The sequence below is a fragment of the Phaenicophaeus curvirostris genome, chromosome 1 (assembly GCF_032191515.1).
Source record: "Phaenicophaeus curvirostris isolate KB17595 chromosome 1, BPBGC_Pcur_1.0, whole genome shotgun sequence".
Classification (NCBI taxonomy): domain Eukaryota; kingdom Metazoa; phylum Chordata; class Aves; order Cuculiformes; family Cuculidae; genus Phaenicophaeus; species Phaenicophaeus curvirostris.
Window position 1 is genome coordinate 4,697,736 of NC_091392.1, and position 72,089 is coordinate 4,769,824.

Here is a 72,089-nt window from a genome sequence, read left to right on the forward strand (position 1 = left end):
GGACCTTAAAGATCATCTAGTTTCACAACCCCTGCCAATGGGCAGGGACATCCCACTAGATCAGGCTGCCCAAGGCCCCATCCAACCTGGCCTCGAATGCCTCCAGGAATGGGGAATCTACAACTTCCCTGAGCAAACTCTTCCAGTGCCTCACCATCCTCAGAGTGAAGAAATTCTTCCTAAAGTCTATGATGACATGGATCCCACATTCAAAAGAGGAACTGGAATTAGATCTGTATGTATCTGTCCATCCTGCTCTGCTCTGTTCAACAAAACTCCCATTCCAGAACAAGATAGGGTGGGCCTGATCCTGACAAGGAAAGGGTTAGAGAGGGTTTGCTCTACATGGGACAAGACATCTGCCTACATTTATTGCATTGCAGATACAGGGCGCCATGAATAAATGAGGGTGCATGCATATTCCCAAGGAACAACAGCAATGAATGACAGTAATAATAATCTAAAAGAGATGTGACAGTAGTTTTGAATAGAACTGACACTGAGCAAACACTTCACACAATGTGGAGGGTGATATAATATCCTGCCCTTTCAGAGTGTCACTGTGACGGGTATTTAACATTCATTGGCAGCAGCAGCCTGGCTTGTTCTTCATGCTGCAAGGTGCTGTGCTTATATCTAGGAAAAAAAGAAGATAAAGAGATGCACTCAGTTTGCTGCCCTTTTTATGTGGGTGTGAATCTGCCTTAGTGGAACCCATGGGAGCTTTACTACTGATTTCAGTCCCTATTAACCTCCCTGATGAGCAGCAGGAAATTAGGCATGCGTGGAGGGAAGGGTGTTTATGAAAAGCAAAGTCTAATGAGAACCCGGTTTCAGAGTTAATTATGGAACAACTATTGCCGCTCCCTAACCCAATACTGTGCCTGATTCTGATCTCGCAGCATGGGAAAGCGAGATAGTTTATACCCATGGGGGCTCTTGAGCTGCATATGGCTCTTGAGCAATTTAGGTGCATTTATGCTAGGGTGATATCGTGTGATCGGCAGTGGGACTGCACTGATGCAGGGCTGCTGGGTAATCTGTGGGATGAAGCAAATCAGCAGGACTTGCCAGGTCATGCCCAGCCCCATCCCATCCCACAGTGGTGCAGAGAGATGGAGGAGAGCTGTTGTTATCTCCTTAGCGAACCACTCCTGCTCCTCTCCCTCTCTTCTCTCTCTGATGTGCCTGATACGTGTCTTCTGTCTCTCAGCTGAATGAAAGGTGTTGGTTGATGGTTTGTAAGGTCAGCAAGATGGGCCAGCGTTGGGATCAATTGAGTGTACCCACATGTGTTTGTAATCAGGATCTGGCCCTCTTCTAATTAAAAAGCTTAAACAAACGCATGCAAATGAGACAGATATGAACACGCAGGTGGATTGCTGGAAACAACACCCTCTACTCCTCCAATTGAGGGGGCAGCCTGTCCCAGCAATCCCTTTTGTTTTGTTGTTTCCACAAAAAAGCTGCCTCTGTTGTGGGGAAGGTTCCCCCTGGTTGAGCTCAGCGCGTATGGTCCTGGGGCATAAACAGGCTCTCGTCCCATGACACACACTCGCCCTGAGATTACACATAGCTTGTCAGAGATGGCTCAAAACACTACGCTGAGTAAAAGCCACATTCCCATTTCTCTTGCCCTTGTATTTGAAGGGCTGGGAGTCCTTTTAAGAATGAATCTCAGATGGTTTGCAGCATGTGGCAGGTTTTTCAGGGTTGATTCTCTTTTCCACAAAGCCATATTACATATCAGCCCTGGGAAAACCTTCTGGGAAAGATAGATTTCTTGCTACAAGAATGGTGCATAAAACAAGTACACAGGTGGCAGTTCTGGGTCCACTACATCTAAATTAAGATGAAGCTGATCATATTTTTCAGCATAAAACAGATTCTGGGATAACTTTTATAAATACTTGCACTGCACTTGTCATTGCACTTCCATAGTCCTTTGAGAAAAGGGATTTTCCCCACTAACATAAATGGTCCTTTGATAATGGAAAATTTGCTTGAGTAAAAGCTGACTGTTTAATGGTGTGGTTAAGTCATTGCTTTAATCTGGCATGGTTCTTGAAAAATCTGCTGGAAAGAGTTACTGGAAGGGTCCTTTAAGTCCTTTTTCCCCACAGCCACTCATTCCCTTTGGGCTTACACTGATGTTCATGGGTATGCATGGTGATTCAGGTCAGGGAATTGACCTGGCCATAAACTCACCTGGCTTAAAAAATAGAACAAATGAAGAAACACACTCTCAAAATAAAAAAAAATAAAGCTTCTTTTTTTTTCAGCAATGTGTCAACATATGATCCATTGTCAGCCAGAGGGAGATGATGGGGATGAGAGGAGAGCATGGATGTGGTTGAGGTGAGGCCCATCCATTGCAAACAGTCAACAGAAAAGTGCTAGTGCTGTGAAGCACATTGTCTTGAAGACCAACCTCCAAGTCACTTTCCAGCTCATGTACGGGATAGTTAATATCTGCTAGATATCTGAGACATCCATCAAAACTTATGCTTGAAATGCCCCAGCTCAGACTGTCCACTGGGACTGGTTACCTAGGAGTGGAGCATGTCATTATCCAGTTTGATGCAGCAAACATAACTTGCTAAGAAACAAAGTCAGAGGGAGATCAGCTCATCATATAATCATGCATAAATTTTAAAATCTTTGCTACCTCTACTGAAAATAAGCCTATGCTATATCTTGCTTTGGGTAGCACTGAGTGTGGAAAGAACTTCATATCTTCTCTGATTCTCCTTTTGGAAATGACACTCAAGTATTTCCCACATGCTTCTTGCCCAGCATGGCCATGTAAAAGATGATTGCACCAAAACCACCAGAGAAGAGTCCCACTAGACATAAGTGCACAATGTTCTATTTGATTTTCTGTATTTTAACTTTCGGTAGAACTTAGGCTATTCTAAATCTCGGTCTGATATTCACAGGCTAGGGATTCAGCAGGGTGTTAATCTGTTTGGCATAGCCTTCTCATGTGGGTTTTCATTTTGCAACTCCACAACCAAAATTAAGGGTAGCTAAGATCAAAGTCATTTACTGTTTAAACTCTAATGTTCAGGGGAAGGTAGAGGTGTTGTTCCAGATAGGAAGAAGTCTCTGATTTCGCGTCATTAAAACCATACATCTCAGTTCCTGAAAAAAAACACAAGTAAACTTATAGTTGAGCTTAAAGATAGGAACATAAGTAAATACTTTGATAAAGCAGAGGTAAGATTACATGAAGTACTTGTTGCTCTTGTATTGACTTACTTGAGCTAGATAATTCAGACAAAAAATGCCACATAGGCTTAGCAACTTCAGTTTTAACTAGATTAGTTAGAAGAAACAGATTAAAGCAGAGAGGGGACTTGGATGCTGAACACGAATTACTAGTTAGAGTTGATCTCAAAATGCCCTTATCTTTGATCAGGTCAGAAGTAGAAGTAGATTCAAATGAAGAATTCCAGCTCATATTGGATGCCTTCACCAAGAGTTTGATTATGTGAAGGACTTGTGACAATTACTCCATTACAGACAGTCTAGAGCTGCTTTGTTTCCACAATTTATTCCTGGGATTGTCTACTCACCACTTTCTCAGCTTTGCTTTACTGAATCCGGTTGGCCATGCAAGTTAAAAATTCTCTTCTTTATTTATTTCCACTGAAAATAGACCTTGAGACATTGATTCAGTGTAAAGTTCGGGTTGAAATCCTTGTTCTAAGTCCCTGATGTCAACAACAGATTCCAGATTCCTGTTTACTTTAATTGGCTTTGCTTCTGGCCACAAGTAAAGATTGCAAAACTCTAAAGCATGGAATGACCATCCCCTGCTTCCAGTGTGGGTCTGCACTACATTTTTTTTTTTTCCCCTCTGGGCTTCTTATGCAAACGTGTTTTTGAAACCACTTGAATCAGGAATTTTGTTTTCAATTGAGGACCTAAATTTAGGATCTTGAATCCATATTCAGAAATGGATAAAAATAACAAAAAGTCCTTACTACTCATCTCCGTGGAGATTTCTTGGCCCTGAGAACGTTCAAGATTTTGGATGTAGAAGATCATGTTTGCCAACATAAAGACTGCCAAAACTTTTTCAATCATAATCTACAGCAGAAACAGCAGATTTATGTTTATATATTGCTCCGTAGAACTCAGCAAATATGTTCATGGCATGTAGGTGCAATTGGTGTGCAAAAACATGCGAAACAAAAAAGACAAATGAACTGATTTTCTAAAGCAGACCACTCAGTGATATCTTTTAAAGTCATGGCTGAAGTTAACACTCCAGGAAGAGTCATATGATCTGCTCTAAGTTCATCCCCTACACCTGAGAGTGTCTGGGGCTGGGATTTTCCCAAGTGTTCAGTGTTGGCTGAACTACACTATCAAATCCATCGGCAATGATTCCCAGTGATTCATTTGGAGCAGAGCTAGGCAGAAATTAGACCCTCTGGAGAAGTCCACAGTGAGGTCCTGTACTTAGGTGTCCATCTACTGAAGAACGTCTCCTCCTGGGTCTTTTTATTAGCGGCTGTAGTGTGGAATGGTTGGACTCGATGATCCGGTGGGTCTCTTCCAACATAGTTATTCTATGATTCTATGATTCTATGAATGACCCAAGCAAACTGGAACAGTGTATTGTGATGGGAAAATGAATGCTATTGCCACGGATCTTTTGCATTTTGAAGTAATGAAATTCTTTCTGGGGAGTTTTGAAAAGTTCTTGTTATTGCCCCCTGCACTGCCTCATAACATTGTGATCTAATGTCTCCATGCATCCTGTCCTCTTGGCTGATAGACCTGTGCTATCTCTCCCATTCTGCCTGTGGTTTTGAAATGTTTCATCTTTCCATACTGGGATGTGATAGGCAGGAGATGTGTTAGTGTATGTCCAACTGTGCCCTTGTTGTTAGCTGAAAGACAGAAATTCAAGGAGACCTCACCTATCAAAATCCTTCAGGAATTTTAAATTGTGAAACAACAGAAAGCCCCAGTGCAGGCTGGAGATCAGCAGTTAGGGATGTCCAGAACAACAGCAAAAAACATCTATCAGTCACCTTGGCCGTCTACTTATTTTCTGTCTTTCTCACTAGGCTTCTTTTAGCCTCTTCCTCCTCCTCCTCACTTCATCATCCCATTTCTTTTATCCTGGATGATGGTGGTAGTAAGAGATAGATAGCACGTTTAGACATATTTGCCCTCATGTGGCTTGTCCTTCTCACCCCACCCATGCTCTGGCTGGGGTGATGAGTATCTAGGGAGTCAGTGGGAGATCTTTTCACAAACACTCACTGTGTGTTGTGTCTTTTGTGGGCAGAGATGTTGCTGTGTTAGCCATCATTATTTGATCTGCCTCTCTGACAAGATTACTTTCAAACCTAAATATTGGTTTCTGTTCTTAGCTGAGAACATGCTATAGTTAGTTATAGTTATAGCTTTGCCTGTGTGGCCAAGTCCAGTTCTGCAGCTGTGTTGGGATTGCCTGGTACTGTGGAATGGAAACTGTGGAGAACAAAATCTGGGACAAGGTGTGTTGCATGGAAGAGAGGGAATATTCTGCTGGAATACTCTGGGAGCAAGAAGCTTTTTGCTAAGTTAAATATTACTGCCCCAAAATATGCCTCAGTGGGAGCTGGAAATACCCACCAAAGTTAATGGGATTTCAGATAGTTGGGTGGTGGTGCTGGGAAGTATTTCATCTTGCCTTCAAGTGATGGAAGTAGAATCTAAATTCGATTTATAAACCCTCTGCCCTTTGTGCCCTGATTTTCAGTTTTGCCTGTTCTACAGAATACGGTTATTTATATAATTTTCAGTTTGGTAAAGAACTGGAAATTTCCCATGCTTACCAAGGTCAAGAGCTGGAACAGAAAATCACCAGCATTTATCATGGTCTTTGAGTGCCCTCAGCCATTAAATCCAAGTAACCACCGAGATGGTAGTTATCCTCCAGTTTCTGTTGTCAAGGGACTGAGAGATTCACTTAAATGAGTAAAATGAAAATCTAACCCTCTGGTAGGAACTCTTCTGTTTCTAACTGAGGAATCTCTTTTAGGAGCTGGAAACTGAATGGGATGCACCTGGGTTAGAATATGTCTCTCCCAAATTCCTCTTCCCAAAAGAAGAAGAGAAGGTATGGGAAAACGTGGCTGAAACAGGTTGAGGCAGGGAGAACATTGTATCCTCTATAGAACAGAAAAAACTGCCTCTTCTTGGAAGTAGCACCCTGGCTCAGAAAGGATGACACTCTGCAAGGCAAGGTTCTTTCTTGGGGTGTGAACGTGAGTAACTTTTATGATGTTCCTGTGGTGCTAAAGGCCAATTCTGTCTTTGGCCCAAAAAGCTGCCCTGAGATCAGCCCTAATTCTTGATGAAACCAGATGTTTTGAACAGTTTTCTATTCACTGTTAAAGAAAGCTTCAATGAAAGTTGTCAATGGATTCTCAAGAGCCTGCAGAAGGCAGTAGAAAAGGTCCTGTGGACTTTAAGAGATTTAATGTATCTGCCTTTCTAGACAGAGGTGATCTTTCAGAATGGACTGGGAAGGGGAGAAGACTGAAACTCAATGCATTGGAGTAGCTGAATGAGGCTTGACAGCAGAAAAGCAGAGAAAGCATTTGATTTTTCCACAACCGCTTTACACAAGGTTAAGCTTGTAATGGCATGGCAAGATCTGTATGTGTCAGAGAATGAAGGCCACAGAGATGAGAAGAAAAACCTTGGCCAGCGCAAACTGGTGGGATGCCAGGAGGGTGTGATGCAGCTGAAGAGCTGGCTGGCTGCAAAAGCTCCCTCTTGCCCAGAGTGCAAATCAGAAACCCTTCTGGGAAAAAAACCAAGGGAAGTTATCGCATCTCTCTAAGGATTTAAAATATTCTTTTGTGTGGAGGGAATTGTGGGAAGGAGGTACTGAAAAGCTGGATGTGAAAATAAGAAAGGATGCTGTGACCTGGTTGGGGGTTTGAGTGGGGTTTGGTGTGCTGCTCTCCCCTGATAACTATGCAAGACCTGCCTTACAATCAGCAGAACTTGGTGTAAATGAGAAACACCAGAGATCAGGAAAAAAACCTCCAGCATTTTCGGGGGGAACGGCTACTCTATGAGTGACATACTGGAAATAGCCAGGGGGAAATCAGAGAGAGATAAGATATCTGTGTTTCTCTGGCCAGCGTCCTCAACCAGTCTGCAGGATTACAGATAGGTCCTTTTTCTAGTTTCTCTTGCTGGTCTCTCCGTGCAAGTGCTACAGGGCTATGATAAGGACGAGGTCAGAATCGTTCTCTAACTATATGGCTTTGTTTCACACGTAGCAGGATACACCAACTAAAAAAAACCCTGTCCTGAATCCTTCATTTGCTTGTGGTTCTTTCCATACAGAAAAGCTGGGATCTAGGGATCTCCCTACAGTTCTAGCATGGGTCTGCATATTGTTGCCCCAGACACTCAAGGCTATAGCTAGCCAGTGCTTTGTGCTTCTCCTGTCTGCATGGAGCACAACAGGGTTCATCTGGTGTTCTAGGGGGGCTCATCATGGGTACAGGCAGCTACAAGCAGGTGCACGGGGAGCCCAGGTTGGATTTCTTTGGCCTGATTGCTTTAGTAACAGCCCCATATGACCTGCTGGCCAAACCATTTGTGTGGGTGCTTCCTGAGAGAGGTTGGTGTAGACAGCTTAAATACCAGGTATTATCCAGGTTGGAGTGGGTGAGGGTGTTCACAGTCAGTCGATCAAAGAAGGAAACACCCACAGAACAGGGGAGCTGTGGCAAGCCAGGTGGACATGGAGTTTTTTTTCAGCCAACATGGGTGGATCTGGAACTGATCCCACATCCTGAATCATCCATTCTCAGAGAGAAGCCCTGATCCTGCAGACCCTTGGGGAAGGCAGAAAATGCGGTCTCTCCTGCATTTTCCTGGGAGAGGGAGGAGCAGGGCATGTTTCTGCCCTGCAATCCAGTCGCCTTGGCAGCACAGGGGCTGGGGATGGTCTTCATGATGTTTCTTGCAATGTTGAGTCAGGGCTGTGATGAACTAGCCTTGCATAAGCAGAAATGCCATCGCCAGTGGTAAGCTGAAAAATGCCGAGCTCTATTTTCAAAGACAGCTCAGAGGTTATTTATATACGGAAATGCTCCTTATCTCTTAATTCCCAGACTGATGGGTGGAAGATATGCAAAGAGTGACTTCTGTCAGAGACGAGCTCACCAGCACTGCTACTGTCTTGGCAAAAAGGGAGGTCTCTCTTCGCCTTCCCTGGTAGCAATGCTGACTAAGGGCCATAGGAATCTTAATTCTTGGCCCAGAAAAGGCAAGCCAAGCTATCTGATGGGCTGATTGGCTGACAGTTAATATCCTGTCACAGAGTAGTAGGTATTCATGATAAAGCAGGTTTTTTAATTTTTTTTTTTTTCACGTGGAAGACCACAGTGAGAAGACCCAACAAAGCCTCCTTTTTGTGCTTAAACATCAGGTCTGTCCTGAAAGAGCCTAGATCAGACCCATTATTTTATCTTTCAAAGACTACATCAAAATTCCTTTGTATGAAAATACTTGTTGTTTGGTCTTTTTTGCCATTATTAATCTCAGAGATTCAGGCTGCAAACCGAAATTCAATCCCATTTACTTGTGGCTTGACCATTAGTAGTAGATAGAAATTTGCAACTGGAAATGAGTTAATGATTCCTCTGTAAGTACAGCAGACATGGAAATCCAGCTTCATTTCCCTGCCTGCTCTGACACTGGCATTCTAACAGAAAGTAGTGAAACCTTTATTAGCGAGTGGGGTAGGCAAAAGGAAAAGAAACCCAAAACCTAGAGCAATGAACACAGGTAATAAGGTGTCATTATTAAAGAGCTATCTGTCAGAGCAGGACATGCATAAGAATTAGATGTCCAGGCAAATGCTATGAAAAAAATATCTCTACTTCTGCTTGATGGAATAAAATTTCAATTGTCATGAACTTTTCACAGACTTAATGTATTTGTGTCTAAAGAAACCGTATCTCTTAATAGGCAGTAATGACAACCTTATTTACACTGAATGACAATTTTCCTGCCAATTGGGCCAGAAAGTGTGAATTCTTTTCCCAGTGTAGGGAAAATCCTCATCTCATTGATACATTATTCTTGGTATCGGTGGGGTATTGCGGGTCATGCTGAAGAGTAAAACTAAAACCTATTGCATAGGATTTGTATTGGATTTATAACATAGAATAAAATAAAATAAAATAAATAAAATAAGCTGCTTTTTGCATGGGGAGGCATTTGTGAATGTACCCCTTTTAGGAGGATTGGATGGAAGGTTCTGGCTCGCTGTCTGCCTGACTCTTGAGAGGAGCCTTGCAGGCAGGGAGTCTGAATTGACTATTTTTCTGCTTTGCTTGGCCTCAACCTACATTTGCTCTCCCTGATCCAGACTGCCTGGCAATCAGCTGCCAGTGAAAGAGCAGAAGAGACCAGGAATCAGTAATTGCTAGAGAAGAGGGGACTGATCTGCCTTGGAAAGAAGATGTGGGAGCAGTGGGGTCCACAATGTCCTACCAGGAACAAGTTGAGTTCCTATGGCAGAGCTGTGAAGAAACAGACAAGTCCTGGGGAAGTAATGTGAAAGGTTTGCTCCACGCAACCTGCCAGAAAACCTTGAAATTTGCAACTGAGGCTTTTTTCTGGGTTCATGACGGAAATTTATTTTTCTGCCTTGCCTTGCCTTGCCTTCCCTTCCCTCCCCATCCCTTTCCCACCCACTTCCCTTCCCCATCCCTTCCTCATCCCTTCCCTTTCCATCTCATCCCTTCATTGCCTTTTCCACCTTATCCCTTCCCTCCTTCTTCCACCTCATCCCTTCCCTCCTTCTTCCACCTCATCCCTTGTCACAACCCACAGAGGAGAATTTCCAATTGTAAAATCCTTCAGACAGCAGGATCCTGAATCAGCTGAAATCACTACATGTTGTCCACAGACCTCTTCATCCCAAGGGAATGGCCAGTACAGTAAAGAGTTACTGTGCATGACTCAAGGTGATCAAATTAGGCCCTCTGCATGAACAGTGGTTCAGGTGCTGATGCATCGTTTCTTTTCTGCAGTGAGAAATGGGATGAGAAGGTTCACATGAGCTCATTCGGTCTTTATGGTCTTGAACCAACTTCCATTGGAGTCAATAGGAATCTTTCCATTGACTTTAATGAGAGCTAGATTGGATCCTAAATTAGTACCTTCATCCTTCAAATTGTTTTGCCTAGCCCCATCCGTAATTAACATAAACTGGCTGCGATATTCATCAACAGGAAAATTATACCAAAATGTCCTCAGTAGGTTTATTCCTTCTCTCACTGAAGATGATAGGAGTCTCACAATTAACTTCAAACAGGACTGCTTGTCTGTGTATCGTGATTATAAAATATCTTGATATATTTGTAAGGGAGAGTTCAGTTTGAGCAACTTCTTAATTGCGTATCAGGACTAAAAGGGTTGGCTGTGACCAAAGACATTGAAAAATCAGGCAGTATTAAGGAGCATGATTTGACTTTGTGGCTACATAAATCAGTATTTCAGCTTCTCATTTGGTATTCACTGAAACGAAAACATAATCTGAGTTAATTGCTCTTCCCCAAGGTGCCTTGTTGCGCAATGTTTTATAAAATTAAAGCCTGTTAAGTACACACGAAGAAACATACTTTAGATGCAGAACATAAAATACTAGCACCTCTAATTCTGCTGTCATGTATGGTTGATTAACCTGGTACAACAGAAGCCTTGGGGAGAGTTTCTGTGCTGTTAGAAAACATATTTCCACTTAAGGGAATTTAGACAACAAAGGGATCTCACAAATCGCATTGTTGGAGGCGAGGCTGACATTCGGGGCATCCGAGCTGTCTCACAAAGCCACGGAAGACTAGGGAAAAAAGTACAGTCTTCATCCCACTTATGGATAGTTATCTGACACCCCAGTGACTTCCACGGCAATTAACAAACTATTAATCAAGCCCCGTATCCCTCATCCAGGCAATGTTCCTGTTGGCGCCAGTGGTGACTTCGCGTGGACTGGGAGAGAGTGTGGGGTGGAGAGTGGGGAGGGCAGCTGGGGGGATGCTCTCTCATGCACCTGCAGATAGCAGTGGGAAGGTCACCATGCTGCAACTCACCCACTTCTGAAAAAAAATCAAGACTCGGAGGTTTGCGCTACTTGAGCCCCTCAAAGGCACAGATATGAAAACTGGAGAAAAGCCACAGAAGGTCGAGGAGGCTGAGCTGGAGAGTGGCACGGGGAGTACCTGAAGGGAGGACATGTTGGTCTAGGAGTAACAGAAGAAATGCCATATTCCCAGCTGCTCCAGACTCAGCTTGCCGCTTGCAGATGCCTCCCTGGGGCAGGCAGGGAGCCGCAGAGGGCAGATGGAGCACATCCGCAGCTGCCTGTCAGACCAGAAGCTGTGCGGGAGCATGTGGGAAGATCAGGAAGGCTTAGATCAGATAGTTTGCAGCAGCGAAACTGCCTCGTAAGGCATAGTGTGGGAGATGGGGGTGCCCGGCTGAAGATCAAACTGGGAGCTTGCCAGGTGTGAGTGGTTTGAGTTAGGGAGAATTGAATCTTTTCCCAGGATGAAGTGAGCCTGTGTCTTATAATGAAACCAATTGGTGCTTTGGATTGCTACCAACTTCTGCTTCTGATCTGCCCTGTGTCTTGGCTGCCCTCATTGCTGGTCCAGTAGCCCATATCTCACTCTGGAGAGGGCTAAACCCTCAAGAGGAAAAGGTAGAGGTGAGATGAATAGGATAGGGTGCCCGGATGGCTATAAACTTTGTGCTCCTCTTTGTTTTCCCTAACACTGTCCTTTCACACTGTGTGAAGAAATCTAATGTAATAAACTGAACAAGGCCTTGACAACTGAGACCCATCAGTGCTTGTTGGATGCATTTGGCCTTACACCAGCAATGCCCAGGCTGGTAAATGCAAAAGCATTTGATTAAATACGCTCAAATGCTTTTTTTGCTGTGCGACAGCACATCCCTTCTCAGCCCTTGCATGGATTGGTGTTTTCAATTTATTCACCCTCATGAGTTGGGCAATGTGCTGCAACCAATATGCAATGAAGAATGGGAGAGGAAACCTGAGGACACACCGGCAGGGCAGAGAGATGACCACCCTGGCACCTAACTTGAGACGTCTAAGGATGAGCTGTCTGCATCTGGTTTGGTCCCCCTGGTCTCTTGGAGAGATACATATTTTCAGAGGACAACCTCTCTGATCTGTCCTATGTGGAATAGGGCAAGGGGGGATTTGGATCCTTCATGACTACTTAGGGCATCTAACCAAAACCCTGCAAACTGACCTTTGTTTTTTTTACCTTACAGTCAGCTTTAAAAGACGCTAGCATGTTTAGGACAAAGTAGAGAATTTTGCACTACCCATGAGCCACATAGGAAGAGAGTTTTTTGTTTTGCTTCACAGAATATGATGATCACCTTGACACCTGCAATAATGGGCCTTTGAGCCTCTGCCAGAAACTTTCTCAAAGCCTTACGTAAAAAAATATCAGATTTTATAAAGGATGTTATAGCTATATTACCAGCTATTTGAGCCTTTGGAGTTTTCCCAGACTTCCTAAAATATAACACTAGTAGTTCAAAAAGTTCTGCAGTTTGTTCCTGTAAGACTCCTGGGTAGGTGTCCAGGCCTGCTCGAATGAGAACGTCTTAAATCCGGCAGATGCTGCCTCACCCCCTTCTCTCCTGCTATTTACTATTCCACCCACACTATGTCAGAGCTGCTGCAGATTGTGCTGGGGCCAGAGCTGATGCAGGTGTCTGGAGCTGGAAATTTCAGCTGCTTCCTTTGCCTTCTCTGAGCTTCGTGGCATCAGATACTGGAAGCAATGGGGAATTTGACCAGTGGGTCAAACATGATGTTTGCAGACTGGTTGCATGCAATGAAACCTACAGTGTTGTTTGACCTCCTAGGCTGTAATCTATCTGCCTTAATTTAGGACAACTGTAAAAAACTGAGAAAGATGCAAGAAATGAGACTCCACAAGCCCCTGTAGTGGTTCTGTCTGGCCTTACGTCTTGGAAACCTCTTGAATATGTTGGCTAATGCTTCATCACTCACTATCCTGTGTGACCTCTACGAATATCCTGTGTTTGGCTACAGCAATTCTGTCATAAAGTAATGTTTCCAGTCTTTCAAGAGCTGTACAAATTTTAAATGAACGTTCATACTGTCTCTGATAGCAAGATCACCTATATTCTCACAGCAATTTCAGCTTTAAGCTATGATGGAAACGTGCTGGTATATAAATCCTGCTATTCTGACTCTTTGAACATGAATGCTATCAGTTTTCAAAGTTAGATAGATAGGACAAATACGTACCTTTATGGGATCCTTTCTTTTGATCACTGTGGGTATATCAACACCTGGTAATTCTCTGAGGTCTGCTATGATGGAGCCTGTCTTTCTCCAAAGAGTGCGGAAAGCGTCCAGGGAGATGGATTTGCTAGGCCTGCATTAATGTGGATGCTCTCATCCTCCTGTCCCCATATTTCACACACAAGGAAACAGTAACAGCATGGCTTATTTGATAGACCTCAGCATTGATTCAGGAATTCTTGGCTTATAGCCCTGTGCTCAAACCCTTGTTCCTCTAGCAATCAACTGAGGGTCTAGTATGTTCTCAGTAATAACATCCAGTGATTTGTGCAAGTGTAATAGAACAATGCCATATGCTTAGGCTCCTAGGCCAGATTCTCCTTTTGGCATTGCTCCATTGACTGTAAAATTAAGCCAATGAGATCAGTTGACCCAGCATGCTTTCAGTCTGTAGGGACTGTAGAGGTGGTCTTGTGATCCTAACGTGGAACTGCTTTGCTGGTGCAGCTCAGCCTTTATTTCAAGCAATGAAGTGCTCAGGGAGAAGTAGCTGCTTGCATTGTACTGGAGGCTTCATAGGATTTGCTCAAAGGAAATGTTTCCATCATTTTCGTTAGTGCTTAGTTATAGTGTTCCAGTTGCTTATTCTTAGAGATCTGGGGATGTGCTTTATTTTAGTTTTGTATCTATTGGAAGAACTTTTGACATTGCTGGTCATCCCACATGTAAGAAGGTCTGTCTGTATTATCTTAACTAAAAAAATGACCACTTCACCATGAATAGTAGTGAAACTGCTGTCATAGGTAGGGAACCGTAAAAACAAATGTTTGCTGTGTTTAAGCTAGTTAAGTAGAAATTATTCAAGCTCTTCACACATTAAATACAACTGCTTAATTGCTCTCTTAGAAACCACTGGAAGGGGAGCTAAGGACCACAATGACATCCATCTGAAATAGTGTGCAAGGAAATTTGAAATTCTGTATCCCAAGGAAATTGTGATGTTTCAACATCAGCTTTTTTCTCAACATCAGACAAAAAATCAAAAGCTGAAATCTCATCATTTCCCACCATAAGGGATATCTTTTACCAGGAATGAGAAAAAAAATGCTTCATGGGACATTCCTATCAAAAGGAAACTCCTAATTGTTTCTGTAAACAAAATATTTCATTTGTGTATTTAATTTTCAATGGATGTCAACAGCTCTTTGCATTTCTTGACAATGGCTGATGTTCTATGGAAAAAAGAATTTGGAAACCAGATGTAGCATGGTCTCTGGCTATTGACTTCTGTGACGTGATTCATACAAGGAGTATACCCCAAAGAAGAGACTGGAGTCTGGAATAACATCTTCAGGTTCTGAGAAGAACCATAAAGAAATTAATCTCATTTTATAAGAGGACAGGTGAGATAAATTGACACAAAAATATCTGTGGTGAGGCTGAAAATAGAGTGTCCATCCACAGCATTGTGGGCCAATGCCACAACATTCTCATGGAGCATAATATGCAGCTAAATTGACTAATCATTTATATATCACTTCTTGCTGAACTCTGCTTTTATTGTTTGTTGGTTTTCATTTTCTTTTAAGGAGCTTAAAGAAAGGAAATTAGTGTCCTGAAAAATGCTTTCTACAAATTTAGAGCTACAGGCTTTAGGAAGTGCCGACAAGCCTTCTTACTGAAAAATAAGGAAAATAATTTCTTAGTAAAAACCACATTCTTGTAGCGATTCTCTCTGTGCTAAACCCTCTTCCCTCTCTGTGCTAAACCTCAACATTTATCTTGAAATACATCAACATGCTATATGAAGTATATTCATAAAATAAAATTATTTAAATGTTTCCTAGTGTCCCAAGATGTCCTGAGGGAACTTCAGTTTTACTACCGAATTTAGGGGGAGAAAATACTTTAAGAGATGGAGAAAGGTATTCTGAAAATGGGGGAGAAATGCGCCATTGTTGTATATATAACCTGTGAGGGGAGAAGCCAAAATGACTAAATATTACATAGAGTTTATGTTATCCTCCAGGTTTTGCTCCAAACTTACACTAATAGAGCAGAAAGAAAATCTAGTAAAAAATAGAAGACCTGTCTTGCAGCTTGGTCATTCTTCTTTCTGAAACAGAGCTCTTGAAATGTGTTCATGACTTAGAGAAGAAGGGGAAGTGATTTGTATAGGTGTGCACGTCTAATCAAGCTTTCTGACCCAGGTATTGTACTGGGATAGGATGTTATTTATGATGAGTTCCAAAGGTCACTTGAAATGTCTTTGATGGGTGACATTCTAGTCCAGTGGGAAACATGACATAAATTAACAATTATAGAGATTTTTGGTTTAGTTTCAAACACTTTAACTCAATGGAAAAAGACAAATATTTTCCAATTCTTTTTCAAATATTACAACTCTTAATACTGTATTTTCTCCAAAACTGAATAAAGAAGAAATGCAGTGCAAATCAGGTATTTATTCATCATAATTACCTTTAGCTTTGTAAAATTAGGAGTCTGGTCTAAACTAGTTCTCTGGATTCCCATTGTGGTCTATGGGAGAGATGGGCACTAATTTACCAGCTTTTCAGTACAAAATGACTAAAATCGGGTTTGTCCCTCCCCATTGACTTTGTAGGTATCTTGACAGCTAGTTTTGCTTAATATCAAACTTTTAGACAGCTACACTGAGGAGGGAGAGAATCCACCGTAGGTAAACTGATGTCCCTTTAAAGTCAATGACAGAAATTCCAGTGGCTTAGATGGATGCCACCATGCTGTCTTCAGTGAATATTTTATTTGTGTATCTCCTTTAATCAGGATAATGCTGATCTAAAATATTTTAACTGAGCAAGTAAAGAGGATCTGGAATCATCCCAGCTAACTTAAAATGTTTACAGTGCAGAGGTCCACATCTAAGCCCATCACCCTCAGTTTCTATATATAGACTAGAGAAAAAAAAATTAAAGCATGATTCATATCATTAATTTTAGATTCCTGGTTTAGGATGATGAAATTAATTACAACCTGGAAGTGCCTAATTCTCATCATTGACTTATTGCCGAGTCTAGACACTCTAGATCAGCTGTACATATCTATGCTGTAGACATTTTCTTTTGGCTGTGTGAAGCCTGCTTCTGATCTTGGCTCTTTTAATTAATGTTTCAGGGCCTTTTGCTATCTTTCTGCCTTGATATCAACACGAGTATGCGGTTTCCAAGATAGTTCCACATGCAAGCTTTTTGTGCTTCAGTCAGCAAAACTTGACCAATTTTAGAGTCAATTGTATCATCATGTAAGGAGCTAGTTTCTCTCTAATCTCTGTAAGAAATGGTAGGGGAAATTTTACATCTACTTTTGCTTGATGCTGCATAAACCAAAACTGTTTTATTTATCCAAGATCTTTTTCTAAAGCATAAGTATTGCTATGCATTCCAGAACACCGCCCCCCCCCAACATTAAATGCCCTGTTTTAGCCACTCCTAAATTCTGCCTTGCACTGTATTCAGCTTGAAAGGAAAATATTCCATTAGATTTATACACGCTCCAAGTCCTTCTTACAGATATATACCAAAGAGGATATAGTGTGAATGATAACAGAGCCCAGAGTTGTATCGTAGATGAGAACAGGCTCTGAAGATTCTTCCTGGAAGCTGGAATCTTCCTGTAGGAGGTTGTCAATCAGAACCTTCTGTCTAGGACTTTTCTCAGAGAGGCTTACAAATACAAGAAAAAAGTTGTGTGCTCTGAAACTTCAGGCAATTTCTGCTTATATATTACTGAGAGAGAATGTATATTTTGGCAGGCATTAGGTGAGTATTGGAACTGTCTTAGTTGATTGTGGGCAAGCAGTAATACTCTTTAAATATTGACAAGAGCCTTCAAATAAAGACCTAGAGCTCTACAGATCTTGCATTCAATTACTAATTTGTTGAGCTTTGCATGTGGGACGTTGTTTTTCTGCTGCTGGAGGCAGAGATGGTTCCTTTGTCAAATATAGAGCCTCTTTGAGACCTAGGTCTTGGGATATGATAAGAATTTATGTTTAGATTCCACCTTGAAACTGATTTTTATTACTCAGGAATATAAATCTTGGAGTTACATTTTCATGGAAATATCAGATCAATGCTTGATAGAAATAAAAAAATAAAGTAGGTTTTGGTACTTACTAAGAAAGAAATAGAGAACAAACTAGAAAACATCACTCTGTCTCTGAGTAGATCCGTAGTGCTCCCACACTTTGAATATTGTGTGCAGTTCTGGATTTCCTCGTTTCAAAGCAGATATGATAGAACTGGAAAAAGTACACAGATGATCAAAGAAGAGTTTCTATGCAAGGAATGACTAACAGATTAAAACTTCACCCTTCAAAACAGATGACATGACACAGGTTCCTTCTGCATTCACAGAGATGGCAAATAGGGATTATTTTTTCTTTTCTTTTTTTTTTTCAGTAAAAGAAGTGGAGTGCATCGAATGAAAGTAGTTAGTCCCAACCAAAAGTCAAACAAGAAGAGAAGTTTACTTGTACAACATGTGATTAAACCGTGGGAGTCTCTGCCATAGAATGTTGCAGGTGGTAGATATAAAAACTGACCAAAGGGAAGTTCTTCTTAGGTAGTTTAATGCAAAGACCATTATTAGCAAGGGAAGTCCTTGAACCACAGTTTGTTAGAAGTGGAGAAGACAGTCTTATAAAAATATATGTCTCTCTTCCTGTTCCTATACTCATCTCTTATGCTTGGCACTTACTGTTGAACTTTGCTGAAGACAGGGTTAACACAAGCTGGATCTTCGGTTTCACATGATACATACTTATGTTATGGCTCAGGTTTTATCTTCAACAAGACTTTTTTCTTGTGAACACATGACAGAAGGAGTTTAACTCTTCTAACCTGGAATGACACCATATTTTTCTTTCTTCTGACAACCCGCTTGTATGGTAAGTCTATCTGAGCTATTGGTGATGATAGTGATACCTCTGAATGATTATCAGTGCTTTAAACACCATGGAGGCTAATCTGACTGAGGTCTATGGAAGGCAGATGCTCTCTGATGTCCTCTCCATAGCTACTACACATGAAGGAGCATCAAGGACAGAAAATGCATGGCTGATGTGGGAATACAGATTGCCAGTAGGTTTTTTTTTTGTAGCCTACCTACACATTTATTTCGTTGCTACTTCGTCAAGAAGTTAGTTTTGAAGATCCCAACATTTTATTTTCCTGCTTGAAAAGTCTTTTGTTCCCTTTAAACTTCCTTTATAGGGACTCATGTCACCACTGTGTTGATGGAGTGGCTTTGATGGCAAGGTTTCAAAATCCAGTTGACTCTGTCAGTCAGTCACTGAATTAATAACAAAACAAGGACTGTTAAAGGAATATCTAGGCAAAGCAGAACTGGAATTACTGGAGAACAACTTCTTGAAGTGCCCAAGGGGAAAGCTGAATAAACAAGGGCTTCCAGCCAGTTCAAAAATGTGTCAAAATGACGTCTGCAAAATGTAATAATGGCTTAATAGAAACTCAGGCCATACATTGTCCAGTAAAATATGAATGTAAACATTTGGAAAAATGTTGTACTCCTAACAGGCTGTTTTAGAATCCATTATTTGACTTGGATTTCACTGAGTGTATGATGGGGCCTTGTTTAATGTGTAGAGCTGATTTCCCTCATTATTCCAGTTTACCTTTAATTTTCTCGGTGTGTTCATATCATGATGGCATTTGGCATTTTTCAGCTTTCATTTTGTGTTTGGTGTGAGACCTGGACTAATCCCTCAGCTGATGTAACTGTGCACACTTCATTAGCACTAGGCAGATTTACATCACATCAGGATATGATTTGGGGTTATTTTCATTCACAATTACTTTCCCTTTTTTATGTCTTCTTTCTGTCCCATATTTTTCTAGCTGAAGAAGAAATTCTGTTGGGCACATCCTGGGATCTACATGGAAATTTCAGACTGAAGATGGAGTGATGTCTCTCCTTACAAGTCCCAAAAATTTGTTTTTTATTTAAGTTCAAATTTAAAAGAATAACATAAAACTGAGTTTAAAGTTGTACACAAGAATTTTCTTTGACTGTTGCTTTAAAATGTATCAGAGACGTATTTGATGTTTTTGCAGCTGTATGGCTCTTATACAACCTAAGGACCATTTATTGGAATTTTTGAGTGTACTTTTGTTTTTATAGGTGTGTAAATGTGTTATCGAAGATATTTTGGCATTTTAATCAAAGACTTCAATTTTGTCGACTTTAGTTAAAAATCTGAGTCCCTTTTTTACTCTTCAGAAAACCCTTTTGGTTGACAGGTGCTGTTGGATCCACAGTGAGACTTTCAATGTGTTTATTTTACTAAGAGGTGGTTTGGATTAGAAAAATAATAACACAATGAGTTAAATCCAGTCCTTGATTACACCACTGTAAATTTGGAGCAAAGTCATGAAAACCGAGACAAATTTTCAGCATTTGCATCAACCTGTGTGAAAGCAAAGGTTACCTTTGAGCAGAAACATAATCTATTATAACACTTTGGATGAAATCTACTCTCTCCTGGTTTTTGTAGGACTGCTGTCTTTTTCCTTTTAGGAATGGTTCTTCCTTTTTTTGATGAAATAGAAGATTTTTTTGTCATAGACTGAAGGCAGGAGCTTTTAAGGTGTGAATTGATGGCTTCATGTTTTGAGATGATGGTGTTACCCTAATGGCAATGTGCTCCTCCCTCACTGGTATGTAATCCTAGATATTAAAATAACACAAGCTTTTCTCCGTGGCCACAGGAAGACTCAGGTGAGTGTGAGATGACCTGTTGCTTCAACTCATTAATTACCATAAGGCCAGGTTGGATGGGGCCTTGGGCAACCCGATCTAGTGGGGTTTCCCTGCCCACGGCAGGGGGGTTGGAACTAGATGATCTTTAAGGTCCCTTCCAACCCTAATTATTCTATGATTCTATGATTTGATTTTATAATGGAACAAAAAGTGATTGGATAGAGTGGGCATAATGTCTGGTGGAATCAAAAGCATTAGTTTTTTGGGCCAAAAGGTGAGGGGTGTAACTGTTATCACCGAATCATAAAATACAGTTTTTTCATTTTTTTTTATTTTTTTTTTTCTTCTTGATAACATTCCTAGTGTAGCCTGCCTTCCTGAGCAATGGTTTGTTGGTTTTGAATTACAATCCTACTACTTCAGTTAGAAGTAAGTATCTTTTCTTGTGCGTGTGTGTATATATATATGTGTGTGTACATATATACATGTATAGGTACATATATATATGTATAGGTATGTATGCACATACACACATACACTCACCATTCAGCAAAGTGTTAACAAAAATTATGCTTATATTTTCTAATTAAATAGATTTAATGTCTAGTTCCTTGCCACCTCAGTCATTGCAAACTTTGCCGTTGACATCATTAGAAGAAGGATTGACTTGATCTTTCCCAGGAGTCCAGCAGAATAGTTTTCCAGTCCTGATCTATCTTTACATTTGGCTGGGTTGACTCCATAAGATTTGTCTAGTTTGGTGAAATAAGAGGGTAGGCATACCTGGGTTAGCTAGTATGACAGTATGACATTGGCAGTTGTTTAAAAAGCTTTCTTCCTGAAAAGTCCCCTGAGAAGCAGGGTGAAGTAGATGTGTTCCATGTAACTGAACTGCTCTGTTTAAACCCTGATCAAACATACACCTACTGCTCCGTGTCACAACTACAGGGGGAATCAGTGAAGTGACCACTCACAACCTTAGAAACCCAGCTCCATCAGCCTTTGCTTATGTGTCACATTCCCGTAACTTTCAACCTTTCTTGTTGTTCCCTCTTGATTCATTCCAGTTTGTCAGCACTATTTTTAAAGAAAGGTGCTCAGCCTGAACACATAATCCCAAGTCTAGCATTCCAATTATGATTGCATAGTTTGTTTCTTTAAGTTACACACAGCGTGCATGTTGGTGTCCAGAAAAACATTTATCCTTTTCTGCTGCAATATCAGCTTACTGATGTCTCAGTCTGTGAGATGAACTCTGCTCCTTAAGTTTGCATAGCTGACAGCTGGGCCAACTGAATTCCAGCCTAAGAGCTCATTCTACAAATTCTGTCTCCTGCAAACAATCCATGCCAAACACACTATCATCTGTAGCAGCTCTTCAGCTAACCCACCTAAGGGGTACTTGATCAAGGGTTACTTGGTACTCAAGACAGAGTGTGAAAAGGCACTGATTCAGCACTGACAATTGTGTGCCTCTCCTTTGACAGGATGGCCAGAGCTAGCCTTGGTTCTCCATTTACTTCCACTCCTTTAAATGGTGACATCCCCTCTTGACTACTCATTACTTTCTGCCTTCTTCTGCTGTGCCAGAACTGACAGTTGAGCTGGATGCTGATGAGTCAAGACTTGGTGGAACCCAAACACGTATTTGTGGATAATAAATTCAGACCCTGAATGAACACCCATGTCGCAGCAGACGGGTACCAGATGGGTGTTGGAAATATGGTATGTGAATTCATTCAAAGGATGCCGGGGCTGTAATTTACAACCTCCTAGTATATGTTATTTTTAAACACTTGATTCATTAACACTCCTCTAGATGTTAAAAATGGTTCATAAATCGATTGGTAGCCAGGAAAAATGAGTAGCATGAGGTAATTTTAGTCAGAATGGGCTCATTACCATGCCAACTGTCAAAACTTTCTGAAGCCAGATTTATTCCTTCTCCCCTCTTTCAAACAGTCTGAGGGTCTCTAGGTTTGATTGTTTCTGGTAGGATGAGAAGAAATTAAAAAAAAAAAAAAGATTTTCCTTAAGACCTGAAAAGCACTTGGGGTATACGTGCTCACTGATCTTGGATCTGTTTTGGTCCAAGGCTGGACAGAATGACCTGTATGTTTGTCCCTTAGGAGCTATCTACAAGTAAGAAAATTAGCCTCATCTCTCAGTGCGGCATCATTTTTCAAATTGCGGCAGGGACAAATACTGACGTAACAACAAGCTAAAAAAGAGAAACCCTAATTCCAGCCCCATGTTTCTGAGATCTTTCTTTTTTTTCCCCCATCTGAGTAGCAGTCCAATGAGGCTGGATCATAAATGAAAATCTGAGCCCCAAACATAAATCAATCAAGTAATGAAACAGAAGGTCAGGATCTTCAGGTGGGTATAATTCTTAGTGCTCACACTTGCTGAAATAGGCTTTGATAAGTCCAGTCAGCTCAGGGGATTCCCAGCTCTGATCTGTCAATAGAGGCTGCCATGAAGAGATATGAGCAAGTTTCTAGGGACAGATACAGCCTTTCCCTCAGGTCTAGTCAGGACAAATGGAAAGCAGGATATCTTTGGGCAAGTGGAGGATTACAAATCCCTCCACTGGTGTGTTTATTTCTGATCAGGTAACGCACAATTACCCTGTCCTTCTCGTTCATTCACTCTTGGCCTTCTTATCCTTTTCATTTCATGATAGTGGTTGAATTACTTGATCAAAGGATGCTTTGGCTGGGATTTATCTCAGCTAACTGTAGGCAACCAAAATATAGACAGGTAAGTCTGAGTTAGTGACTCAAGGCTCCTTTTATTGTCAGTAGAGATAAACAGATATCTCCAGAGAGCAATTAATCTGATACTTGTTTGATATCTATAGTAGGATGAGATGAATCACTTTCTCTAGATACATCTTCCACTCTATTGACTGTATAGGGAACTGAGGGTGACTAACTTAGATACAGGCATCTGTGCTACAGATAGTTTGAGACAGGGAGGTAAATCCAACCTCAAGGGAACCCCAGTCCTGGAAATCTAAATAGGTAATGACTCTACAAAACTTGTTGCAGAACTAATAATAATGGTTGAAAAGAAATTAGGATGTCATAGCATAAAACACACAGCATTTTCTCATGAACTCCTGGAAATCCTTATCAGCACATATGAAAGATAACAGTACCTCTGTTTGAGACATTGGTACTATACATTCCTGTAAGATGGTGCTTCATGTTCTGCTTATTCTACAGTAATGATTCCTGCCAACTCACCACCTTTACACTAATGACAAAAACTGTGCAGTCTCATTATTGTGTTTTACCTACTTATATCTGCCTCTTATTAACTGATTCAAGTTAGAGGACCAACGAAATATGGGTATAAATCAAAGGATTTTGGCCCTACTTTTTAACCATACAGTGTTTCGCTGTTCTTTCACTACACAAAAATGTCTGAGGGTATTTGCCTCCCACAGTCAAATTCTTCAGCAGGGTAATCAAGCTTCTGTATTCAGACACTTCAGTAGGGAAATTCTTTCTCCTAGGGAAAACACTTACTGATAGGATGAATGACCTTTTTTACCTTTAAGTACAGACAGATCCCACACAATTGATTTTGACTAGATAACTAAATTCTCGATCAACAAAAGACTGTAAATCTTCCATATAATGTCCATGTTCTCATCTAACTTATGAAGAGCTGGAGGGGATAACCAATAGGAAATGCGTATGTCTACAAGGAAGCAGGCAAATTTCTGCTGGAGAAATGATAAAGATGTTATCGTTGGAGGTGTCATTCCAGCTTTTCATTAAGTCTCTGAAGAGTACAAAGGGATCATACCTCACAAGTTCTGCTGCTGGTATTGTTTCCACCACTGGTTAATCAAGGCACTATGGGTACTAGACTAGGGAAAGATCTTTTGCTGGTAGCTTGCCTTGTTGGTAGTTAAGTTTCTTTTTATCAGACAGGAGATGACAGCCAAGATAATATGAGCTATATTCTCCCTTGGTTTGTATATCTTCCCTTGACACTAATGGTAATTACCTATCAGTGTTACCTTACAGTTGTTATTGTTTCTGTTTTCGGCAGTCTATTTTAAGAAATTGAGGTCAGATGAATACTCACTAAACAGTCAAGACTCATTAGGGAATAATTCCAGGTGACTGTGTTAACATTACTCTCTACTGAACCCAGTCTTCAAGGCTCAAATACTTCTTCTTTCTTACTCATTTTCATAGAAAATGAAAATAAAAATGTATCCAGCTTAGTTTCTTATACTTGAATTAAGGGTGACTCTTTTTTTGTCTTTACAAGTATGTATTTATGACTCATAATCAACTCAAGAAGCATTGAGGAAGGACACTTCTCTGCCTCTTACTGTATTTCAGAATAATTTTTTTTCTGTCACTTGGTAACAGGGAGACTGCCATTTCTGTAGGTGTCAATATGAATGACCAGATATTATATTTTTTCAAACATTAATACTGCACTATTGAAGACCAAGGAAATGTTTCTTTCAACTCTCCTGTTTTATGTATACAACTCACAGCTGTTATACAGTTTTTTACATAGAACTTGTGAAGAAGGTGAATTTCTAAGGCAGGAAATGCTTGTTTGTCCTGGGATTCCTTTCTGAAGGTGTGAGTGCCATAATTTCCTCTTTCCTTTGTTTGTTATTCAGAATTAAAAGACAGAAAAAAGACAGAAATATGGAAAGTGTTTTTGTTCCTTAGTTTGACTAGAAGATAGTCAGGAGAAGAGAAGCTGTGAAGTTTTCCCTGAAGGATATGTGTCTGATATACATAAACAGCTAGATGAATAGGTAGAGTTTAATTACCTTCTTGTAACACTGGCATAAAATGAAACTAATTCCAGCGTAGGAAATAGAGCTACATTAAATTTTAAATAGATAAGCTGAAGATAAGAGCAAAGGTATCTTATGATAGGTCTTATGAGGAGTGGCTGAGGGAGCTGGTACTGTTTAGCTTGGAGTAGAGGAGACTGAGGGGAGACCTTATCACTTTTTACAACTCCCTGAAAGGAGATTGTATGGAGGTAGGGGTAGGTCGCTTCTCCCAAGTAACAAGTGATAGGACAAGAGGAAATGGCCTCAAGTTGCTCCAGGGGAGGTTTAAATCGGATATTAGGGAAAAACTCTTCACCAACAGCTTGTCAAGCACTGGGATAGGCTGACCAGAGAAGTGACCAGTCACCACCCCTGGAGGTATTTAAAAACCCTGTAGATGTGGTCTTAGGGACATAGTTCAGTAGTGGACTTGGCAGTATTAGGTCAACAGTTGGTAATCTTAAAGGTTCTTTCCAACATAAATGATTCTATGATTGTATGATAGGTGGGGAAACAAGATACACAGAGATTAAAGATTGGAGTACCAGAGAATTTAGAGCAAGCAGTAAGGTCTCTGTCTCTGAAGGAGGCCCAGAAACCCAGGCTAGCCAGGGTCCTGAGTCTGCCTTTCCTTGTGTGAAGTACACAGAGAGCTGGCTCCTGGACCTATCTCTCTCCAAGCATCTTGGGGAGACTGATCCCTTTGCACTGTAAAGTGGCATTTAGTAGTTGGTTTGCGGTGGAGGACTCTAGGTATAGCTCCTGTTGGGTAGATTATAGACATCCCTCTTATTCCCCGAGTGAGCTGGTCCAGCTAGGGGTGATAATACCTTTGATTTCTGGATCCCTCCACTTCTCTGAGAGGGGTATTTTGTGATCCAGCCAGAGCTGAGTTAGTCACAACTTCAAGGCTTCCATTTTGGGCAGAAATACAAGTCAGTTCCTGGAATACTTTCTTTTGAAAATGAAACCTTTCGCAGACCAGTAGGTAATTCCTTGTCCGTTGTATTAAATCATTTGGTGTTGTGGCAGTGGGCAGAGCTGGGACCATTGCCTCCTGTGTCTCTGTGGAAAATAACTGTGCATCCTACAGTGAACCTCGCAGGACCACATTGGTGGACTTCCTTGCTTTGTTGCTCAGCCAGCATTTCACTCTCACAGGATTTTTCTTTCCCCAGCTATCACTTCCTTCCTTCTCCTTCCATATTTTTCCCAGTCCTTTCTTTCCAAAGATGCTCAAGTCTCACTCATATTTCCAAACCCCTGGTGCTGTGGGAAAGTGAAATGAGTGTGTTTCACCCTCATTAGCAGTGAGTGCATCTTGATTTAAAACTTTACTTTCATTGGTAGTTTGGGATTCTTTTTCTTTTTTAAGTTTTTCTCTCTAAAGAAACACACAGTAGAGGCCAATTTTCTGGGTAGTTATCAGACAGCTTTGATCCCTTTCCTGATACTCAGACCACCAAACTAATAGCTTCATGTTCTCAATTTCACACTCCAGGAATGACACAGAAATGTAACTGGGACACATGTACTGCAGAAACAGTGCCAGAAAGAACAGATTTGCCCCTATTATTAGTTCTTCCAGGATGAATTGATTTTTACTTTTTTTCCTTAAAGGTTTTAAGCTCAAGGAAGCAGTACACGTCTATCATAGATAATATACCACATTTCTGGGAACCCTCAGTGGACCCATTCTTCCCCTTGACCCTAGCCCAGTCTTTTGAAGACATTAAAGTATAATGAGGTGACTCCATCAAAACATGGTGAGGCCCTCTGGGTTCTGGAGATGTTGGTGCTGTGTTTCAAAGTGATAAGACATTCTAAAGGTAAATTCAAATTACATATTGATGTGTACATCACAGGCATGATCTGTATGTTACAGGCATCCAGACTTTATATTTAATAGCCATCTCTTATATATATAGGTGTACATACTACTGTGTATCTATGATAGCCATGGAGAACACAAAAGGTCATCTTTTTAAAAGACAATGCAAAATCTGTAGTTCATTGCACAAATTAATATTCTGCACAGTGGTCAGTTTATCTAATGTAAGAGAAATTTGCACAGTGTCTTAGAGAAATATATTCCTAACAGGTCTTTAACATCTCAAAACTCTTTGCTCTTTCACAGACAACTGTGTTTTTTTTCTCATGCTGTTGTTGTCCAGCCCAATCTGTGCTAACACATGTGATGGACATTTACTTCTGGCAACAGCATAGCTGTTATTCATCCGGTATAGTCTCTCAGTAACTCCATGAATGCGGTAATTGGGAAAATGAAGCTTAAATGAAAGAGTGCATCTTTCCTTCCTTCCTTCCTTCCTTCCTTCCTTCCTTCCTTCCTTCCTTCCTTCCTTCCTTCCTTCCTTCCTTCCTTCCTTCCTTCCTTCCTTCCTTCCTTCCTTCCTTCCTTCCTTCCTTCCTTCCTTCCTTCCTTCCTTCCTTCCTTCCTTCCTTCCTTCCTTCCTTCCTTCCTTCCTATCATTGCCTCCACAATAATAGTAATGCTTGTTTAACAGTGAGTCTGAAATTGTATCAATAGAAAACCAAGTCCCTGTCATAGAAATAGGGAAACTACAGCACAGAACAAGGTAGTGACTTGCTAAAGGTCATGACTCGAAGATAGAAAATAGATCAGTACATTGCAAAATCTCATCACTTCCTGTAGTCTTAATCTGTTTGCACATACATAAATCTGCTTGAGTCAATACGGCTGAACATAAACAATATTAAATATTTGGTATCCTGTCATTTCTGTTGAAGGGTGATAAAATCCTTGTAGCAGGTAGTTACACCAAAAGACCCTAAAGGCAGTGATTTTTAGCCATTAATGTCGCCTTATGCTTTTGAGCTACAGATTCTCAGGAAACTGCTATAAGGTAATATCTGGCCTGAGGACTGACCAACATCAAAAGTCCTTCTATGTATTGCTGAACTCTTTCTAGGTTACCTGACTGAGTTGTTGCAACTCAGTTCATCTGGGGAGAAACAAATAATATTAATCAAATCCAGACCTTCCTGACTTTGTGATGGAGAGGGTGGGAACAATCCATTATTCCTTTCAAGCAAGTTTGTCTTCATGTGGGTATGCTGGGTGTGGCTAGGATAGGTTGGTTGTATAATCCCAAGTCAAATATTTGGTTTCAGCTGGTGTTGTCTCACTGTTTCTTCCAAAGACATGTGGATTCACAGAATTTAGGGTCTTCTGCTTACTGAGGCCAGTGTGTGGTGGAAGAAAACCTGCTTAGGGTCACGCTGGCTCGACACAAGTTGTGCTCCCAGAGATACATGTGGCCTCGCTTTTAGACAGCTGCTATAATTTCTAGTTCCCATCTCTACCTCTCAGACTGCTGATAAAGCAGCCTAAAGCAAGGATGAGAACTTGCTTTCTAAATATTTTTTGAATATTCTCTAATTCTGTCTTTCATAGAGTCATAGAATAACCAGGTTGGAAGAGACCCACTGGATCATTGAGTCCAACCATTCCTATCAAACTCTAAACCAAGCCCCTTAGCACCTCGTCCACCTGTGCCTTAAACACCTCCAGGGAAGGTGACTCAACCACCTCCCTGGGCAGCCTGTTCCAGTGCCCAATGACCCTTTCTGTGAAGAATTTTTTCCTAATGTCCAGCCTAAATCTCCCCTGGCGGAGCTTGAGGCCATTCCCTCTTGTCCTGTCCCCTGTCACTTGGGAGAAGAGGCCAGCACCCTCCTGTCTACAACCTCCTTTCAGGTAGTTGTAGAGAGCAATGAGGTCTCCTCTCAGCCTCCTCTTCTCCAGGCTAAACACCCCCAGCTCTCTCAGCCGTTCCTCATAAGGCCTGTCTTTGCTGGCGGTGTCTTTTGCCTTCCTTCTCTTCTTTTAGAATTAACCTGTATCCTTGCCCTTCAGATACTATTCCCAATGTTTGCATGGCAGACCTGCATGTAATTCTTTAATTTCGTTTATAAGGCTTTTCTAGTGCATTTCCAGTCTGAAATGGACAGAGATATCCTTATGTTTAGATCTCCAGGGATATCTCCCTGGGATATCTGGCTTTTTTTTTGTACTGACCCACCTTAAATAACATGCCAGCACTTTGTGGGAATATTCTGTTGGGTGATCTAGAGTCAAAATATAGAATTTCTAATCACTGTATCAAACATTTCAGTTACATCTCTGATGAGAAAATAAAGGCTTTATTCATATTGTGTTTGCCTGTACCAATTAATCATAGCTCCCCAATGGGGAAACTGAAGTGAAATGTCACAAAAGACCTCATGGTACAACAGAGTGAGAAATAAGTCATATGCCAAGGGGGTGACAGTGTTCCAATGGATTCTTTTCACTGAACACATGAAGGAAATAAGACTTGCCTCTAGCCACTATAACTTTGATCGAAACTTGGCCAAGAATGAAAAACTAATATAGCTACACTTATGCCATTGTGGTAGCCCTTACCCCAGACTGCCACAATCTAGATGTCTCATTCTTCTTAGCAGGCTATACAGAAATAATTACATGGATGGTCTAATCGGTGTAGCACTGACTGTTTCTTTATAGTCTGTTGTGTCCTCTTTTTATTACTCTACTAACCTCCAGGTTTACAAACTGGAAACTGATTTCCCTTCCTTTTCTGAAATCAGTTTCTCATGGCTGGGCTGCTGCTTATTTATGAAGGACCAAAAGGAAGCAGAATTACTGGTACTGAAGAAGAAACACCAGAGAAGGATACATCTGATTGTGATCTTGTCTAATAGCAGTTTACAGGCAACTTTCCTAGACGTAGATGTGACAGATACTCAGAGCAAAGGCTACAGCTTCTGAGGCCTCCAGAAATTCTTCACAAAAATGTATGAATAAAGGATTTTGGGTAGGAGAGAGTGAATAAGCCAAATTATTTTAAGTATTATCTTCAGTTAATCTGAAACAAAAACTGTAAATGCTTTTTGTCAATGAGATAAGAGGAAGTGAAAAGAAAAAGTGCATGGCTGTTCAACCCACAAACACACAGTGCGAGCAGGAGGAAACTTTTTGGTGTATTTACCCTAAATAATTGACTGCTAAATTTAATAACAATCACAAATAAATATCTGAGCCCAGCGTGAAAGGAAAACCCAATCTGAAAATGAAAAAGGACAAAACCCACAAAAAATTAGAATAAATTGAAATTGTGATTTCCCAAATTGAATCTGAGCTTGTGAGATGTGCTATGGGGCTGCCTGGTTTTGATGAATCTCAAGGCATTTTGCCCAGTCCTTGTTCTTTGTTCAAACTCTTTCACACTCCAGCTCTCAGTTTCCTTGCTGGTTTCCTCAGCTCAGTCACCCTGTCACAGGATTCTCACTGTCTTTCTCCTCTCCTGAGGATACTTCTTGCAGAAGGAGCTGCATTGTTTGCTGGCAAATCAGGTGTCAGAGCTTTTACTAGACGCAACTTCCTCTTGAACACAAAACTGCACTTCCAGCAATACATCACTGCCATTGTACAGGTTGGTTTGCAAAGAATTTTCTGAGGTCAGCATCCTTCGCTGTGCAAGGCCAGACCTTCAGTTATTAGCTAACTTATTATGAGGGAAATGCACAGCTGGCAGTAAGGACTGTTGGATAATATGTCTCTGCTGCTGGGAACAGTTTGGGTCCAGTGGTGAATAGTAAGAAAGTCTGTAAGGGCAGGAGAAGCTCTCCTGGAGAAAGAAAATGATGTATTCCCCCTTCTTAGCTAGCTGAATAATGTCTGTTTTCTTTTCTTTCAGCTGATGTGAAGTGGAGCAGCTTCCTCTCTCTATTGTGCTGTGCCTGGAGTTAATTTGACACATGCCTAGGGAAAAAGCAAAGGTGCAGTGGATGTATTTGTCTGTGGTGATAGTGACAGCAAGGCAGTTTGGATGAGTCTGAGGTGATGGCAAAGATCAGCTGGCCACTGCAGGACAAGAGCACAGACCAAGAAGAGGGTGTAAGAGGCACTTTGGAGGCTGAGATCTTTGGACAGTACAGCTTCCACTGCAGTCTGCACATTGCAGTGGCTTGATACAGGCAATAAACTAGTGTTTGATCATCTGAATTTTTTAGGTGGAAGAGGAACCATGGTGTGGTCTTATGTTATGTTTTTGTAGCATATTTCCTTATGATGTCACCAGGACTAGCAAAGCCAGTCCATGAATAAAGGCTCAACATTAATCTGACAGCTGTTGCATGTGACTTTGAAATGCCGCAAATATAATTTCGGAGCTTCTAAACACTGATATTAAAGGAAAGCACATGCCAGAGGAGTTTAACTTCCACTGAAATTTTCCTCATGAGTTGGAAACCGAAATGATAGACAGCATTCAGACCAACAAGTCACCTTTTCTCCTTGTCCCCACTTTTCAAGCAGGAAGCATTGTAGCAGGAGCAGAGGACATCAGACGCTGTGGACCCAAGCCAAAGCAGAGAGGATGTGTAAAGCTGGTAGAACGGGTAGGAGAGAGGAAGAATGAGTTAGCCTTTTTCACTTATGTGGGTGGGCGAAAGGTAATGCTATTAAACACTGTTCAGCTCCAAAGCAATGAAAAAAATGTATATGACAGGCTGTGAAACTTCCTGTGAATCTGACTCATTGTTTGAGGTAGCATTACCTTTCAGTGACAGGAGTGGCTGTATGTAGTCAGCTGGCAGAAAGGGCAGTGAGGGAGCTGTATCACAAATGTTAATCTTACTATTAGGATATCTTATTTATCTGTGGTTGCAGAAACAATGCACTAAGCGTGTGGCACTAAGAGCATCAGCCAGACAGTGCAATCAATGTCTATTTACCTGTATGCAATAGGAAACTACTTCTGTGCTCTAGCACAGAAATGCCAGAGGTTGCTTATGATAGCAAGTTGACCATGGGCTTGCAAACTATTTTGCCTGTGCAAAAGCAGGCTGGCAAAGGAAGGATAAGAATGTATGGATATAACAACCCCTGAGAAAGACAGCCAGCCCCTGTAGCAGCAGGAACTGGAAAACTAAACTCTGGTGTCTCTTTGAGTGGTTTCATAACCTATGATGAGCTCTTCTGTGATTGCCTCCTGGAGCACTTATTTCTGATACAGCAGGAGTTCGCTGTATCCGTAGTCCACTTTATCAGGTGATGTCTGCTGTGTCTTCCTAAATTCCTCCAAAATTTTTGCTGTCATTTCATAGTCTTCCAGCAGATGATAAGCAATAGCGTAACCAATCCATGATGCTTGCTGAGGAGTCTCCTTCCAACCTATCTCCTACCATGAAGAGCTCTTTCGCCTTGGGCTTCTTAGGGAGAAGTTGTATGTTGCCTCTGCAGATAGAAATCAAGCAAAGGAGTAATAGAGGGCTCAATCTGTAGCTCAGTGACACTGACCATAGACCTGCTTCCAAGGCTGCTTTGGTCAATGGGAATCCTTGCCTCCTTTATGAAGGATCCTCTAAGGACACCCTCATAGGAGTGAATTTTAAAGACAATTTTTAATAATGTGGAATAATAATGTGTTTGCCGGCTTTTGAAGATGGAAATGATATCTTTGAGGTAGGTCATCAGACCATAATGACCACTACAGCTTTCAAAGCCAAAGGAGTGGTGACAACTCTGCATGTGTTCCTTGCTTTAGGTAGATGTTTCTGTGGAGGTTTAATGTGGAACTAAAACATGAAATGTGGATATGACCTGATGGTGAAAGCACACTGCAGACTCTCTGCCATGGAGTGATTCATACTAGGTAAGAGCCCTGGGTCAGCCTCAAGCAAGCCGTGCTTTGAACACAGTAGGATCCTCTTCTCCTCTGCAGTGTGTGGTGGTCACTTCTCAGGTGTTCTCAAGAAACAGAGTATAAGATGTAAGTCCTGCAGTTCCTGCCTTGTGTCTATGTAGCAAGGTTGCAGTCCGTCCCTGTTCCTAAACCCTTCCAAACACAGTAAGGTGCCAGGCTGCTGAGTGGAAAAGTAGGAGGAGATTCAAGCTACACTGGTATGAAATGCATCCTGTTTCTTTTCCCTTGCCTTTGTGACTTGTTTTGGTTTTGAATATAATTTTTCTCTTGGACGTTTTATAAAAACTCTAACCCTCAAATGCAAGTGGGGGCTGATTACCAAGGAACACTGTGCAAGGGTTAAATTTATAATTTGCAGTTTGGTAGGAAGCGTTAGATCCGTGTCCTTCATATGCAAACCCATCTCCTCCTAAAGACAGCAACAAGCTGTGTCCAGGCTTTGGCCCTTGCTGTTCAGCCAGGAGCAGTGTGGAAAAGCAGTCATTCTGCTTTCCCAGTCTGGACCATGTCTGCATTGCAGGTATCTCTTTCAAGCTTACTCCAAACAGGGTTGCCACATTCAGGCCTCAGTAGGTTTGGGAAGCATCACTCAGGATACTGTCTGCTCTGTTTACTGTACAGGCACGTGGCCGCTAGGAAGTGTGCTGAGACCACCATATGGATTTCATCTCCTCTACCAATCAGCTAGAAGAAGTGCAGCTCTTAATTTCTTTGTTTTAGGCTGCATGCTCTGAATTGGGTTACTTTTGAAGCTGTATACCCCTTTCCTTCTCCCCTCCCTGTCCCACGCACACATCCTCTCCTTCCCTCGGAGGGAAGTGCTGCCGCATAACACTGCGGGGAAGAAAACAAAGATGACTGACACCAGATTTATTTGAAAGGTGTTTTTAAAGCATCAGCCTAGGGACGGTGTGGGAAGTCTGGCCCCAGGAGGTGAGAGGCAGCTCAGGAGTCAGAGGAGGAAGGTGGAGCAGGGCCAGCTAAAGCCAGGTTAAGCCAACTCTTCTGTTCTTAGCTTTTAAAGTTTAAATCCTGCTACTCTCACCTAATCTATCATTTATTGGTTTTACATACAGGTAATAGAATGTCTCAGTGCAACATATTCATATGCACACATGAAATAATAAGTAGATTAAAGAGTAGGTAGGTAGACAGAGGGATGAATTGATATTTCATGCTTCCATACTATACTGAACACCGGTGTAATACTACTTGAGTGAAAATTGATAAATAACAAGCCAGATGATAGAATAACTGTAGGAAGCAACGTATCTTGATTTATCTACCTACCAACCTATCTGACTTCTACCTTGTCATAGAGAGTCTCTCAAGCCGTTTTGCTGATTTGGGGGCAATTACTTTAGTACATACAAAAATCTTTTCTCTCTCCAATATCAGAACCTCTGTGTTTAGCTCAAATGCCCAGTGAAATCAATGGAACTTGGACAAGCCTTGATCTTGTCTATTAGTAAAATTTCTGTATAAGGCACATTTGAAGAATAACAATAAAATAATAAGTGAATATGTAGCAGATTGTTATTATGCTGTGTGATGTCTTGCATACCCGGGTACACATAGATATGAGTTAGAGTCTCACATTCAAAGAACCTATTGCAGCTGGACTTCTTTATTACTCTTTAGATCTATGCGTTTATTCAATATCTATGTATGTCTATATAATCTCTCTCTCTCTCTATTATATATAATGTATATTATATCTATAGCTACCTATATATCACATGTATGTGTGTGGTAGCATGTCTGTGTGGTGTATGTGCCTTAGAAATCTGTGTGTATCCTTGGAAAAATTCTCTGTGTTGTATAATGCAGACAGGCAGTCAAACATTCAGCAAGGATTCCAGGCGGTGTGTAGGTAAGTTCAGGGAAAATGTTTATGTGAATGTTCAAAGCTGGGGAAGTTTGAATCTTGTACAATACAATTAAAATGTGTATTTTAGTGATAACTGAATCAGAAATAAACACAAAGAAAATATGAGAGAAGAAAGGAGGAAAAAATTACGCACTGCCGACATGCTCTGAATTAATTTGCTAGGTAGAAACCATGATGTTGATGTAGATATTGTATCTGCAACTAGCTCCACAGTAAGAAGAATAACCTCTATCTAATACTGTGTTGATATGAAGGACTTTGACACAGTTTGAAAACACGAGTGATATATTAAAGTTAAAAAATAGAATTTCTACTTTATAGGGTCCAAAGGAAATAATTTATGCTGCAGGCTTTTTTGTTCTGGTGACGATTATTTTATGAGAAATAGGTTTTGATTTCTAAACTTAGCCATGCTGCCCACAAACGGTACTTTCTGGGGATTAACGATTGATCTTTCCATTTCTCAGCTTTCCTTGGTTCTCTTCACATCTTCTGCTTCCCAATGTGTGTGTGTGTGTGTGTGTAAGCTCTGTAGCCAAATGAATAAGATATCTGGCAGAAGCAGTAAGCCACTGGAATACAGACATATTTTTGTCTCCAAATTTTACCATGCCTTCAGTCTGAAGACCGAGGATGGCAGAAAGAATAAAGTTTGACAGTAATTTCTGTTGTCCATTGAAGGGATAAGGGAATTCCCTTTCTCTGTTGTTTTGAACCCATAGAATAGATGGCTGAAGGCTGAAGTCAGTATCCAGGCAAAATGTTTGCTGACTTGAAAAGGGGGCTCATCAGAGCAAAGATTTCAGAATTAGAAAGCAGCTCTGAGGGGTGCTTGAGTGCATGCTGAAATCTGTCCTTCATGATGGAACTATTAATCTCTGCAATTTATGATGGGAACTTGCATGTATTTTATTTCTCTCTGTCTCAAGCTCATTTCCCAGGTTTCTGACAAGCCATCAATAAACCTTTCAAGTGAGCAAACTGGTCATACAGTTGCTGGTGAACTGCTAGAGAGCTACTGTTCATAGAATCATAGAATTGTTCGGGTTGGAAGGAACCTTAAAGACCATCTAGATTGTCTAGACATCCTCTTGCCATGGGCAGTGACACCTATAAACAGGCTGCTCATAGCCTCATCCAACCTGGCCTTGAACATCTCCAGGGATGGGATATCCACGACTTCTGTGGGCATTATCTAATAATTGATCGCATATTTGTATATTTATTGTGTCATTTTCTCTACTTCAGCCTACTTGTGCGTCACTTGTGCAGGGTAAATGTTCATCAAGTGGAACTCTGATTGCCTCCAAAGGACTACTACTGTGTATATAAAAACAAGAGCATGCTGCAGAGTCCTTTACCAGAGCTGACTGGATGCAGCAGAACAGCCCTTGTAATAATTGCCTCTTTGAATTATCCTTCTAGACCCAAATTAACTTCAAATTCTTATTTAAGCTGCTTAAGTTGGCAGTAAGGTATATGGTCATTTTACATTTCCCTTATAATCAACAGGACTTAGTAGTCACCTGTTGAGGGTGATTCACATTATCTCATATCTGAATTGTTCTGTGGTTATCACTATCTTACCTTAAGAACAACTACCTGCCTAAATAAGGTGATCCTGTTAGTGCCTTAGGTGGGAGAAACTGGTCCTGGGCTTGATTATAGAGGATACCTCAGTGGTTTTTGTTAGCACAGAAACATAAAAAAAATACGAAAAAAAAAGACTGGGTGCTATACGTCTGACTGCTTATTGAGCCAGGCAAGAACATGTGAAACAAGTGACAGCATTTGCCATTCATGACTTCTTCATTCCTTTTTTTTTTTTTCCAAATTTTCACATTATCAGGTACTTAGATGAAACAGAAAATGCCACTTGATCCAGATGCCAAACCAAAAGTAACCGGCAAAACCCCAGTTGAGTAGGTCGTTGTTACCGAGAGGTTAAACTCTGTTAATGTAAACAACGGGCCAAATTCTTTTGCATAACAGTTACACTCTCAGAAATCAAGTGTGATTATAAGAAAATGAATGGCTGAATAATTGTATACTGGTGTATTATCTGAATTGATAGTTCAAATTATCATTAAGACTTTAGATAGCTTATCCAGATGATGTGATCTCTAGGGAACAAATTTTGTAGCCAGTGACCACACAGTGGGCTGAGGGACCTAGAGTCCCATCAAGTAATTTTTGACTGCATGAGCTGGGTCTCCAAAAAGCCACTTGGGTCAGAAAAGGGTGTGTGTGGCCTTTGTTACAAATATAGAATGAGATTTAATCATACCTAACATGCCCCCAGGCAGACACTTTTTCTGCAAATAAGCATCTATAAAGCTGCACCAATACCATAAACATATCGATAATACAACCGCATATTCTTTATAGGAGTACTCCCATCTCAAATTTTCCGTCTTGCACTAGAGACTAGAGAACTGCAAACAGTTTTGAGTTTTTACGACTTGTTCCTAGTTCTATTTCACAACCCACTTTTCCTTGCTGACTGTTGTGAGAAAGTTATTGTTAAGCACAGATGACCTCTGCACCTTAAACTCTGTGCTAATCCGGGCATACTTCTTTGCATTTCAGTTTGCCACATACCTTAACATAAGAGCAGCATGTTTTGCGTTGCAGAAAGGAATTTCGGGCTCAAAAGCTGTATTTCATGGAAACATGTTCTGCCAGTGGAAGCACCAGTGGTTTAGGTGCATCTTACTCTTTGACACTGCAGAAAAGAAATGCTTGGAATGAGGCGAAATGTATATTTTCTCTGTTTTGTAGATGCTTTAAGAAAGAAAGAGAAATGGGGAAGCTAGGGGTTGGGAGAAAGTCACCCTCCACATCTCTCCTATTGCTTGTGATTAAATAACAGTGTCAGGGCTGGATTTTTGGACAGCTGCCAGTCCTTTGTTACTGCTCTTTTTGGCTACGTGTATTTTGTATCTCAGGAAATAAGTCAGAGAGCAAAGTGAAGTTGCCAGCCCTCCACTACCTAGCTTTGTGGACTCAAGATGCCTCTACGCAATGCAGCACGTTAAGCTGTTTAAAATGCCACCTGCATGCAGTTGTGGGCCCCTCCTGGAAAAGACCTCAGATCATTTGATTTACATGCTCTCAGTTGTGTGATTTTGCCACGGGAACAATTTGTGTCCAATATATCTGCACTACAGACGTGTGCTGCTGATTAATATTAAGCCATGAGTCAAGTGTGCATTTAAGGTAGGCTTAGACTCAAAGTGTTCATAGTGGAAGGGGTTTGGCTTCAGATTCAGATTCAGACTCAGGCATTTATACTTACATAAAAATGGACTCTATAGAGCGACTCAGCAGTGCCCACTGCATGGTGCCCTCTTGGCTGCAGTGATTGCATTCCCTGAATCCTTATTTTGTTCCCTGTGACTATGGCACTGCAAATTCTCTGTGTTGGGACCACAAAAAATTGAACCAACCAGAGATATTAAGTATCTTTGCTCTGTTAGGCACAGAAAAGCAGGAATAGAAACTTGCAATAGGAAATGGACTTCTAGGCATCCTTAGATGTCAATCAAAGGACCAATTATCCAAAGATTTACAGCATCATTAAGGACGTTTTCCACAGACTTTGTAAAGGAAGGAAGGAAGGAAGGGAGGGAAGAAGAAATAAATAAATAAAGAAAAGGAACAGAAAAAGAAAGAAAACTGAGCAGTGAGCAATTCTCTTCAGAAAAGTAGTTGTAGTTCATTGAACCTTGTCTTCCTTTTGCCTCCCTGATCTTAGGTAAACATTTGAGTGAAGTCCAAACCAAATACACACACCAAAATAGCATAGGGTGTAACTGATACAATCTCCAGTACTAATAGAAAAAGGCTACTTTGAAGGGAGAGACCTTTTCCTAGAACAGCTATTACTTAGGTGAAGACTATCGTCCCTTTGACTGTACAATGGGAATTAAGTACTTCCTATAGCAAGCATAACAAAATATCCTGTTTGAGAATTATGGCCATTGCTGAGATGGTAGAGGAACTCTTAATGTTCAGTGCCCTTTTACGATGTTTTTTATAAAGTTGTCCAACAGTCCCACATAAATGTTTTGACTCCACATATTGGAGTAAGTAATTAGGCACTGTTTTCTATGCAGTAATACCTTCTTTTTTCTAACCTTCTATGGGTGCTGTGTGCATGTTGTGGGGAGGGTGAAAGGCAATGTATCAAATGAGAAACTGAGGCCACAGAAGTCGAGTAACTTTGGCCCATCTGCAAGATGAAGGCGCGTTACCTAAAACTATAAGCATAGGTAAGTCCAGTCTTAGGCCATCACCTTCTTGGTTAGAAAATAGAGGAGAGTGATTGGGCTAGAGCAGCAGTTGGATGGAGATAGCTTTGGTCATTTAAATGCCTGAAGTTAGCTGTGAGAAAAGTGAACCATTCTTGATTTCATGTCGAGCTCAATTGCCTTGAAGGAGGCATTGCAGCTAATACGCACCGAAGATTTTCTCACATGTCTAATGCATCTAGACTTACTGGCCTTTAATATCCTGCAAATTGCAGGAATCTAGAGGTGATAGAGACACTATTGTGGTCGAAGCCTGTGTTGCATTTTCAGTGGTGTAAATCAGTATAACACCACCCATGGTTAGAGCTGCATACTTTTAGACCAGGTGAGGATCTGGGTCTTTGCCAGTGTTGGCTGTTACAGAAGATATAAAAGATCTTTATATGAGGGAGGAGGACGTTATGGAAGGGAGTGGTGGATTATTACAAAGATAGGGCTGAGCCTGCCTTTGGGACAAGTCCGTGTACCTGTTTGGGAGACACTAAAACCTGGGCCCAATGTGTCTGGCACATGATTTCTGGGGATTAAAAAGGATCTTTGACTTATTTTGCAGATCTGAGCACAGGTTGTCCCTTATGATATTGCACTGTGTTGTGTTCAGTTCTCAACATTGCTTTGCATTGGGGACCAAAGGTTCCTCTCTGGAGGGCCTATGATCTTCTGGGAGTGTTGCTGCTGGCTGTTAAAAGGCTGCTGTATTTGCCCTGGAGGAGAGGAGGGGTATGGATGCACATCAGATTTCCACATTGTGTGAGAGGAGCCTTATAATTATCTTATACATTACAGTTGGGAGCCTTAGGCAAAGGGTAGGCTCCTGTGCTTTCTCCTGACCCACTGTGTGAAATTTCATGTGACACAGGGTGGGGAGGTGGCTGCCTGTAGACATCTTTGTCACATAAAGATAGTCATTAGGTGACAGATGGGGTTGGGCCAGCCTGCCTGGGCAAGGATTGAGGTTGGACAGTGTGGCTGCAGGATATGTTGGGTGTTGAGGTGGCAAAGGGGCTGAAACATTGCTGGATGCTGGAAGTTGGGGCTTTCTCAGAGAGTTTCAGAGGGTGGGCCATGCTATAGGGTGGCTGTGCAGCATTCTGATGTCGCTTCTGAATGTGGACCCTGCAGGTCGTGTGTGTCAAAGGTGAACACAACTGCCTGTCACTGCTTGGCCCAGGAGGAAGAGCTGTTTCCACCATCGCCTCCTTACTCATCCTCTGACAAGGTCTCATCTGCATCTTGTTCCTTTTCCTCAGAGATGGGCCAGCTTAATGTCTTTTTTTCATCTCCCAGCTTTGTCTCCATAATAAGGACCAGCAGGAGCTGGTAGAACCAGCAAATCTACCTTCTCCATGCTGGTTAAGATTCTCTTCGGAAAAGCAAAGTTGAGATAAAATAGGAAACTTTTGACCTCTGTATAAAGAGGTTGTACTTAGCTATTACTGTGGTATAATAGGAGAGGATTTGCTCTTGCAAGGACGGATGGATATACTGTAATCCCCCTTAGCCTGGTCCAGTGCACCATGTGTGGTCTGGGTGCTGAGGTGCTGTTGCAGATGAACTGACTTGTTCAGGCTGCAGCTACATGCAGCCAAAATTAATCCCAGGATTAATGCTAGAGCTGGCTGCAGAGAGGCCGATCGTCTCATAGAAATGCTGCAGTTGTTGAAGTAATGGTACAGTCACCTCTCAGATGAAAACAAATTTACACAAAAATTCCACAAAGCAAAACAAATCAGGTTTTGTTGGGTTTTTGGGTCACATAATGCAAAATGTTCCCATTGCATCCAGATTTCTTGTTTGAACAAATACTTTTATTTTTCTGAGCCTGTTTTTTTCACTAGAGAGTCAGCTTCAACAGCAAAAGCACAAACCTGGTCTTTGAATGTGTTGAAGTGAAATGCTTTGATCACCTTGAGAGGTTTTTCTAACAATTTTTGAAGCCCACCAACTTGCTCAAATGGACCTTGGGCTGTGGACAGAGTTGACTTCCAGGAGCTGACAAAATCAAAGTTTTAAGAAAGCATTCCTAGTCTGCGGCACACCCGACCACCCCACCCAGGGGAGAGACATTACGAGTACTCATATCACTTAAAGATCAAGCATGAGTTTAATCACCTCTTGTTAATTCCTTTTTTTATATTGGATTTTAATACATTTTTAATCTCTTTTTCATTCTTCATGCTTTATCACCTGGGTGATCTGAGTGAACAGGAACCAACCTGATGCTGGACTGAAAAGCAACAGGGGAGGTGTAAAAGCAGAAGCAAAATTCCCAGAAGGTTGTGGAGGATGGGTGCAAGCTGAGGGCTGGTCTAGCAGAAAAGTCCTAAACTGAGTCTGAGGCAGCTTCTATAACATGGTCCTGTGGTGTGACCTTGAGTCCCTCTAGCCTTTTGATTGTCTATTCAGTTATATTCTCTTTGAGTAAATATTTTTCTATGGACAGCACCAAAAACACTGAAACCTTCTTCCCAGCTACATCCTCTAAGTAGTGCCACAGACACAAGAAGAATAATCGTGAAAATGTAAACTAATGACACAGTGAACCTGTCAAAAACCCCTTCTGAGGGACTTCTCCCATCCCCCTCCATGCTGAACTTATTTTTCCTTCAGTTCAAAAAGACCCTTATCAACGTTTCAATCTTTCCTTGTAAATACACTGACAAGTGTCAGGCCCTGGCAAACCTATAATTAAGGTTGAACACAATTTGCTAATAAAAGCTAAGAAACTCTGGGTTGAGTTTACTTACATTATACCCACTGGGCACTTTCCATCAGAATCTTTTATCTGCATCTGCATCTGCAAATGCCACTTTGACATTTTTACAGAATCAATCAAACACAGACACCACACGCATTCTCCTCCTTACTGAGAAGATGCTTGGGCTCCAGAAATAAAGATTTTTGTTGTTGTCATCATTGTTGTTGTCATTGCAGCTCCTCTGACTCACAAAGCACAGTGAGCTTTTGGAAAGAGAGAAAGAATGAGGAAAAATAGAGGCGGGGGAGAGAAAGAGAGAACTGGAAAGAAAGGGAGAGAGAAAACGTGCGCCAGAGATTGTGGCAGGCTTTACAAACTGGCACAGTCTTATCAACAGCATTTCATGGTTTTCTGGAACTCTTTCAAAGGGAACTTGCCTTTGTGTGCACTGGCTTAAGCTTTACTAATATTTAAAGCTATATTTTAAAGTTTATGAAAATTACTTATGAGTTTCTCTGTCTCTTAAAATCACTGAAGCCAATGTTTTCTTCTTGCTGTTATTCTGCTCACCCTCCTTTCCTCAAAGCTTCTGTGATTTGCCTGTCCTCTTCGTCCTTCCTTGGCAGGCTCTCTACTTTTTACTCTCTCTCCTATTTGCTGCATTACCTTCTTCAAGCCTTCACCCCCCACAACTATTTCCAGGGTAGCTGGGAGAAGGGTTTTGTTTGGTGGGTCTGTCTGGAATGGATGAGGTCCAGCCTCCAGCAGCGTTGCTCTCTGTTACATCAGTTAAGTCTGTAAATAAATACATCTGTAATGCTCTTTCTCTTGGCTCCCTGCTTGGCCTGAGGGTCAACTAACTCAGCTCCTTGCTTCCCTCTCTACCCAGATTAGCCTGGCTCAATGGAGCATAGTTTGACACCTTTAACCACCTACAATGGCATCCTCATGCTAAAGTGGAGATTGAAATAGCTCAGGTTGTCCTTAGCAGAGAAATACTGCACTCTAAATAAGGTTCAAGGGGAGAAATCATGCCAGCTTTCCAATGATTGGTGAAGGACTGGTGTGAGCCCTGAACTACATCCAGGTTTCCCTACGGCCAATGTTATCTATGTGCAGGTGGGAATTCAGATGCATGATCTACCTGAGAACCAAGGCTGTCTGAAAGATGACAGGTTTAATGTCTTGGCCTGGAGATATGTCCTTGTTCCAGGCATGGATGTAAAAAAGATAAATGAAGAGAAGGATGGTCCAACTCAGACCTGTGGCAGCCCATCCCTGGGTATAGCTCTTCTGAAGGACAGTGGTGGCACTTGGGGTGGGATTTGCTGTTTTAAAGCAGCATGCTGACAGACATCTGCAGAGGAATTGCACCTTAAAAATTCCCATTTCTCTCTAGGGCTGTTAGTGGAGCTGGAGGTGATTCTCTTAGCTATGTGGATATCCTTGTCTTAGAGTTCTATATAAAGGCAAGAAGAATCCTTTCTCGTGTCACTGACTTAGAGGTTCAAAGATGTTAGAGCCTAGTTAATACATTTCAAAAGGTCTTACAATAGTTCCACATTAAAATTTTAGCTGTATTATTACAAAATCACGTTAGCTAACATGGTTTTAAACATAAACTGTATGACAGTGGCCGTTCTCTGTCAAGCCAGAGGACCCTGCTGGTCCAGCTCCTTGTTTCCAACAACAGACAAAAATGAGTGGCTAAAGGAAAGAATAAAATACTCATAGAAAAAAAAATAAGACTTGCCTCCAGCAATCAGTAATGTAGACTTTTTCAGAAGTCCTCAGTGTGCCTATCTGCTGAAATGCCCCTCCCTTTTTTAAACTAAAACTTAATACCTTGGGTATATTGAGTGGCGATGTCCTTCTTTCCTAGCGTACACCTAGCTGATGAAGATGTGGTTGATTCTTTCCCTTCCCAATGTCCTGGAAAGCTCCTGCTCTTCACCTGGGGCTGTTTGGTGGAGCAATGCTGGCTTCAGACAAGATGATCTTCTATGACTTTGTTGCGACTTCAAAAGAACTAGGCAAATGTGCCCTATCTGAGGAAGCGACCCCTTACTTTACCTTATTTGACAGCATTAAAAACAGTAGCTTTGGTGTAGGAGAATGTCAAGCAATGCTCTCATCTCTTAATGCTTAAAAGTGCATAGGGATGAACCACAAGGAAAAGCTACAAATGGCTTCTGTATCCCATAGTGTATCAGTTATAAGCAAATCCTTTATATAAATGAACTCCAGATCCCTCAGATTCCCTTTGAAGAAATCTTGTCCTCTGGCAGCTGGAACTACATTGGTGGGAGTGACAGTGGTAGTGGCTGGGAGACATGGCTGTCTGCTAGAGATAGGATCAGCATTCCTGCAAGGGACAACTGCAAATTTGGTGTTACTGTCAGATTAGAAATCCCCTTAGATTTTACTGGTGTTTTGGAGAGAGAGAAGGAAGATAGATTTAGAAAAATATGATGTATATACCCACATACACAGACATATTTACAAAGTCTGTGTATTGATGGTAACACCATGTTATGTGGTAGAAGGCATATTATACTTTGAAGTATTAATCAGTGCAGGACGGATGAAGCGCATACAGTCATCTCTATTTTACAAAGCAGGGGAAGGTTAAGTGATTTGCCTGAGGCAAGAGACTAAATCGGTGTCATGATGGGATGACAAAGGAAAAGGCTTTAGTCCAGGTGGGTTTCTTGACAGTGGCTTGTCACTTCATTGTCCTTCACCTTGCTAAGAAGTGTTGTTAGAGGGAAAGACTCCTCTCCTCTCCTCTCCTCTCCTCTCCTCTCCTCTCCTCTCCTCTCCTCTCCTCTCCTCTCCTCTCCTCTCCTCTCCTCTCCTCTCCTCTCCTCTCCTCTCCTCTCCTCTCCTCTCCTCTCCTCTCCTCTCCTCTCCTCTCCTCTCCTCTCCTCTCCTCTCCTCTCCTCTCCTCTCCTCTCCTCTCCTCTCCTCTCCTCTCCTCTCCTCTCCTCTCCTCTCCTCTCCTCTCCTCTCCTCTCCTCTCCTCTCCTCTCCTCTCCTCTCCTCTCCTCTCCTCTCCTCTCCTCTCCTCTCCTCTCCTCTCCTCTCCTCTCCTCTCCTCTCCTCTCCTCTCCTCTCCTCTCCTCTCCTCTCCTCTCCTCTCCTCTCCTCTCCTCTCCTCTCCTCTCCTCTCCTCTCCTCTCCTCTCCTCTCCTCTCCTCTCCTCTCCTCTCCTCTCCTCTCCTCTCCTCTCCTCTCCTCTCCTCTCCTCTCCTCTCCTCTCCTCTCCTCTCCTCTCCTCTCCTCTCCTCTCCTCTCCTCTCCTCTCCTCTCCTCTCCTCTCCTCTCCTCTCCAAAACTATCTTTTCACTTTCTAATTCCCTAGACTAATCCTTGCCTCTTTTTCACACCTCTTATGTGTTATTTTCTAGACGTTAGACATCTCAGTGTTGAGAAGATCATACCCCAGGCTCAGTTTCTCTGCAAGAGCAAAAAAAAGTTGTCTCAGGCTGATCCTGTCACAGTAGTTCCTACTTTGTAGAAAACACCAGTGCTTACTAAAAAGCAACGATCACGCACACCAAATAATTAGTATCATTAATTATTAGTACTGTGGAGTAACCTCCAGGGCCCTATTAAGATCCAAACCTTATCATACTAGGTTGGGGAAACATATATTAATTCACAGTTTCGGCTTTGAAGATTTTGCATTTTTAATGGATGGAATTAAGAATAGGAAAAGAGAACTTATTCTCCCTATTTCACAGGTGGAGCAATGGGACCTGGAGGTATTAAGTGAGTTGCTCAAGGTCAGGCAGGATGTGCTAGAGATAGGAGCTGAACCTGTGTTCCTACATCCTGATTAAGGATAACTACGAGATGGAGCTTATAACTATGAGGAATCTTTAATACAATAGGGAAAGTAATAAACAGAAGAAAGAGCTTGGGAAGGAAAGAGGGAGGAAGAGGGATATGCCTGGCTGTGGTTCTCATAGCCTGGCTGTTCAACAGCTAGTAACAATCAGTCTTGAGAGAGATGCTCCAGAGGTCTTATTTCATACCAAATCAATTAAAGAGCCAGTTAGTTTTAGAATACTCTGAGCCTATAATCTAATGCCCAAATAACATCATTTACCATTAATTTACTGTAAGGAGAACAAGTATGTGTGTTTGTGTACATATTTAGAACTATATACATATAAAGTGTTTTCCTTGTTTAACCTACATCTATATGTATATGTAATAAAACATGCACACACCTCCACCCTGCCCTGTCTTAAAATAATATGGCTAAGTTAGAATTGGACCTACCGTCACAGTCTGGAAATACAGATGATTTAGTAGTTGTCATTATATTTTTAACAAAAAAATATTTCATTGAAACTGATGTTTTGAAAAGCTGTACTTGACAAAAACCACTTAAGAATGTCCCATTCTGTCATTTGCAGAATAAAATGCTGAGTTTTTTTAATTTCACAATTTTTTTTTCAAAGCAAAATGCATTTTTTACATAACCTTTTGAAAAGATTTCAAGTCAATACCAAATTTTAAATATTGCACATTTAGAAAATTCAGGAACTTAATTTGTGGGTTGAAAAAAGAGGAAAGGACATGTATTTTAAGTGGAAAAAAGGTCCAAGTGATAAAAAAGATATCCCATGAAGTGGAAAATCTGATTCCCCTAGCTGGGAAATAGTTTCCTCTGCCTTTGTGATTCAACTCCGTGGGATAAATGCATTCTGATAGAGTCTCAATGAGTATAATACACTTTCTTCCTCACAAACTGTGCTGTTTATTGCATGGGTGGGACCTGCTACAGCAATGAGTGGAGTCAAGCAATGGAGATCCTGTTACAGTCTTTGGGAAGAGGGTTTTTGCAGCAGTGTGGGTATCAGGAGCTCTTGCACCGCGGAAGTGAGCTCTGGCTTTGCTTCTGCCAAAGGTTTCCAGCCAAACCATTTTGTGTAAAAATGGCCAGTTGTTGTGAGTTTCGTGTCTTTGAGGGAACTTGGAGATGCTAAGACTCTTCCACAGAACTGCTTAGGTTTGTTCTTAGAAATGATGTTAAAAAGCAGCTTACTCCTTGCCAAAGAGTAGGAAGAAATGAGGCCAAGGAACCCCTCTCCACACTCAGAGGCATCGTAGAGAAAAAGGCATAAATATCTGCAGTGCCTTCAGGTGATAAAGTCACAGGCATCAAGGAAAAGCCCATGTGGAAATGAATCGTTCTGTCTTGGGGCAAAACTGTACTAACATGCAAAAAAATCTGTCTTGAAGGTCATGCATCACACGGGGAAGAAAATAAAATCCAGAAGAGCTTTTGACTATGGGAGCTGTGTCCATCTTTATGGGAAGAGGAAGAGTGTGTATTTGCATTTCTTTAAGGAGAGAGGATGTGTGTAGAACAGCAGCTTTAATCCTGGAACTTCCAAAGTGTTGGATGCTTGACTTGGAGATCTGCGTTTGAGTTGTTTGATGTACTTTTTTAAAACATTTCTTTACACAGACACATTAGATAAGCAGCATGTATTTACATTTCGGATTTATGAAGTTGTAGCTGGATGTTTTTCTAAATTACTGTGAAACTAACACTATCCACACCCCATTCAGTCTTTCTGAAACAAGCATCCTCATTTGTGCTTCAGCTGGTGCAGTTGCAGGTTTGACTTCGTTTCTCTCTTTCTGCTTTGTTGGCGTCTCTTTCCCATTTTCATATAGTCCCATCTTCTAGCTTAAGTGACCTTTCCCACTCACCCTTAAAATTCCACCCAACTGAAAACTAGTCCTGCCTCCAGGCCTGTAACTGTGGCCTCTGTATCCCCAGACAATGGGGTGAGGGAGGCAAAAAAGGGACATTCCTGCAGGTTCTCCGCGTGTGGATAACAAACAGGGCACAAGAGGCGGGCATGTAAATCAGAAATCACTCCATTAGCTTGTTAAGCATTTTGGAGTGACACCACTGTACATTAGGAGCTGGCAGCCACAATGGAGGGATCCTGTCCATTTGATATTCATGAGCTGAAGAAGGTTTAAGAAGAGAAAAAGAAGGGGGAGGGAGAGATGTGGGCTTTCTAATGTAAACACCATTATCATTTGAAAATCAATTAGCTCCTTGCACTGAGGGAATGACGAGACTTAAGGCTCTTTTCTGAACTGCTATTGTGAGCCTGGGTTATTTACTTTAATTAAGAGGAGACAGAGTGGATTATTGTCTCAAACTAAGGAGTTGGGAAGAGTCAGAAAATTACACTCTACCTCACTGAACAACAAAGCCAGAGTAAAAGACAGGCTCCAAACCCAGCAAAGTCGGAAAGAAATTAGCCTTTAATCTGGATTCGTCCTACATAAGGAGCAATCAAAAGGGAGCAAGGTTCAGAGCCTTCTTGCTAAGCACCAGGCGTGATATTGCAGTGGCTGTCGCTGCCAGCACTTCTGTTGCAGCTTAATGTTGCGTCTGGAAGGGGCTTTTGCCCCTGGACGGGCTACAGTTTGAGAGTAAAGATTTTCTTTGGCCTAAAACTTGACACACTTTGACACACTGAAGTGTTGGATGTGGGGCTGCATTTCCTTCTGCCCCCTCCAATAAGACAATGGAGTAATGCATTGCTTTCGAAAGAAATATATGTAATTATCAATGCAAAGATGTCTCTCCTGGATGAAGATGCTGATATTTTTTGGCTCTTATTTAATTCAAACAGCTTGGATTAAAAAATAAGAAAAAAACGTAGAATGAGAGAGAAAAAGAAAAGGAATTTGGCAAGTGACTAATCCACAATATTGTCTAATTTGGCATATGGAGAAACACCCCCCTGAGGTATCTAATACCGAGATGTTTCAGCTCTGCTTTGCATTGCCCACTCTTACTCTGCATACTGTAAATATGTATTAAGTCAGTCGAGCATGGCAGCTGCTGAAGGAGTTGCCACAGCTTACTGGGTAAATAATGATCATTTTTAAAATCACCTAAATGCGTATCTACCCCAAAGACCATGGTAGTGGCTTAAGGGAATGCTGATTTGCGTTTTTAAATTTTGCTAGGATGTATTTGCAATTGCTGTGCCTCCTGCTGATTGCTGCATGCTCCAGTTTTAAGTCTTGGGCCCAATTCTGCTCTCGGTCATGAATGGATGTATGTGGAGTGTCATCACTGAAATCAGCAACATGAAGTAAAACCCAGGATCCAGCCTGCACAACGAGTTTTGCAAGGAATGCAATTTGGCACCAAGATTTTTTGGTGATTTTGCAATTTTGGAAATAAATCCTTGAGAACTGAGGAGCACCATTTTTGGGGGGCTCCATGTGGGGCAGAGAGGCCAAAGACAAACTGCTGTCCAGACTTTATGCTGAAATAGGGCAGAGCCAGATCACCTGCAAATGATCCCAATCAGGCTCTATTACACCTCTGGAAAACACCTTCCCAATACCAGGCTTTGGGGCCTAAATATGACATTTTGGTCCATGGAAGGAATAACAAGGTATTTTTCTGAATACTTGACGCACATCCAAGCTCATTGACTCATCCCTTTGCAAAACTGGGATCATCCTCTGTGTTTTATCATTAGAGACATCTTGGCCCATAGTGAACCTAGAAACACATGCTCTGGAAACAAACAGATGAGAAGGCTTTTCAGAGGGCCCTGGGGAGCAAAACGTCCATTACTTTAGGCAGCATAAAGAAAACATATATTTTTATATATAGACAGTGTTCTCCCAGGCATTCAGGGCTCTTTACCTCCAGACCATGGACTCTGCCTCTCCTTTGCAGCTGGATTCCTTCTTTCTTGTTTGGTCTTGCAATTAAACTGGATCCTTTTCCTATGGCAGCCGTTCCCTCTATTCTGCTCATGTTTCTCACGGGCAATTGTCTACCCATGTGCTACAGGCCTTGTTCAAATGCTTGTCCTGGCTCTGCAACCCGGAGAAGCAGATGTGCCCAAGTCCAGCTGAGTCAGTGTCCCAGATGAGTTTTGACATGGTTCATTCACCTCTCTTATTAAGAGTCTGTATGTTTTCCAACCTGGGTCACTAGGCTAGATCTAGTGACTTGCAACTCAGATGTGCCCTGTGTTTCTGCACCACCCCTCATTGCCCCTGTGGGAGCACTCTGCCCTGTAGCATGAATTGCACAGATCTCTAGGTGAGGTCAGCATACTCATAGAGGGGGTGTTTTTATGACCCAGTATTAACCCTGATCTTTGCTATTTCCCTTTTTGGGGATTTTGCTGTTGTCTCCCCATTCACAAGTGGAAAGAGAATTGGCCTTGTGAAAGACACAGCTAAGCAAGGTTCTTCTCTTTCTACCCTCAGTGACACCACATGCCAAGGCACCATCACCAGATGTCACATTGCATTGGAAGTAGAGTTACAAACATGTGTGGGTAAGAACTGAAGCCCAGGTGAGAAATGAGAAGTACAGAGAACCGAGGTTCCTTACAGCCATGAATTAGGCTTAGAAACTTTTGGAGATGAGGATCTGGACCCAGTGAGGCAAAATCAGCAGGTGCCTTCCTTAAATGAAGCATGACAAAAAGGCTGAACATCATGCTGTTGGCGTCGCATCCTGGAGGACCTGGGGAGGTGTAACATAAGACAGATGCTCAGTTGTTGCTCTCTTCTCCTCTGGCAGGGTACAGCTTTTAATACTTAGCCACAATGGGCACAGATAATGCATTAATTCCAGCCTTAGCTCTGTACTTGCTGGATTAAAGCAAGTTCTTTATGTATATATTGTCTGGTTATTGTAATATTATTTTGTGATCTTGAATATACTTAATTGTATTAGAAATGGTGCATTGGAATCTTTTTCATCATTATTAATATGAAAATAAATAAAAGGAGGATTTTTCCCCCCCTCAGGAATAAATCAAATCCTCAACTGGGTTACAGGGTCAACAGACCCACAGGGCTGAGCTGCTGGCTGCAGATAGCATATGTGTATGCACATAGATGACTATACACAAGTGTGCCACCTATATTTGCATTCCTACAGCTGTTCATTATTTGTATCTATTATACAGTGGAGAGAGCACAAATGTATGCAATTGAGACACAATAATGCAGGCATATGAAAGGACCAATCCATCAGTTCAAGTGTGTTTGGGTTTAAGGAGAAGGGGACATACTGATAAATTCACTGATTTATTCTCACTAACTCTCCCTGTATTCTGAGGCAAGGCCAGAGCTGCTGAAGCTGCTGGAGCTGACAGTGATTTATATCAGCTGCAAGATCTGGCCTGAAGCTTTTAAGTGCATGTCAAGCACCTCCAGCACTTTATGAATCTTTTTGTATGGAGTTTTCTAAATCAAAATCTGAGAGAAAGGCAAATGCAATAAGAAGGCAAGCACGTACTCGACTGTGTTTTGTGTTTAAGGATTCCTATCATGTTATTGAGGTCCTGTTCAGTTTTGGCTACTTAGCTGCTCAGTGTCGTAGGCTACAGCCTTGAATAGCAGTCATGGTCTCATTCTGGAAGAACCAAAAAGTTGCTAAACACTTTCTGAGCCCAGTAAGAAGATGACTGGCAAGGCTGTGAGTTACAGTCTAGTAGTCCTATGGTCAGGGTACAGAGATGTCTTGATGGCTTTTAGAGCTGTGTGGAGCAACGTGTTCCCACATGCTCCAGCGTTGTTACATGGCAAAGTATTGCAGAGCCCAATCAATGAGTCAGAATAACTTGATAATAGACATTTTGGGTTATGCTGCCATCTCTTTATTCTAAGCTTAAAAATATAGAGATGTGAAATCATAGAATCATTAAGGCTGGAAAATACCCCTAAAGGTATTCTGTCCAACTGTCAGAACGCCACCACCATGCCTAGTAAATCATGCAATGAAGTGCCACTTCTACATGTTTTCTTTGAACATCTCCAAGGATGGTGTCTCTACCCTGAGCAGCCTGTTCCAATGCTTCATCACTCTTTCAAAATAGAAATTTTTCCTAATATCCAATCCAAACCTGTCCTGATGCAACTTGAGACCATTTCCTCCCATCCTATTGCTAGTAATTTGGGAGAAGAGACCAACGCCCATCTCACTACAACCTCCTTTCAGGTAGCTGTAGAGAGTGATAGGATCTCCCCTCAGCATCCTCTCCTCCAGACTGAACACTCCAGTTCATTCAGCTGCTCATTATAAGACTTGTGCTCTGAACCCTTCACCAGCTTTGTTGCCCTTCTCTGGACATCTTCCAGCACCTCAATGTCTTCCTTGTAGTGAGAGGTCCAAAACTGAACACAGTATTCAAGGTGCAGCCTCGCCAGTACTGAGTACACAGGAATGCAGCACAAGAAGAGGGTAAAGGAGGTGGGACAGAAGAAGCCAGAAGCAAGGTGGAGGGTACAAAGGGCTGTGACCAAGAGGCTGCATTCCTGACTGTGTTGGGAACCTGGGGTAATTCCCTTCTTGTTTCTGTTTCCCCATCTATCTTCTATAAAGTTAATTACAATCTCACTGCAGCAGAGGGTAGGGGCTCTTTCAGGATGCACGAAGACGGTTGACCCTATTTGCTAGGATAAGTAGGTAAAAGTAATGGGAATGAACCCCGGGGGAAGGTAGGGGTTGAGGGAGGAGGGGGGAGATGGGCTGGTTCCCAGATCACAGACTTAAAATGTTTCCAGCTCAGAGAGGTGAAGGAGGGCTCAGACAGGAGCTACTTGGCATGGGAAGGAAAAGTTTCCCTGAGGGGTCCAGCTGCCTAATTTGCAGGAGGGCAAAAAAATTTTCTTTTGGGAGGAGTCACCCCAGTCCCTGATTCTTATTGGAAAATAAAGCTAATTTTGGAGCTTAAGCCTAAACAGTTCTGTCCAACAGGAAGGCTGCTGGCAGGAGGCATCATCAGCCCACAGCATTTCTTGCCTAGGTGTAGCATTCTGTGTGATGGGTGCTGAACATCTACAGATTTTGCTATCGTCATGATTTAATAATAATAATCAAGACTCCTTATTGCATCCTCAGCTTTCTCCTAGATGACTTAATTATCAAGGCAACTTGCTAAATCTGAGCACTGATGTAAAGTCAGTGAAGCTGCAACAGCAAAGATCTTGACTTCTTCTTACAGGTCTGGTGTAAGGCAGATCTTATCAGTAAACAATTTGCTATAGGTTTAATTCCATTCCATGGGCTCTATAAGAAAGCAGTTCTTAAACAAGTTTTATTCATACCCAGCTATTCAACTATCTTGTTTTCCCTAACATCCTCTACCCCTTTTCCCAATAAGCAATGAGAGCAGCTACCTGGAGAACAGAACTTGTTCCTTTGCATGTTCCTTTCCAAACCACCGGTGGAGTTAGTGAATGATCGTTCTCCAGGATGTGTCAGAAGTAAAACACTCTTGCCACTGCCTGTAGCCTCAATTTCTGCTACCCAAAAGCAGTGCCTTGCCCTTAGCCATGAACACGTCTCCCTTCTTTATGCATCTCACAGAGCCTGTTTTGTTCTCTCACCCCTTTCAGAGAAGGGAAGATTATAGCTTCTGGGGCCCAGGCTCACCCCTGGCAGACTGCAGCTGAAGAAACTGTTATCAAACACAGGGATGAACTTGCACTGTTTGTCTCTGATGCAAATGTTCACAGGAAGTTGGGCTCAGGTCAGTGCTCAGGGTATGAATGAAGACTTGGGGGTTACAAGAACAACTGGGTGGTGAAGCTGATAGGGATATAGAACACCACCTTTTGCTCAAGTCCTTTAACACTTGTTGATCCTGTTCCAGAGACAATTCTTACCCTATTTCCAGTTCAGAAAAACTCATAAGTATATTCATCTGATTACAGCCTTGCTACTGGAAGAACATCTTTACTTACTGTCATTAAGCCTACTGGATGCTCTTGCCTTGATGTGATCAATGGGATGAGCTCCTGTAAGCATTCCCTGACTTGCAGATCTCAATTCAAACTGAGCTTTTTCTTATGGAATAAGTTCAAGGGACTGGTGGCGTTCCAGCTGAAGTGGTCTTGGGGCTGTTCACATTGGCATCTGACCTGGCAAACTGGTGAGAGATGGGTGAATAACAACTTGCCCCAGAGCTGTGTGAAGCTGCTTCAGGCTGAGAGTGAGCTGGAGGAAAGCATATGATTAAGCATGGTGTTAAGGATGAATGGAAGTGACAGATCCAACTGCTGGTCCCACAGAAACGCTGCAGAAAGAGGGAGTTCTCTGTAAGAGTTCCTGAGAGGTTTATTGTTCCCCAGTGGACAATAAACAAGGCTGCAGGACATTGCAGTGAAAGGCTGGCCTCTCTGCAGAGACCTTGTGCCTCTGCAGTGACAGCTTTCCCAAGACCAATGCCCAGTAGCTTCCTGCCAGAGCTTCTTGCCTCCAAGGATGTTGGCCTGGCAGGTTGCCTGGCAGCCAAATGCTCTTGGTCTTCCCTGGATCATGGGACCATAGGATGATTCGGGTTAGAAGGGACCTTCGGAGGTCTCTATCTACCCTCCTGCTCCACATAGTCAACTATGAGTTCAGATCATCTTGCTCAGAGCTGTATACGGGCTGTTGGATATTTGCCTGTATTATCCAGGGATTACTGCTTTTCTGTACTGCCCTTTGACACTCTGGCCTCTCTGGTTCATCGGTTGGCCAGATCCAAATTTGGCAGGCCAGGAAATCCAGTAGCTTCCAGCCATCCAGGCTGTGAGGATCAAGGACTTGTGCTGAAAAATTAGGCTGCCCCCAAACAGCATTTGTTTTGCCCTTCTTCCCCTCTTCCTCTCATCCAAGCAAGCCTTTCTCTCTCTTATTGTGCCAAAATAGATGTCTTCTGTTGGAGTAAATATTCAGGATACATGTGTCTTGGTGACTGACACTTTTCTTTTCACCATGTGGGGAAGATGGTTGTGTAGGCTCAGGTATCACATAAAAACTACTGAGTCAGCTGCTGATTTCTCCTAAACCATTTGAAGAAAGTCACTTAAACTGTGAAATTCCTTGCTGCAGGATTTAGGGATACTAAGAGTTTCCTTGGATTCAGAGTCTAGTAGGCCAAATTGATGGAGGAAATCCCATAGAGGTCCTTCACAACAAATAAATCACTCATGGCTCAAGAAATTCACAACCCCAAATCTGCTATTTGTGGGAAAATGACAGTGTTTCCTTTTTCTATATATGTCTAATTGTAAAGGGTTTTCATAGATGGGATACAGTACAGGAGGAATATTGTTATATTCTCTTGTTGTGCTCTATTTTGATTAGTCTGGTGGGATGAATTGCCATAAACCCTTGGATCTTGGCTTCCTGGTTGTCCATGCACAGCATAATTGTCTGTGGAACGTGGACTTGAACTTCTTTCCTATGGAAATCACTGTGTTGGGTGTAGCTGGTACGTCTCTGATACGATGCATATGCTGATAAGCATGGTTGAGGGTGGGTACATAAAGTCCCAGCAACTCAGAATCACTCGTGTGTCCATAGTGCCTTTATTTCTGTCCACAATTCCCAAACACGTTCTACTTCCTTTAACAGAGTAATGATCCTTTTTGTTGCTTCCATGTACCTCGTTATTATTAGAAGTCTGTTGAGCATGCATTGACTTTGGATCAGGAAATTCCCCCGTGTGACTGTAATGAAAAATTTAGGAATTTATTCAGGGTGGGTTCATATAGAAGCCTCTTTCATACTATGCCACAGATTTCCTCCCAACCCCTTTTTTTTGACTGACTACTTGTGCATTTCCTTCTCCCTCTCCTTTTTCCCTTCAGGGAAGCCTTTAAATAAAGCCTTTCCCAGACTGTCATTTGCCTCTAGAGTGCTGTTGAAAACCCACAGTGGCATTGTTCAAACAGCAGTTGAATCACCCTATACAGCTCACCAGTGCGCTTGGTCTTAGTTTGCTCACACTGATCCTTGAAGAGGAAGCAAAAACAATGAAGAACATTCCATACTGGGGAGCCTGGCTTGCGAGCCACAGGATAAGGTCTGTAAGCAGTGCTGTATGTAACCTTGACATGCAATCAGCAAAGTAAAATATTCATTATTGCCTGACTGTCAGCTGAAGACAATTTCAATTATTCTGGCATTTCAATGGATGAAGAAGCCCTTTAGGCTGGCTCATGAGATTAGACTTAAAGGCTCTGTAAATTAAGAAAGTTACAATCAGGATATTATCTGGCAGGCAGCTGTGGAATATACTATAATACAACAGGGAGAGGAAGGAAGAAATAAAAAAAGAGACAAATTGCTATACTCAGGTTGTGGTTTTGATATATCAGTTTACAGTTTTAACATATGCATTTGTGAAATAATTGTTTTGCATTTCTTAAACCAGCTTTAAAAGCATCAGTGTGAAGTTTCCAATTCCTATAGCTTGAAAGGTCAGTTTTTCTTTCGTCTTTCACTTTCTTTTATAGCTTAGTATTGGTTAGAGAAGGAAAAATAGTAAGCATTGGTGGAAGAACAAATCTTTCTGAAAGTTATTCAAATATTATAATACATGTCTGTTGATCATAAAATTCTGTTAGAAGCAACACTCATAATGTCCTCCAGGTTAATTTCTATAATATGATCTCAGCCTCGTTTTGCTAGACATGCACGGATGTGGTAATTATGACCATATAAGGCCGTTACTGCTCCTGTCTGACGTGCTAAGGAGAGTAATTTATATCATTATATCTTGCATTTCTAGAGCTTTTATCTCCAAGTTTCCCAAACTGTTTCAACATCTCTACAACAGCAGAACCTGTTTGCTTCCCCCAGTTATAGGATTCCTCCTGGTCAGAAATGCTGAGGGCTGAAAAACAGATAAATTTCAGCCACTTTTTGGTGAAGAACAAGTATGGTTTAGTAGTAGAGTGTGCTTGTTCTCATGGGGTGGGATTTTGAATTATACCCTTCAGGAATTCTACACAGAAAAGACAGATTTTCTTCAGTCAGGGAGCTGATGAGTTGTGACCCAGAGTAGTTAGTGGAAAACAGTGGCTGAGCTGTTGCAATGACGACTTCAGCAGAGGTGACAAATGTGAAGCTTTCATTGAAAGCTGGGCCATCTTCTTCATCATTGCTGCCACCCCAGCTAGCTAGGCTGAGGAAAAGCATTAATTATTGAGCTCCCTACAGACACACCATGTAGAAATAAAAGTGATTACAGTCAAACGAGGCAGATTTTATACCCCTAAGTTGACTTTGATGATGTCCACTCCGCATTTTAAGGATGAATGCCCAACTCTGACCATCTACCTTACTAACAAAGGTAGTTTTGTATGGCCTGTGTCATTCAAAAATGTAGGGAGACTGGACAGACATTTGAAGGTATATTCACCTGTGTTACAGATGAGATTCACGCGCCTTAAGAGACTCTTTCCAGTTCCTGATACTAGCCTTCACTCTATCGTACACATGACTCATGAGGGTGAGAAGTTTTCCCTGCAAATAGCCTTGTCAGTGCTCCATAAAAGCTGATGAATCCTCGATTCTTAGTTTTTAAGGCCTTTTTAATACCTTTTGTTCTCTTCTATATATAAGTGAAACAATGGATTGGAAACAAGACCTTACCCTTTTTTTCTCATACATCTTGCTTGAACCCAGACCCAAGACTAATTCCTGCACAGGATTCATCTTACTTACGTTTAGAAGTTTACAGTATGAAGGAGACTATCTTAGATTCCCACTGTAATTACTAAGGAGAAAGAGACACTTGAAGAATCCAAACTGTTTTTTCTTAAGGTGGGTGCCTCACTTTAGGTGGAAGAATTGTGATCTAGAAGTTCCTGTTTCCAGTAGCTGTAAGGGGAACCTTGGCTACTAGCTCATATAAAAATACTTAAGTAAGATAAATACTACTCATTTCTTTGACTGCAGAATGGTTAGACCACACAGCGCTCAGTACAGAGCTAGTGCCTTGCCATGGCTGCGTAGAGCAGAAATTACGGTGTTGGTAGATCTTGGCTGGAACCACTAGAGATGATGACAACAGCAATAACCATGATAACAGCATCAATAACCATAGATCTGATACAAGGATCCATCAAATACATACATTTCCAGTACTCATCACCCTAAAACAACTTTGACTTATCAACTTAATTTTAATCTCCTTAACATCAGTACAGACTTCACACACTTCTGTGAAGCTGTTTTCAAACGATAGGAGTATAAATACGACTTTGATCCATACATCATCTGTTAGCAAAAAGATTGACATCTTCAGTGTTTTACTTCCAGGTTAGGACCAGTTTCTGGATTAACAAAATGTTGTGAGTAACATTTTGTAAGCTAGCTTTTGAAAGCTGGAATACAAAGGCCCCAGTTTCCAAGCACAATTACTGATTCTCAATCTCTGTTTTTGAATGGCTTGAACTTAGATGCCCTAATGAACTTGATTTCTGAGTGTTGAGTGCCCCCTTTCTGAAATCCAGGTTCTGATAAAAAGCCTTAAGTTGGCAATGTACAAGCAGACACCCCAAATCTCTAACTATTTTCAAAAATCTTGATCAAAGATTACTTAATGCACCTAGGACATCAGATCAGCATCTTGCATATTGCACCGTTTTTTTCCCCCAAGTGACATTTTGACCTATATTTGAAAAACAAATAATTTAGAAAGTTCACACCCGTATTTTTTTTACTGATGATTCTTTTGAAATATTCAACACTGCCTGTGTTTTTTTTTCCCTCCTTCCTCCCTCCCCCCAACCCCCCCGAGTTTGGCTAACAAAGCTGTAAACAGATCCTTAAAAAAATAAAAACCTCACTAGCATTTTACCCCACAGTTATGCATCTTTCTGCTTTGGAGAACATTTAGCTAAAATTAGATGACAGCTCTATACCCTTAGAACCAGTGTCATGTTTTTCCTCCATTTCTGATCTGCATAATTCAAAACAAGGAAATGTTAGCAGGTAAAACTGCAGGGTAAAACCTTTGGCTGCTGGAAATATTTGCATTTATTAGGCTAACAACTGTAAAGCAGATATGCACATCTTTAGACTTCCTCATTCTTGCCTTATTAAAAAAGATCTTTGAAATTCAAAAGCTTCCATGTAAATGTTGTGGAGGGTTTTTTTTTTCCTTCCCGTGATGTAGATGACTGTACTTGGGTGGCTTACAAAAACAGAACCTGCAACCAAGCGCCTCAACACATCACTGCTGATCTGGTCTGGATGTAAAGTTTGGCAGTGTCTGAAATAGGGGTTCCCACCCGCTCCCTCAAACTCTTGAGTAAGTTTTCCATGATACACAAGCTTGTTGCAGAAAGTAGGCTCATTTTAGTCCATTTCATTGGAGATAGGGGAGCACTGCACATATTTGCATACTGGTCTTTTTCTGGTTCTGTGATGTTGTATGCTGCGCAAGCAGTGTTTGGTCTGCTGACCCTCCCTGTATGGTCAAGGAGCAGGTCACTGTTAGGGGACAGATCACCTCATCCACCCTTTCACGCAATGCAAAAGAGATTTCTCCAGCTGCAGGCTACCATGGTCACTCCTGTGATCTGATGGGCACGCCTTGCTTTGGGAGATAGCACATCCAAAGCCTGTATTTATCTGGATCACAGCTCGACAACTTCACCTTCTAAGAAAGGTTGCCCGTTTGAAACTTGTGCAGTTTGATCTGCACAAGTGACTTATTCATGACCATTTCACCACATGAAGAGAGCAGACACAAAGAATCATAGAATTGTTTGCTTGGAAAAGACCTTTGAGTTCAAGCCCAACTGTACCTGTCCACTACTTAACCATATCCTTAAGTACCTCATCTACTTGTCTTTTAAATACCTCCAGGGATGGTAACACAACCACTTCCCTGGGCAGCCTGTCCCAGTGCCTGAGAACCCTTTCAGTGAAGAATTTTTTCCTAATATCTAATCTGAACCTCCCCTGGAACAACTTGAGGCCATTTCCTCTCATCCTATCACTCACCTTGCTAACATGAGCATGTATGTCAGCGAGAAAAAACAATTTACCTCCTATTAGCTGTTGAAATAGGACAAATGCTAGCTCAACCTTCAATGGAAAAAGAGGAGTGCATTTTTATGCCTCTATCTATATTTTTCTGTGTTGCATACATCTATATCACAGAAGATCATCCTAAATCACAATTTCAAATCAGTAACACTAACTAGTAAACTATCCCTTGTGGCCATTTGAAGAAGGTATCAATCGATAGTAGACAATCAAACAAAACAAAACACAAAAGAACATTTCCCTTCCTATTTACAGAAGAAAATGACTCACAAGGGACTGTTTCTTGTCTTTTCACAATACAAGGGTAATGCCCTTCATGGCAAACATTGGAGTTTGAGCCCTGACTTTTATAGATACTGTGTTGATATATTTTCTCATGGGAAATGCTGGACTAGTCCAGGCAAGCATCTGTGATTTCTAAGTGGACTGAGGCAAAGCTGAGGAATTTTGAAAGGACACTCCAACTGAGTTTTAATGCTTCATGGGATAGCACAAAATGAGTTTTTAAAAGATTTGTAAAAAGTTATTTTTATTTTGAAGACAAAGGGAACTCATCCCAGAATTTGATGAAAATGGCTAACTTTACTAATCCAACTTAGGGCTTCTTTTCCCCTACTTTCTTTTACTTGGATTGGTTTGACTGAACCAGTTAAACTGCAGGAGCTTACTTCAATATGGCTAATGCTCTAAACCAATGTTTGAATTCTGTACTAATTACGGCAAATCCACTGATATTTTCTTCTATAATATGAAGGCTAGTGCCCACAGTAACTCACTGAAATTTAACATAAAAGCAAGATAAAACAATTAGAGTGGGAGAATATTTGATTAAGTAGCTCATTGATTTACAGTGGAGTAAATTGAAATTGATGGGACAGAGAATTTTTTTTAATAGGAACCATATTTTATGTTCATTATCATAGTCTCTGGGCTCTTTGTGGTTTTTGTGCTTAAAAAAACAGTTTAAGAATATTAACTCTGGGATTTATTACTCTTGTCTTTTTTTTTAAGACTTTTTTTTTTTTTAATTTTTCTGCTTCCCGTGGTAAGATATTAAGGCCCCATTGAAAAGTTGTATGGAGTAAATATATTGCTAACCAGCCAGTGGCTGTTTGACATCATTTAAACAGTATTAATCCTGACAGTTATGCAGGGTGAAAAAACAAACACACAGAGTTTTGTTTTGGTGACAGGGATTAAGCCTCTCCTCGGAGAGTTTTCTGCACTGAAGCAGAAGCTCTCTGGGAAGGAGTCTCATGCACTGGTGGGATCAGTGAACACTGTGACTGGGGGCTGGGAAAACCCATCACACAGTGGCAAGAAGAAGGAGATGAGGTCACTCTAATAAGGCACGACCAGAGCGAGGAGCACCTCCAAAATTACTGAGTACCAAGCTCTTGGTTTACCCATCAGACTCTGCAGATGTCATGTGGTGCTCACTTCTGCTAACAAGGATAGGGTGCAGAAAGGGATTATTCCCCCTCTCACCACTCCCTAGGAGTGCTTTTCACTCTTTTAGAAGTATATTTACCCTCCCATAACACCAAAGAAACAGCAGTGTTTTCCAGTCCTCCCCATACTTGCAACAGAGAAAGAGAGCAAAGTTCCAATGCATAAAAATATTTAGGTGGCATCTTATTAAATGCAAATATTAAGAGGCTTGCCCAAGGACAGAGAAAATCAGTGTCAGAATAAAAAAAGCCAGCTACAAGGAGGTGATCATTGACGGGTACTTTGCAAACCACGGGTACATGCATCTCACCAGCATGCCTGGTATTCTCACAGTACATCTGCCTAAGGCTTCCTTGCAACATTTTCAAGTGTCTTAAAGAAAGTTTGGAGTAGAGGGTGAAAATCACATTCAGCTTGTAAATTTTTAACTGGGAAAAAGAGTGGAGTGTTTTTATCCATCTACATGTACACTGACACATATGCACATTTTCATTCTTAGACTGGCAGTGATGCCTGCATAGACTCCCATGCAGAACGATTTCTAAAAGAAAACACACGCAGTGATCCAGGATAGTGTCTTGCAGCTGATCACACTGGCAAGGTAAAAATAGGTCTAGAGAAAAAAAGAAATGTAGGAAATAAGCTACCTGATTAATGAGTGCAAGCCTATGAAAGGGCTTTGTTGTTGGGAATTTGTTTAAAGAGCTATTGCACTTTCTGGGAAAGGAGGTGGTAAAAGCAGAAACCCAAGGCAAAGTTATACAGCTCGACCAGATAGAACAGCCGATGAAATCAGCTCCTTTTTATCTCAGCGTTCGTTCTGCTGCCAAGCGTCCTCACCATGGAGTTGGGAGGCTCCAGGGCCATCTGTTCAGCCTGCTTTTCAATAGTGGGCTCTGTTTTGTGACATTTCTTCCCAGAGTTACCTTTTTGCAGGGACATCTGCTTGAAGGTCAACTCAAACAAAAGTATTGCCTCTCAAAAGAGGGACTAACCCATGCCAGGAGTGGGGCTGAGTGGGGAGAGAGAGGGGCAAGGAAGACACATTTTTCACTCATTTGGTTTGTCCCCCACCAGTCCCCTCCCTTCTTTCCTCGGGGCATCTTTCAGAGCTGTGCCATCCCAGAGGAACTTGAATGCACCTCTTACTTTCACTACTGCTCACCTCAGGGGGTCAGAAATCACAATCCAAGCTCTTCAAAATTACGAGATTGGGTTAAAAGCCATGAAACTGCTGTAAAAATTGCGTTTTTGGGATCTTTCTCTTTGCCTTCTTCTCCTCAGAGTCTTATGTTTGCGTCTAGCTCATTTCAGGGTTTCTCTACAGCAAAAGAATGTTAAAACATACATAACTATTTTAGTTAAGCGTGAGACAGTCCTGTGGGAAGGGGAGCTGGAACTTTACAGAAAACCCCTTTACTGCAAGGTACATTGTGGTGTCTGGAAAGCCAGTTTTTGCTTAGCATGAGGATTAAGGTGATTTTAAGGCTTGGTGTTGGAAGATGTTGAGGATACCTTGAGAAAGCAAAATGGGAATACTCCTCCCCTCTTCATCCTTAATGATCTTCAGAAGGGAAAGAATTTGATTGAGAAGCTGGAATAATACAGCAGCTTTCAGGGGACGTAAGCTTTGCTCAGCATTTCCCATGCTTTGCCAGCTGAGGTAGAATTGAATTTAAGTCAAAGCTACCTGGGAGGTTGGTGTGTACCCTCAGCTGGTCATTATACCTGCAGAGAGTTAGGTATCTCCAGCCTTGTTATACACCAACACTGACTGATGATGGTTTGCCCTTTGCAAGTGTTTGTTCCCTTCTACTAATCACAGAGGAACACTCAAAAATACTTAAGTTTAGACTCACCTTTGTGTGGCTAAATTAAGGGAGATATATGGTGTTCTCCAGTCAACCCTCCTGGAGTCAATGTCTCTGTAATGCTCTCTCTGCACACAGAGACTGACTGGTCCTTATGGCTCTGTGTCTGTATTGACCTTTCCTTGAAAAACCTACTAGTGCCAGAGATGTCCCGGGAGTGGGGGAAAACTGCTACTTTCAGTATGGCTGTTGGCAACTCCTGGATGCCAAGAGTGCAGGCATGCAATAACAGTGGGGACTTGTTCAGGTCTTAAAAGGAATCAGAAGAATTTTTTTCTTTTTAATGTGCCTGAAAAATAACATGTAGATATATCATGCCAGCCATAGAGATGCATGTATGCACACAGGCAAGCCTGCACTCAGAACCATCAACACACATATCTGTGCACTTAAAACTAAAATCATAATTTATGCTATTATACTACTCTACACTATATATGCACCCACAAACAGAATAGTTCAGCCACAGTAACAGGTCTTTAGTTCAGGAGAAGACGATGATAATATTGAAATTTGGCTGTATAAGGGGAGTTATAATTCCCTTCTGCAGTCATGATGGAGAAAAGATTATTGTGCTGGTAGGAACTTTCCAGCCCTTGACTCTTCAACCAAGGCATAGCTGGAATGGGAGAAGGAGGCACTGGGACTCACAGCTGAGGCAGGAATTAGAAGCTCATTGGCAGGGGGGCAGCCAGGGAAATGTGTTGAGTTTGACTATTCGATTTGAAATGCTCTTTCAGTGGTTGCAGTGTTCATCTACATGATAAATCTGGCATCACGCTGAGCTCACAGCTATTGCCAGGACCATCCATGCTGTCTTGGAAAACCCAGATACATCCGTCTTGAAGTCCAGGGGTCTCTGAAGAGGGAAAGGATGAGGTTGTGAATACAAGCTCAAGCACACAACCAGTGGAGACACAGACCAGGCTGTGCCATGGCCCGCCAGCTCCCACCTTGAGGTCAGTTTTCCTAAGCACAGTAATTAAACACACCTAGGCGAATTGTTAAGGCTTCAGACCAAAAGGCAAATGTCACAGAATATTTAGAGGATCTCAGTTTTCCTCCTCTCACAATCATCGTTTAGCTTGGCTTACAAAGGAGAGTTCATAACCCAGGCAGGGGAAAATACCTGCATACATGGGTCTGGGACATACTGGTATTTCCCAGCTGTGCCCTGGAAACTGATGGCAGCTGAGATGATGATTCAGCATCAGATGGCTGTACTGTCTCAAAGCACAATTTTCTTCACAGCCCGAAGCAGTGAGGAGCATGGCTGGGTGTTACCTGGATGGGACACCACTGAGAAAGCAGAACCCATGTGTTTCAAGAGAAGAGGCTGGTTGCTGAGTCTATCAGTGACCTTTTGTGCTGTAAGACACTATCTATCTGAAGAGAGATTAAACTAAATAGCTGTGGTCTTCACTTTCTGTGCAGATGCTCTACAGATAACTCTGCTTTCTACCAGACTCATTGCCAGGTTAAAATCAGGTGAAATATTGAGGCACTGCTCTAGAATAGGTGTACTCACACTCTGATTTTCCAACTGAGATAATACAGGAACAGAAGGTAAAAATTCTCCGCATTAGGACAGTTTATTTCTCTGTTGACCCAATGTCCTGAAAAAAAAAGAAATTTCCTACTGAATTCTTACTGGTTTTATTGGGCAAGGCTTCTACTTTCCAAACTGGCCTCTATGCAAACTTATTTGTGCTCAATACTCAGACATACATGACTTTTGCCAATGCAAATCCTGCTGCTTGTATGCACAAGTTACAGTGTGCTTGTGTTAAGGAGATTGGTTTTCTTTTTTAAAAAAATTCTTACCAGTGAGCTGGCTTTGCTCCAAATACTAAGTGATTCCTTGCAAAATTCCTCCCAACTCTTCCCTGGGAGATAGGGCCATTTTATTTTCCAAAGGTGTGTTTTGAACCACTGCTGTACATTGTAGTGGTACCCACTGTATTTAAAAAAATTCACATTAATTGTTTTTTCCAAGCCTGGTGATGGCAGAGAAGAAAATGAGAAGCTGGAGAGATAGAAGAAAAGAAGGAAAAGAGTGGAAATTGAGGAAAGCAAGAAAAGGTAGTTTTGGAAATCAACATCACTGATAAGAGAGCTTGAGTTTTACTTGGGGTCATGATGCTTGGACATTTGGAATCTGTGGCGTTTCTACAATCAACTTGCAGTGTCACATCTTGACAGCATTGAAATCTGTTAACTGTAATAGTGCCAGATGGACAACTATATGTTACAAAGCAAAAATGCAAAAGTCTTGTTCTAGTGAGCACTGTCTTGGGAGTGACCGCAGAGGACTTGAGACCACCTCAGACCAATGCTTTCTTATTGCCTTTAAATACTCATTCCCTTTTGCAAACACCAGCTGTGTGCAACTGTCCCCCTTGCTAGGTGTCCCTGTCCAACAAGAGGAGAGGCCAGTTTTCTTCCTGTTGTCTTAAGTGACTGGGGAAAATACTCCATGTTCTCAGTAAAAGGGTTATGGGGTATGATCTCCTCAACATTAGAGAGAAGGAAATGCAAAAGGAAGAGGAAAAATAATTCATTGTTTCATGGTGGAGTGACACCCTCGGGAAAGGCATTGGCTCAGGAGTGGCTGTGGATATTTAAAGGACAGGGTACAGAATTTAACAATCTTTATACGTTACAGGCTAGCCCCACTTGAGGGTTGGAGACTGGCATTTTTGACACAGATGCCTCTTCAAACAGGTCCCACCTCAGTCCCAAGAAAGCTTATCACATATATTCCTGTTCCTACTGCCTCTTGCTGCTTCTCAGTGGAACACTCAATGAGGAATCTTTCTCTCCTCTCCTCTTGACATCCTGTATGTCTCCTGAGTTCCATACTCCTGGCCATTCTGGGTTACAAGGGGATAGGAAGTAACAGAAGCAAATAGAGAGCTTTGGGATCTGCTCCTCAAAGCTTCCATAGCAGACTTCATTTTTTCTGACTTCAGAGATTTGGACTTCTCTCTCTGTGGACTCTAAAGAAGACCTAGGGAGATCGGTCAAGTTGACAACCTTGTGTAGACACTTTCATCTAGTCAGATGAATTCTGTACCTGAAGTTCCCAATGAACAAATAACAGCTTAATTTGATGCAAAAAATACAGTTTTCTTGTAGGTACAGCACTTCTGCTCTGCTTTCAAGTATCCTCTGGGCTTAGATTGGAGCCCTCTCAGGAGCATGGGCATCCTTGGTGTCTGCTTATCTATTTTGGAATGAGTGATTGTGCAAGCAAAGAACCAAAGAAGGCTTCAAATGCTCTGAAAACCATCTCAGTGTATTTAACCTACTAGGAGATCAGATGAGATAATCAACACCCTCTTTACTGCCTATTCTTAACCCTCTTGAGTGTTCCAAGGGTTGTGCCTAAGGTCAATGAGGAGATCATGGTATGTCTTCTAGCAAATAGCATTGCTTCTTTGCAATCTCTATTCTACCCTGCTTTCTGCTCTCTTGCATTTTGATGACTTCAGACTCCTAATGTAATCTGACAGATGTCTACTGGGGGATAAAATACTTAGTCAGCAGTTTCCCACAGTCCAGACTCAAAATGCTGGTTTGCCTCAGAAGGTGGCTACTCTGCTGTTCATGTATGTTCTATTTGAACAGACTGTCAGGTTTTAATAGCCAGATTATTTTTCTGGCTCTTCTTTCCATCTGTAGCTCAAAGTAGCCAGGAAAATCCATATTCTGGCAGAATTTGCAGAGATACACAATACCCACAGTCCTTTCAGCTTTGTCAAACACACTGCATACTGGAGGGTAGGACAAAATCTGATAGATCCATGGTACACCCCTCTCTTTTCTCTCTGCGCATGAGCTGGCTCTCCTCTTAACCATGTTTCCTGCCAGAATTTCACCTTGGTGTGGTGCACGCTCTGGTATGTATAATCATCTCACCTTCTTTGAGATAAAACATTTTGGGAAGTGGGCACCTTTTAGAAACACCATGTACTGTCTTAGCATCATGCCAGAGCATTTCAAAACCAAGTAAGCAAATGACATGAGAATTATTTTGTTTTTCAGCCTGACCTACCAAAGACATGTCCAGATCTGAGAAGTGTTACCCTTTGACCTGTCAGTTCTGAATGAGAAGCTCAAGAGTGTTTAAGCCTAGAGACTGCTTTGTTTTGCAAGAGTAACCCTTGTAAAAAGAGAGAAGGAAGATATCTCAGGATGATTACTCACTAGAGGAAAGTCTCTGCTTCTCAAATTCTCCTGGATATTAGAGCTGGATGTACACTTCTGGCTGGGCAACCTCTTCTCACAGACAAGACCCTGAAGCAGAGATTATCTTTTCTGGCAAAAGACATAGGGAGAAGAGCAGGAAGAGGCTGTAAAAGATGGTTCTCTCTGGAATTACGACTGCCAAAATAATCCTTTGTGGATTAATGAGCTCAAGGCCAAGCCAGAGTCATCCTCTTTCAGGAAGTCTAACCCAAACCAGGGGGTGGTGGTGGACTGGTGAGAGTGCTGCAACCATTTTCATGGTGGTCTCCAAGCTGCAGGCCTGAAAGGATACAGTTTGTTATGGCCCTTCATTTTAGCTCTGTTTTTCATTGGTGTTAGCAACCACATCAGAGTTAGCTGAGTTTTCAAGTGACGTATTGAGGAGTGTCGTGGCTGATCTTTAACTTCCATAGAAATCTGCTGGGCTGCATTTGCTCCCACCAGGGGGGAATTCAGACCTTTCACTCAACCGCTGCTTCAGCTTTATGGGCCAAACTTAGCTTTGAAGTCAACAATTTTAGAACCACTTCTTTGGCTGTTGAAGTTCATAGAGCACATCTGATTTACACTAATGCAGGGAATCTGGCATCTCTCTCTTGCTGGAGTGAATGGCATTAACCCAAGTATGAATTTGGCCTTTTGACTTTCAAAAATTGGCTGCAAAATGAGGGATCCTTGTCAGCTTTAAGATTGATGCTGTATGACTCCAAGCACATTTGTCATCTGTTTGCAAAGTGAAAATAAGCCTACAGTTGTTGACAGTAAATGAAGTAATATTTACATAATACAGACATACCTGTTTCCTGGTAAAGAGATCAATGCATATTTCTTTTTGCAATAACACATCCATGTTGTATTTCTTCACAGAGACAATAATACTTGAAGTGAAACATCCATCCAGCTAGATAATTACTTCTATTGTTTTCCATTTGCTTTTTGTTCCCTAATAGTTTATTACTAGTGGCCAATAGTGAAAAACAATTCAGAGGGATGCAAAACAGCCTCTTGTTCCAGGTCCTTTCAAAGATATCTTGGTTATTAAAATTACTGTCATTAAAATTGGTGCTCAGAGACTGCTCCCGAAACAGGGGCCCCGTTACTCCAGGTGGTGGATGCACTTTCAATCCAAGGCATTGCCTGCCTGCAGGACCTTATAGTTGGAAAAAGGCACAGCAGGATCCCAGCCATCATGCAGGAGAACAGCAGCAAAACTGCCATGAGATGTTCTGCAGTCTTCCTGCCTTCCTCCTCCTGGATGCTCACTCCTGCATTTACTTTTACAGCCAAATTAGCTATGGTGAAGTGAGTGATGTGGAGACGGGGTGGTGTGGTGTCTGGAAAACCTGTGTCACAGTAGGTTGATGAACTCTACTTGGTGGTTTTCTTGCAGTCATGTCTGTCATAACACTAGCATTGCTGTACCTGCGCTGGGGAACTAAGGATATGGCATGGGTGAGAGGAGTCATTGTTTGGTGTTGCCTCTTTATTTACACAGACTGTCTCTGCCCTAGACTTTAAAAGGCTGGAGAGCAGATGAGATGAGACCAATCCTTTCTGTTTCTCTCAGCTGTCCTTTCCTTTGGCTGAGGAAAAAAATCTTTGTGTTCCACAGCACCTTTCAGACCATATGGTTCCTAAATCACTTCATACAAATCAATAATAATAAATATATTCTGAAGTGCCTCTGCCATTAAGACACTTGTGTGGTCTATCTTGCGTAAATACTGAAGATCGCAATCTCAGTTTAACAATTATTTCCCCCTCTTTCCACCTCCATAGCCATCTATGAACACAGAGTTTCTAAAGAAAACCCTGCAGCTATTTTTTCCCCCACACAGCAATATCAACATAACAAACTCTTTAGTCAGGCAAGTTTCCCTCTCATCCCACCATCTGCCCTTAAACTTTCACTATGGTGCAGAATGATGCTCTAAGTCAACTGGATACTTGCCACCGCCTACTCAAGAGTGGCTGTATTTCATGCCGCCTCTTTTACACTGGTTGTCATGCAAATGGGGAGCAGCAGAGTTACATCCCTAGCATGGAACAGCAGTGATGCTCTTCTCATCTGTGTCGCTTTATTTTGTTCTTAAAACTGAGTTATTTGCCTAGCACAGAAATGTTTAATGCTTCTCTTGCATACCCAGTGTGGGTTGGTCACTGACTATGAGAAGAGAAGGCAGAGGAAGGTTTGCTGGTAGGAAGAGAGGTAGCAAAGGAGGGTTTCCTGGTAGGCAATGCTAAAGGAAAAACAGGTTTCCAATTCCACCTGGTAAAACAGGTTTAAATGCCTTGAGCTGGTGATAAGGACATAGCAACTGCTGCATTAGCAGGTTCTAACTGTCCTGAGACAAACAGTGGACAAGTAAGCCCAGCAGTGTGGATCTCTGAGATTGGTTCTGCAGCCACTATGGTCATCCAGTTGGCCAACTCAAAGGTGGTGAAGGAAAACCTCTCAGCTTAGATTGTTTACCAGCCCTTTCCTGGCAGATGAGTCTGCTTGGCTCACTTGATCATGAACAAGAGGTGATGTGATGAGGGAGGGAATGGCTTTAGGTTGTGCAGATGTGATATAACCCAGGTTTGAAAGATGAGCTGATTTCATCTTTCTCTGAGACATCTCTAGCAACTCCTTTTGAGGTTTCAAGTTCCTCTTGACTTTGTTAGTGGAGAAGCTGTCATGCAAACGGGACCTGCAAACCATGCAAGGCTGCATATTTGAAGAGACAGAAAGTTAACTAGACCTTTTATTACATCCTGACCCACACATACTGGAGATGATGACCTCAGGTGCTCTAATATGGCCAGCTCATCTTACATTGGGCTATAAAGATAAGAGATCTTTTTCTGAGTCATAAGGATACTTAACAGCAGTTCTGATTTTCACAGAATCACTAGGTTGGAAAAGACCCACAGGATCATCAAGTCCAACCGTTTTATATCTACATCCCTGCTCTCTTCCACCTCCCCTCCTACATCTCTCACTTATGCTTGGCCCTCGGGATGAAACACACCATATGTAGTCCAAGTCTGCCCTGACTCCTGTGCGACTGAGGGAGACAATACTTGGCTAATTGCCTCCTTCTTGACTATGGATTATATCTCAGAAGCTCTCTCCATCATCCTTGTCATCCGTGTTCCTCTGTCAGGACCTATAGGACCAGATACAATACAGAGAAAGTGAAAAGGTGGTGCACCTCTTTCCATCATGTGAGGTGCAACACACCTGCTTGGCTTTTGAACGGGCTTGCACAAGGGCTTACTAAATCCATCAGAGGCTGCCCCAGCTCCCAGTTGATTGTAGGCTTGATAGGGAAGGGAATAATTTTTCTTCATTTTCTCTTTATGGGAAATAAAGTACAGAGAAGAAAAGGTACCCTCCGGAAGTTACATTCCTGCCCAGTTCTTTATGCCACAGCTAGGAAATAAGCATCTGAATATCCTGCATTTATATTGATGTATGAAGGACCTTTTGGTCAGACACACTTGGTGTGTTTCTACAGCATCTAGCACAATAGGGCTCATATCCTGAATAAACACTGATAATACACTGTAAGCAATCCTCTGCGATGGTATCAAGGTTAATGTGGATTATTTTTCAGCTCTTGACCCTGCTATCTGTGAATGTCTCATCACATGTATTTATCTAATATTTGACTCCAGTTAATTTCTGTCAGGAGGAAGGTTCATTCTTGGGTAGAACTCCCTTTAGGTTTAAGGCATTTATGAGCTTGTTTCTCAGTGCACCTCGGTGGGCTCTGTATGCTCCTAAATGATTCTGGATGCTCTTGCAGTCTCCAGGGTGGATCGTGCACATCAGGTAAATTCGGTATCTGGTTGAAATAATCTCCCTGCAAAGAATTTTCTCCTATTTTTCTTTTTTCTTTTTTTTTTAAATACAAACAGGAAATAAAATATGCCAGAGCATTAGCTGTGCCACTTGTTGGGTAGGTGCTTTTTACGAACAATTTGGCTTTCCATTAATTTCTCTGAGCCTTTCCTGTAAGCATCCTTTTTCTGGAGCTCTATCGTACTGTTCAAGCCCAGTATGTACACAATTCCTTTAAAAGACTGGTCCAAATCATGGTTTATTTTTTCATTTGTCATTTTATTTTGAAAAGCTGAGAAAGATAGCCATGATAAAAAGAAGGGAAAGAGATTGCAATAGGGTCCCTGAGTTACTCTGCAAAGTCTTGTTTTTAATTTCCTTGCATTTGCAAAGCAAAAGCTCAGGGTAAGTGTTGGCCTTTGGCCACCAGCTGGAAGCATTAGTAGTGATGAGTATTGTGGGCAGTAAAATGCTGCCACCCAGGATTGAAGAGAGAACATCTGTGGCTGTCGGACAATTTCCATTCAGCCTTTAAACTGCCCAGCAGAGATTTGTGGATGTGCGTGTGAGGGCTCTTCCCTTCTCAAAGAATATACGTGTAATGTATTTGAGGCTGAGTAATAATAGACAGCATTAGTGAATGCTGTTTCACTATTTTTTTTAAAGCTCATGTCTCCTAGTGGGTGATTCATCAGCTGCTGTTACAGAAAGTATGTTGGGAAGCTTGCAGCTGTGGGTTCAGGCTGCAGTTTCTGTGTCGTTGCTAGGGATTCTGCATTAAATATCCCAATTCTCTGCACTTAAAACTAGGAAAAATTGACATTCTGACTTCCCATAAGAGAATGGAATACGTGATTCACAGCCCTTCTTCTGCAACATTAATCAGTCCCTGTTTACAGGGAAAGGAGCCAATGTGGAGAGGGGTTAGAGCCAAAGAGGTATGCTCAGAAAGCCAAATGGTGATATCATTTGGGGCAAACAGTAACGGCAAGCCACTTAACTGGCTTGTAGTGGGAGCAAATCCCAGTTAAAAGATGGAGAAACATTAAGGTTTCTTGGCCGTGCCATTGACTGCCCTGGTTTTACTACAGGTTGTTTATGGAGGAGGATAACAGAGCCATCAGCTGCAGCAGCAAGCACTTTCAGTTCAAGTCAGGCACCTGAATCCTGCAGATTTGCTGTGAGACTGGAGGATGAGAAGTTTGTACTTCATATGCTGGGTTTCA